The following is a 72,089-nucleotide window of genomic DNA, read 5'->3' as shown; positions in this document are numbered from 1 at the left end:
CTGAAAAAGATTTTCCCCTCTATGAAGACTAAATATATAAACATAGAAATGCAGATTTCATGTCAGCAGGTTCTTCTCCAGAGATTAGGAAAAGCAGAGACAGCTTTAGCTGTTAGCTTGATTATATCTTAATATTGAACAGTCCCTACATTGCTGGTTAAATAAAGCTAGATAAGATACAGATGGACTGATTTTTATTTATATAATCTATATAATTAAGATAATACAGAATCTGAAGGAGCTGTAGGAATACAAATCTATGTAAGAGATCAGATCTGTGCAAATAACTGACTTGGGGCATGATGAAAGGAGTTTCTGGATAAATTAAATGAACTGTTTGACCTGAGAGGTCTTGTTTTGGATGGTTTTAACATTTAAACTTCCATGTATGAATCAACTTTTTTAAACAAAATACAAACCCCAAAACTTTATTGATCTGCCAATATTTTCATCCAAAACTCTTTCAAGTTGATCTGAATTTTAATTTTCCTTTTCTTCCTCCTGAAATACCATTTATTTCCTCTGGCACTTATTTACTGGAAAACAACTTGCTGCAGGAATTAGAGGTGGAATAATGTAAGGTCAGTGCCTCTCGCTAACCAAAAAGGCTGTGGACTTGCACTGCAATATGCACATGAACCAGGAGTCAGTGCAGAAAGAGTAGGACAGGATAGATATGATTTAGTCACAAACAGAAGTCTAGCTAACATGGACACACAGTATTTGGAGGAAGACAAGTGTTGTCTTACCTGACCCTCAGTGACAGTTGCAGAACAGCCTTGTAATGTTTTCCAGAGTCTAAAACCTGGACAAGCACAGTCAATGTATGCTGAGCAAATGAGAATGGTTGCAAAAGTGACCCATCATGCTACACACCTCACCTGGGGCTCAAGAATCTTCTCTTTGGTCAGTGCCCAAGAGCAAGTATGAGACTTATTTAGTCAGCTACATGAAAACTTGGACTTTAGGCCTCAGTCTAGCAACACTTCTACAAATGCTGAACTCTATTCCTGTGGCTAATTGTTTTTCTTGTTTTGGGATTGCTCAAGGTTGTAAAGTCAAGGATGTGTTTGCAGAACTGAAGCTCAACAATGCAGAAGCTGCACTGGCAGGAGAGGAAGAAATGAAGCCTGATCTTTTTACCTATGAAACTGCTCAGAAATCATGTATGCTTGGTGGAATATGTGGTACTTAAAATGCAAGTGCTGTATTGAACTCTGTTTCTCTGAAGGAAAGAAACTTCTCAGTCTGACAGACTTGCCATATGAATAGCTGCTACTTACACAATCAACCTCTCCTCCTTTTGTATTTTGTCCTTTTGCTGAAGGGGTGACTTGCAATAGAGGTAGAAAACTCAGATCTCTTGATCTGAGAGTGTTCTGACTTTGACATATCCACATATACCAGGGATATGAGACAGTCATCATGGGGAAAATTAGTAAAATTTATTAGTCCATCTTTTAGGAAGCCCTAAGCCACACACCTAGCTGGTGTGTGAAAGCCTGTCTACTATTTCTTATTAAAAGATGATTACCTGTTTTTGGAAACTTTCAAAGGTTTGCTGCCATAATAGGCTACATCAGGTTATTGGTTTTCAATACCCTTAAAAGCAGAACTCATGGTGAAATTATTTGGCTTGAGTTGGTCTGGTAATAAGCAGAAGTGGCAATAACCGCTAACCAGTACAGCCCATCCCCAGCATCGCACCTCTGCTGTTCTGATGTCTGACTTTGCACTGTCCTACTTGATCTTTCACCAAGGTTGTGGAGCACAGTGGCTTGCCCTTAAGGGAAACTCAAAGTGGGAAACTGACCTAACCTTGCCACTGAAACTTTTTGTAGTAGTGCTGCAGTCCTTTAGAAACCAGGAGAATCATGCTAACAAAATCCAGTCTGACTAGTAAATGTTTGGGATGACAGCAGATTTTTGTTCTACACAAAGTCCCTTCCTGGTGCTCCAGAAACAGGCTGGTTACACAGGGACCCAGAAGCAAGAAACATCCTTCCTCTACCTCCACCATAAGCTAGATGGCTTATGTGGTAGACGTCTGCATCCATCATCACTGAAGGAACGGCAAGAGACTTACTGAATGCAGTATGTATCTTAGTATGATTAACACTCTGTTCCTAACAAGCATGCAGAAAGGAATAAAATACTGAACAGCTCATCCTATCTGCCACAGCTCCCCCCAAACCAAACCTTTCCACAGGTGGAGGGAGCTGCTTATGAGCATGTAGAGCAGCTGAAAGAAATTCTGTGGTTTCTGTTGATGAAACTTGTCTCTGAAGAGAAGCAATGGCTGGAACACTAAATACTAAAGTGCAAAATATTTCTCATTCTATGCAGGTACTCAACAAAAACCATGATAGTATTTTTCAGTGAAAGACGAGAGAGTGGATTAAGAAAAAGAATAGAAGATAAGGAATGAAAGAAGTAAATAACAATATTCCAGTGTTGACATTTTGCAGACAAAGATAAGCATTTAAGGATTTTCAGTGGTATGTATTTTCTATGGGCTGTTTTAAAAATGCTAAATGCAGAGTCTTTTGTGTTTATACCAAAGTTTGGAAGAAGCACAAGGTATTGTTTTACAGTAAAGCACAAGGTATTGTTTTACAATGAATTATGATCAGAAAATAAGTGAATTTGAGAGACTTATGAACATTGCTGTTTGAGATATTAAGAAACACTGACACATTTTCCCCAGACTTTATCAGCTTTGTTGCAGAAGTGATGAACTTTCAATGGAGCAAAGGGACATTTTTCATTTCAAGGAAAAAACCATCTTTAATTATAGCAGTGTTTCTCAAAAAGCTCATAGATTTTTCCCAGGGTAAAATCCACATGCTTCCATGGGAATTCTTTGGTGCTTCTGTGGTCTTGTGTGTGACTGTTTATAACTATGTTCACTCTTCTGCTTTTTTGAGACACCAGTAATCACTGATCTAGACTTATTCATTTGCATTCATTCTGTTTTCAGGGTATCTTTTTCCTATTTCCACAACCACCTTATTTGAATTCTGCTATGCGACAATGTTTTTTACTTTGGCAGGAGGATCATGGAGGCCCAAAATGAAAAAATCAGAGTATCAGAAGATATGGACTCCCCTACCTTTCATTCCTGTTCTAACAATCTTGTTTCCTGTGGTATTTAATTGCTTCTCTGTGGTGTTCTGCAGCATTCAAACTTCCTATAGAACTAATTTCAAAGTACATGAGGACTGATCCCTGAACCGAACTCCTGTTGCACCACCGAATCATGCACTGCATTAATTTATGCAAGCTGAATTAGCTTTGTTTGGGGTTGGGGAAGGAAATAGCAAAAATGCAGTGTATCTCATCTGTGCTGGGAGCCTGAATCTAGATTGCTCCATTTATGAGGGCTAATTCCCTATAGTGATTTTTCTGAATGTGCCTCTTACTAGCCCTTTCACATAACAAAAAAGAAGAGGAAGGATCATATGGTGATGATCATTAGCTCTTCTCAAAGTAAAATGCCTGTATGAAAGGCATTTGCAGAAGTGTTGCCATCTGTAGCTAAACAAATGCATGGTTCCAGGTAATGCGAAGTTCAGGCATGGCAAAATGCTATAGTAGACTGCAAAACAGAATTTTCTGCTAGAAACTAATAGTTGCTGTTTTAACACGTCCTAACACATGAAGTTATAGTCCAAAACAACATGCACTTGAAACCATAAATGAAACATCACACTAGAAGCAGTGGCCAACAGAATTACTGGGAGAAAACAAAGGACTAGGACCTAGGGTAAACTGAGATATATAGTGTGATGCCTTCAAGGGGACCCAGGCTCAAGCAAAGATAGACCATGGAAAAAGAAAATTGATTCCTAAAAGCCATGAGTTTATCTTACAGGAAAAATGCATTTTCTTGCTTTTGTAAGCTGTTTGCCATTCCATTTTAATAAATCTGCTGTTACGTAGTAAAAGTAACACCCATTGTCCAAAAAAAAAAAAAAAAAAAAGGAAGGCCTTGCAAGACATTTAACTCCTGGAGCATTTAACAAAGCAAGGAAATTATTTTCTCCCATTAAGGTACATTGCAGAGAGTTACAACAGGCACTCAAAAACCATGAAGTTTAAAGCCTAAGAAGGAGACATGAGTTTGAGCTGGTACAGGTAATACCTCCCTAAATAAAATTTGCTTTTCAGTCTAAATATTGAAACTTTGTTTGACTGCTCAATTTGCCTCTGATTTGCAGGAAGATGAGCAAACTTAATTTGTATTATGCTGGCTACCTGGGCTTCTGTTTACAGATTATACCTGCACATAGCAGAAATAATTGTAAGGCTCTTAGGGGGGTTGGATTCGCTTTGTTGCCACTTAGCAGTTCACAAGTAAAGCACTATAGACACTAAGACTTGCTCTTTGATACCCCAAGCCAAATCCTGCTTCCATGGCTCCTGGCGCAGTGACCTACACCACCCCACTGCAGTATAAGGGCTAACAGCAACCCAGAGAGCATGTCAGGTTCTAGCATTTTCAGACAGAAGGTACTGGATAACCCAAGCCCCTAGACAGATCACAGAAACATTTTTTTTCCAGCATGGAAACACCAACTACTTCAAGCCCTTGCCCTAACCAAGGTTCTTCCTTAAGAGTCTTGTTTAATCTTGTTATTTTCCAAGTTGCTTGATGAAGGCCTGTTATGGTAGTCTACCTTTTTCCTACAGCTTCTGTTAGCTTCTTACCAGCTTTCAAAAATGATCGTCAAATTGTCACCTGATTGCCAGCCTTTAAGCCTCAACTGGGCTGAGGTGGGCAGCCATAGCTGTGGGCTAGGTCATAATTTCTCTGACAAAAGGTCTCTCCAGGTGGGCTAATGCATGATTATTTTATTTCCGCCCTGTGATCAGTGTTGTTTTTCATTGTACTCTTACTCACTGGGCACACACTCATTGTACCTGTCCCTGCTGAGAAAGACGATTCCTTATTTTTAGTCTAAATGGCTGTTTTCATTAGAAATGAAGTGAAAGTGTACTTACATATACAAAATTTCTCAGTAATATTTTGGTGGTTATGAAAGTAAAAAGACTTTTCAGTATATGCTGATAGCTATACATCATACACTAGAAATGATAAAAGGACAGAGCTAACACAGTCCATGGACTAGATTGGTCTGTAGTGAGGAACCTATAACCCAGCACAGAGAAAACACAGTTCGAAAGGCTAGGCACTGGTTGCACTACACAGGTTAAATTCTGCTTGTTGCCTCAGAATTGCTCTTTGACACAACCCTCCATATATAGATGCTCTTCAGCTTGTCTGTATTGAGAATTTAGATTCAAAACTCAATGGTATCAGATAGATTCCGATTAACTTATTTTTTTCTCGGCAACCAGTAAATTATTGAAATTGAGCAACCTGATCTCAGGTTTGCCTGATTTCAGTTTGCTCTGAGCAGCACAGTCTGACTTTACAACTGACCCTGCTTTCAGAAAGAGGTTGGACTAGATGAGTTCCAGAGATCCCTTCCAACCTGAAATACCTTGTGATCCTATGATATTGGGTTTCGAGGGATCAAAATAATTTATGAATTCCAATTAAACTCAGTAAATAGTTCTGCCTGGGAAATGAACAAAAGCATTTTCCACTTTATATTAATATCACATTTTCAAAATTATTTATCTGAAAAACTTAAATTGCTTCACTCTTATATTTTCTAAATGAAAATATTTTCATTACAAACCATGGTTTTTCATTTAAGATTGAACCTAAAGTAGTGGAAGAATCTGGAAGTTAAGAAGCCCTGAAGGGCATTAGACAAAACCAAATATATATATAATGAATTCCCAAGAATATATTCATTTTCAGACTAATTTTGCCACATTTGTCTTTTTTCTCAGTTTGAATTCTGTAACTATATATATAATAAATTTTAACTGCCAGCAAGGCAGACTTGTTATTGAGAGTCATAAACAGTGAACTATAAACAAAGGCCTTTGCCACAATTACCATTCCTGTAAGCTTTGCTGCCAACTTGCTGAGGGCTCCTTCCAGATCCCCATACTTGTCCTTTAGCCTGGCTGTGCCATGGGAAGCTGTTAACAATGTCCCCTGGGGAACAGGTTCTTCACTGCAGTGGGTCACTGGACTCTCGCTACTGGAGCCAGGTTTGCAAATTGCTGCAGAAAGAGCTTCAACAGTTTGATAATGAAAGCTTTGTCTCTGCTAGAGAGAGAAATTTACAGCCAGGGATGAGATTTTTAAAAAAGGCCAACGTTTCATCCAAGATAGTTAGATTCCTCAGTGTGTTTTAAGATATCTTGATATTGGTTTTCTGTGTGCAGACCTCTGAAGCAGGTGCTGAGAAAGTTAAAGTACCATGCGAACCTGACTTGGAGGTAGAGTATCAGTTCACATGTGGCTTTTCTGCTTTCATGCTGAGATGTTGTACCTATCCAGCAATATGCAACATTGCATGGACTAACAGATTAAGGCCAATGCAAGTTTAGGATCTCTGTCCTGCCTTCAGAGATTTCCAGGTCCCATTAGTTTTCCTTGTGAATACAACTTCAATGTGTCTACTGATTAGATCTGACTGGTTTTAGTCAGAAGAGTAAAAAGTGAGGATCCTGAATTTTAGGAAAGCAAACTTCCAGCTCTTCAAGGAGTTAGTCAATAGGACCCCCTGGGAAACTGCCCTCAGGGGCAAGGGAGCAGAACAGAGCTGCCAGATCTTTAAGAACACTTTCCATGGAGTGCAAGAACTCTCGACTCCCAGGTGTAAGAAATCAGGAAGGAAAGGCAAGAAACCAGCACGACCAGCATGTCTGAGTAGAGACCTGCTGGGCAAACTAAAGGTCAAGAAGGAAATGTACAGGCAGTGGAAGCAGGGACAGGTATCCTGGGATGAGTACAGGGACGCTGCTCGGTTGTGTAGGGATGGAGTCAGGAAGGCCAAGACACGGCTGGAGATGAACTTGGCAAGGAATGCAAGCCCTAGGTGATCCTGCCTTGGCAGGGGGCTTAGACCAGATGATCTTCAGAGGTCCCTTCCAACACCTACCATTCTATGATTCTGTGATTCTGTGAATAATAAGAAGGGCTTCTATAGGCATGTCAGCCAGCAAAGGAAGGTCAAAGAAAGCGTACTCCCCTTGATGAGCAAGACTGGCAAACTGGTAACAATGGATGAGGAGAAGGATGAGGTACTCAACAACTTCTTTGCCTCAGTCTTCACTGGCAGTGTCTCTTCCCACACCTCTTGAGTGGAGGAACTGCAAGACAGGGACTGGAGGAGCAAAGTCCCTCCCACTGTAAGAGAAGATCAGGTTCGTGACCATCTGAGGAACCTGAACATGCACAAGTCTATGGGACTTGACAAGATGCACCCAGCGTCCTGAGGGAATTGGCTGATGTAGTTGCCAAGCCACTCTCCATGAGATTTGAAAAGTCCTGGCAGTCAGGTGAAGTCCCTGGAGACTGGAAAAAGGGAAATATTGCACTCATTTTTAAAAAGGGTTGAAAGGAGGACCCTGGGAACTACTGACCTGCCAGCCTCACCTCTGTGCCTGGGAAGATCATGCAATAGATCCTTCTAGAAGCTATGCTAAGGCACATGGAGGACAGGGTGGTGATTCGAGACAGCCAGCATGTCATCACCAAGAGCAAGTACTGCCTGACCAACCCAGTGGCCTTCTATGATGGAGTGACCACATCAGTGGACAAGGGAAGAGCTATGGATGTCACCTATCTGGACTTCTGTAAGGCCTTTGACACAGTCCCCGACAATATCCTTCTCTCTAAATTGGAGAGATATGGATTTGATGGGTGGACTGTTGGGTGGATGAGGAATTGGTTGGATGGCTGCATCCAGAGGGTGGTGGTCAACAGCTCAACGTCCAAATGGAGACTGGTGACTGGTGTCCCTCAGGGGTCCGTATTGGGACCAGTACTGTTTAATATCTTCACCAACGACACAGGCAGTGGGATCGAGTGCACCCTCAGCAAGTTTGCAGATGACACCAAGCTGAGCGGTACCGTTGACACACCTGAGGGACAGGATGCCATCCAGAGGGACCTGGACAAGCTCAAGAAGTGGGTCCATTTGAACCTCATGAGGTTCAACAACACCAAAGGTCCTGCACCTGGGTCACGGCAACCCCTGGTATCAGTACAGGCTGGGGGATAAAGGGGTCAAGAGCAGCCCTGCTGAGAAGGACTTGAGGGTACTGGTGTGTGAAAAGCTGGACATCAGCCAGCAATGTGTGCTCGCAGGCCAGAAGGCCAACTTTATCCTGTGCTTTATCAAAAGAAGCGTGGCCAGCAGCGAAGTGAGAAGCCTGCTCACCGCAGTGGGGTTGCACTAGATGACCTTTAAAAGTCCCTTCCAACCCAAAGATTCTATGATTCTATGATTATATTTTCAATTCTTATTTGATTTAATAATGCTTTTCCATTGCCAATGTGCATCCTGGTGCACTCTCAGAGTGATAGATTTTTCTTTTTTTCCCTATTTGCGTGTTTTTTCTCAGTGAAATTGAGGAATTTCTTCAGGATTTTGCTCTGTTGCTTTGGGTAAGAAATTTACTTGTTGTCACAGTAGCAGCCTGAAATGAGCAGCTTTTCTTTCTTAGGCTGCTGAGGGAGAATGTAAAGGAAGCCCTTATGACATGACAGAAGCAGCAAGATATAATTTTCTATTTAAAATCTTAGAAAGTGCTACTGATCATGCTTTGAATGAAGCATAGATTTATCTTCTTAATTTCAATAAGCAATTCTTAACTACCTATCAATCAACCCTGGAACATTTTTTCTCAGTCAGACTGAGGTTAGCAGCAAACAAAAAAATGACTGACAATTTTGTATAAAGCCTTATACAACTTAATTTCCCTCTAACCACAAAACTTGCTTTCTGTTTTGTTGTTCCAAAGCATCTAAATTACTTTTCTGAGACTTCTAATGAATTCACCCTGGGTATTGAAAGTTCAACCTCAAATGGTAAGATTTGAAGAAAACTAGAAGGATTCAAGCAACAGAATAGACCAAGCCTTTGCTGCAGAATTCTTGAAGCAAAACATAGTTCCCAATTTGATAGAGCTCTTCAGCTTTGACCATGAGTACACTCATGACTGGCACATATATAAAAAAGGATAAATATTGTCATTAATGTATCTACTCACAGGTTTAAGGCCCATAGCATACTTGCATGTTTTCTAAATGGGAGGAAAACCTGTAAGTGGCACAGATATTCTTAGATTCTTTTTGGTGCTTTGAAGATGTAAAGTGTCATAAGAATTGTTACTGTGTCTTACTGCTTATGAATTATCACAACCACAGAGGTAGTCTGCAGGTTACTTGGAAAAGATGGGAAAATACCTCAAATAATGTCCTAAACAGGTACCATCAAAGCTAGCTTTTGGCTTTCTATCTTATGAAGCTGAATGCTAATCACACAAGCAGGTGTAAATCTTTAGTAACTTCTCTGAAATCTGCTAAAACTATTTATCCTGGTATGATTTAGAAAATACTGTTTCTTTAAGTATGCATTTTTCTTTCTTTCACCTGAGGAGTTTTTCACCTACCCATAGAAAGGTGCTACTTTATACTGGAAAGAAAAATCTATTTTTTATTTGAAGATTTCTTTGGCAGAAGAGAAACTCAGTTGTAGAGCTGCTCTTAGGATCCTGTGGGAAATAAAGGAACAGAGTATGCTGAAAGGGGTGGGGTGGGGAAGGACATGTCTTCAAGTATGTGTCACTATATTATTCTGATCTATAGAAGCCTTTCACAGTGTAATGCAATACAATTTATTTTAGGTGGGACAGCACCCCCATGAGGCGCAATTTTGAACAGATGTCAAAATGGCGGGGGGGGGGAGCATAAAGAGCGTACAAGGGAACTGCTGCTTGCTTCTGGCACGTGTTTATATAAAACTCAATTTGCTGTGAATAATAGTAGCTTTGGAAGCAGAATAGAGAGAAGTGTGCAATAAAAGACAACGCAGTGCAGTAATTTTGGGTGCCCTCTCTACATCTATGTGCATAGTCATTAGAGGAAGATTACGAATAATGTAAATAACTGTTGTAATGAATATAAGGATTAATGCTATTAAACTAAGAGACTTTCTAAATGATAGGGGTGTCTGAATACCAAAGCCTGCTAGTATTAGAAAGGGAATTAGGAAGAAGTTCTTTTCAATGGTCACCTAGCCCTTCAGTAACAAGCAATGCAGAGCATTTAAAATTAATAGCTTTAGTTCTTTCTTTGGAGAAGACTAAAACCCAGCAGTCAATTCAGAGTGATATGCAATTAGTATGCATAAAACAATGGACATAAAGGCTGGATAAGTGTCCTTAGCTTGAAGTCCACAATGCCCTCACTGCCTTGGAAAACAGAGCTGCATGGTTGTTATACATGGTATGGTAGTCATAGAATCACAGAAGAATTTGGGTCAGAAGAGACCTTTAAAGGTCATCTAGTCCAACCCCCCTGCAATATACAGTGACACTTCAGCTAGATCAGGTTGCTCAGAGCCCTGTCCAACCTGACCTTGAATGTTTTCCAGGGATGGAGCATCTACCACCTCTCTGGGAAACCTAGTCTAGTGTTTCACCACTCTCATTGGGAAAAATTTCTTCTTTGTATCTAGTCTAAATCTATCCTTTTCTAGGTTAAAACCATTATACTTTGCCCAATTGCTACAGGCCCTCCTAAAAAGCCTGTCCCCATCTTTCTTGTAAGCCCCCCCTCCAGGCTGAACAACTCCAACTCTCTCAGCCTGTCCTCACAGGAGAAGTGTTCCATCATTCTGACCATTTTTGTGGCCTTCCTCTGGACCCACTCCAGTAAGTCCATGTCTTTCCTGTGCTTAGGGCTCCAGAGCTGGATGCAGTGCTGCAGGTGGGGTCTCATCGGACTGGAGTAGAGGGGCAGAATCACCTCCCTTAACCTGCTGGCCATGCTGCTTTTGATAAAGCACAGGATACAGTTGGCCTTCTGGGCTGCAAGCACACATTGCTGGCTGATGTCCAGCTTTTCACACACCAGTACCCTCAAGTCCTTCTCAGCAGGGCTGCTCTTGACCCCTTTATCCCCCAGCCTGTACTGATACCAGGGGTTGCCGTGACCCAGGTGCAGGACCTTTGGTGTTGTTGAACCTCATGAGGTTCAAATGGACCCACTTCTTGAGCTTGTCCAGGTCCCTCTGGATGGCATCCTGTCCCTCAGGTGTGTCAACGGTACCGCTCAGCTTGGTGTCATCTGCAAACTTGCTGAGGGTGCACTCGATCCCACTGCCTGTGTCGTTGGTGAAGATATTAAACAGTACTGGTCCCAATACGGACCCCTGAGGGACACCACTCATCACCAGTCTCCATCTGGACGTTGAGCCGTTGACAACTACCCTCTGGATGCAACCACCCGATCAATTCCTCATTGTATTTGGTTTGTGCAGCAAGGCTTTGGTAGCAGAAAGGCTGCAGGGGTGGCTTCTGTGAGAAGCTGCTAGAAGCTTCTCCTATGTCCGATAGAGCCAATGCCAGTGGGCCTCAAGACGGACCTGCTGCTGGGCAAGGCCGAGCCAAGCGGCAACAGTGGTAGCACCTCTGCAATAACATATTTAAGAAAGGGGGAAAAATTGTCACAGCAATTGCAGATGGAGAGAGGAGTGAGAATATATGAGAGAAACAACTCTGCAGAGGTCAGTTGGGTCAGGGTCAGTAAAGAAGGAGGGTGAAGAAGTGCTCCAGGAACCAGAGCAGAGATTCCACTGCAGCCCATGGTGAAGACCACACCAGGGCAGGTGGATGTTTGCTGGCAGGATCTGTAGACCTGTGAAGAGAGGAACCCACACTGGAGCAGGTTTGCTGGTAGGACTTGTGACCCCGAGGGGGACCCACGCTGGAGCAGTCTGTACCTGAAGGACTGCACCCCATGGAAGGGAGCCAGGCTGGAGCAGTTCATGAAGAACTGCAGCCTATGGGAAGGACTCATGTTGGAAAAGGTCATAGAATCATAGGAACATTAAGGTTGGAAAACACCTTTAAGATCATCATCATCCAACCATCAACCCAACACCATCATGCCCACTAAACCATGTCCTGAAGTGCCACATCTACACGTTTTTGAACACCTCCAGAGATGGTGACTCCACCACCTCCCTGGGCAGCCTGTTCCAATGCTTGACCACTCTCTCAGTAAACAATTTTTTCCTAATATCCAGTCTAAATCTCCCCTGGCGCAACTTGAGGCCATTTCCTCTCATCCTGTCACTAATTACTTGGGAGAAGAGACCAACACCCATGTCACTACAACCTCCTTTCAGGTAGTTGTAAAGAGTGATAAGGTCTCCCTTCAGCCTCCTCTTCTCCAGACTAAACAACTCCAGTTCCCTCAGCTGCTCTTCATAAGACTTGTTCTCCAGACCCCTCACCTGTTTCATTGCCTTTCTCCAAACATCCTCCAGGGACCCCACACTGGAGCAGGGGAAAAGTGCGAGGAGTCCTTCCTGTGAGGAGGAAGGAGTGGCAGAAACATGTGATGAAGTGACCACAACACCCGTTCCCTGTCCCCTTGTGCTGCTGCGGGGGAGGAGGTAGAGAATTCAGGAGTAAAGTTGAGCCTGGGAAGAAGGGAGGGGTGGGGTGAAGATGCTTTAAGATTTGGTTTTATTTCTCATTATCCTACTCTGATTTGATTTGTAATAAATTACATTAATTTTTTCCCCAAGTCAAGTCTGTTTTGCCTGTGATGGTAATTGCTGAATGATCTCTCCTTGTCCTTATCTTGACCCACAAGCTTCTCGTTATAGTTTCTCTCGCTGTCCATCTGAGAAGGGGAGTGATAGACTGGCTTTGGTGGGCACATGGTGTCCACCCAGGGCCAACCCACCACACTCATCCATACCCATCAAATCCCTGTATCTCCAGAGAGAAGGATGTTGTGGGGGACCATGTCAAAGGCCTTACAGAAGTCCAGATAGATTACACTGGTAGCTCTTCCCTTGTCCGCTGATGTAGTCACTCAGTCATAGAAGGCCATTAGGTTGGTCAGGCAGGGCTTGCCCTTGGTGAAGCCATGCTGGCTGTCTTGAATCACCTCCCCGCCCTCCATGTGCCTAAGCGCATGCTCAACATTTCATGCAGTAGAAGATATTTTGGATTTGCAGATAAGCAAACCATTTAGTGCCTGAAATGTTGCTGCATTATAGGTCAATAGGAACTCTTCAGTCAGCTTTTTCCCTCCTCTGTGTACAGAGAAAATTTCAAAACATGTCACTCAGCCCAAGAAACAAGCTGATGCTCTGACTAGTTATTTTTAAATTTGGGTCTTCACAAACAGAGTATCTAACAGACTTCTTAATTTGTTATGCCACTCACTGGCTTCAAATCTATAGCACCATTTAGCAACAAAAGCAGTTTTGCTGTCACTCTTGCTACCTGCTAAGTTGTACTACTCTACTACCTGCAACCTGTAGTACTTGATGACAGCCTGTATGTTTTAACTAGAAGCAACTTCAATTACAGTTTAAGCAAACTCAGTTTATTTTGGTATAGTGGATTAGCATGCTTACAGTGCACACGTTTTGCTACCTACCACATATGAGCTGACGAGTTCTTAGTTTTTATATTGCTCTAATTTGATTCCACACAAGCATTCCACACAAGTCCTACATCTCTCATACAGGGGGGAAAGGTCTTACAGCTACATGGTGAAACGGTAACAGTAACAGTACATAAGTTCTAGCCCTCACTTTCCAGTATATCTCTTGGGTTACCTCTGAGAAATTCTCTATTATGCTCAAAGGGGGCTCCTTCAATCTTGGACCGGTTGAATTCACATGCCTGTACTGTAATGTTTGAGACACTGCCAATAATTATCTGAAGTTGGAGCCTGAGGTGTTGAGCGTACCTTAAAACTTTGACTCCATGTGCCTCAAACTTGGCTTCAGTACTGGTTACAAACTTCAAGATCATAGACATTAGCCTACCAATGTCTTTGTCTACCTATGTCCTTCTGTTTGGAAAACATTGAATAATGTTTTAGTGAATGCTGACAACTATGTGGAAAGCATTAAAGTGGTCTGTAGGTTTTTTTGGTTCTCATTTGTCTTTTCTGATTAAATATCCTGCTTCTACTCAATGATTTCCGCAAGTACCATACTCAGCCTCAAGGTCTCTTCATGCATGCCTTGCTCTGTGAAAGACTTTATGTTCTACAACTGTGAAAAGTGATAAATAGTTTTTCTATTATCTGCCTCCTTTAGCAGCTCCTTTTTTCCCACTTTCTATTTAATTTAACAGTCTTACTCAGACTCAAAACTCCTTCTTTTCAAGTTATGGCATAAATTTTATAAATGTCGAAATCGTGTAGCTTACATTGCTTACACCTTGCATCCTTTCTCTAAAACCATTTTGCCTCTTCATATTGTCAGTGGTTTGGAGCAAGAGGAAATCTACTCTTCTAACCGTACCATGTCAACCAAGTGAGCTCTTACTCTAGGCTCTGTCTAATGCAGCAATGCAGCAAATGTAGTAAAAGGAAACAGCAAAGTCACTGAGAAGTTGTTTGCTAGTCAATTGAAAGACCAAAAGAGAAAATAAAGGCAATGCATATGCAGGTAAAGCTCAAAGAAGTCTGAAATTGATTTCTTTACTAGAAAAGTAAAAATGGAATGGTGGACCAAAGAAAGCAGCAGAAATAAGAACCTGACAAAGAGATCAAGGGAAGTCAGTATTTTAAACTTGACATATTTGATGCAAATTTCATATTCTTGCAGACATTCTAGACTCAGACCAGTACTGATTACTTCTATTTCTTTGATTCTTCCAATTATTTTATTTCTCTGGCTCTTACATTATTCCTACCAAGCAAGGCCTGTTGTTTTATCATGAGGTCATCTTTCTCTTTTATAAGCAGTTGCCTCAACCATGCACTTAGAAAACCAAGTTGGTATCTGGTGCAATAAAACAGATTTTGGCGTTACCAGCACAGCACAGGACCACCCCCCAATACCATATAATTCTTTTCCAACCCAGCCTCCTATGTACTTCACAGGAATGATAGCAGACTCAAGCCTTCAGGTAGGATCAAATAGATCAACTAACACTGGCCTTAAAACAAAAGAATCTCAGATATGGATGCAGTCTGCAAAGTGAAATCTCAAACTTCATGGCACTCAAAAGTACCTGCAATGCCAATTTAGGATAAAAAAAAAAAGGAATCTGGATTATTTTTTTAATGGTAAAAGCTAAACACAAATAGTCTAAAAAAGTTGGGCTTTTTCAGTGTATGTTAAAATCCAACAATACAGGCTGACTGCAACAATGCTACTAAAATAACCATTCTTATTAGCACATTTTTACCATAGGAAACAAGATTTTATTGTTTCTAATCTCTAACATATCGAATAATATTTGCAATAAGACAATTCCAAACACATTTCCTCTTGTACTTACTTTATTACACTTCCTAAAGATAATGCTTATAAAATTATCTCACTTCTTATCTCTCTTACTATAGCCTATGGTTCAGGAGCCAAACTCTAATAAAAAGAAAAATTCTGTTTTACATTTCTTAATCCTAACAGGGATAAAACCTTCCTGTGTTTAGCCTCTATTATCAAAGCTCACAGTGGCAAGTGACCAAAAATCCATAAATGAATCCAACTTCTAAAAATATCCCCAAACCTCCAAGCATCAATCACCCCTAGCCTATCAAAGGGGACAAAATACCTTCAGCATTGCTTCTAAAGAAGTTATAATTATTCTGTTTCATGTGAGTGAAAGATCAGAAGGCTCATGCCATATTTTAGAGAAAAAAGGAAAAATAAATTGAATAATCACTTGTTAACAACAGGCTTTCACACCAAGATAGGAAAATCATTGTTTCTGCACTATGGTGCATCTGAAACTATGGTGTGATAAAGAAAAAAGGGAACTAATGTAAGCTGTTCTGTTTTATGGTACTGACCAAAAAGAAAATTTAATCCTGTTTTCTAGCTGAAAAAGCTTTTCCTTTTGGCTTTGCACAAGAATTGCTGGTCAAGCAAGCAGCTCTAGGAGATAGCAAACGACTGTAACAAAATACAAATTTCAAGGAAAACGATTTGATTGAAACCATCTTCTGTATAGTAACTGGAGACTTAAAAATGAGTACCTATTATTCTTTCATTAAGACTGTCATTTGATAAGCACTCATTTTTCAAAATACCAAGGAATTGGTAGGAAACAAGACTTCCTGTTTTTACAGACACACTGCTGTATTTACTCATCTTGGATAACATTTTAATGGTGATTAATTTGACATAGATTGAGTAAAGTTTTCAGGGAGCTCAGATTTTTATTAACATATATGTCACTAACAATAGCTATTGAAGAACACCATACTGATTTTATTTATCTGTATAGATTCAGATCCTAAAAAAAAAAATTCCTCAAAACATCCTAATAGGCTAAGTTCTGTTCTTTTATGTGGTAAAGTTTGAGTATTTTTCTACCTGTTTTCTCAGAGTCTTACTAGTTTCTATCAAAATCATTGGGAAATTTGCCTTTATGTCTGTGGAAACTAAATAAGATCTTTAATCCTTGAGAGCCCTCATCATGTGCTTCAGGCTTTGAGAGAGCTGGGAAATGTCTCTTACTGGTAGATGGACCAAGAAGGATGTTAGTCCCTTCACTGTTTACTTAATTTAGACTGAAAACAGACTTGAAAAGAGATACCTCATCTGTAGTTCCTTATTTGTCTTCCTAGTGCCCTAAATAATTTCTGTGTGAACATAGATGCTCCCTTTTCTCCTCAGAGAACCCTTGCTCTGTTCCAATGTACAATTTTGTTATCCACAGGGGCACACAGAGCCTCTCAGTCACCTTTTTCTCATTAAATAGTATCTCTGAATGTCTTATTTTAATCACTCTTTTTCATGTTGGGAAGCTGTCAAAGCCAAAATCAAATCAAGTGAACACATGAGCAATAGCTGATTACTGTATATCCAAGCATTGCTGGGATTTGCTAGACTTGTTTCTCCCTGGCAGGGAGAAGGTGGAAACAGGCTTTATGCTGTTGCTCTTTTCAGTGTGTATCTTGGCTTTTTCAGTTCATACAGCTTCACCATCAATGGACTGTTGGCTCATAAAGCCACTTGCTCACCAGTAAGTAATTATCTTCATTTTCATCTGCATCAGTGACATCTCCTCCTTGGCCTTTCATCCTCCTCTCAGTTGCACCATCCTCCTCTCAGTTACAGGAGTTGTTAATTTTTCTCCCTGCCTTCTCTACAAAACTCTTATTATCATTTTGATAATAGACTCATCTTTCCTAGTGCTTTAGCCCAGACACTGAGATTTACTTATCCTTTGCCCAATCAATAACAAATAGTTGAGAAGTTACCTGATGAGCAATATCATTTCATATCCTCTCAAGTAACCACAGTCCTGCTGTTCTTCCTCAGGCTGTTGTGAAAAGCATAATGGGTTTCCAATGGGTCTAAAGCTTTGACTAGCTTTATTTTCTTCTCTTGCATGAGTGACACAACTAAAGCCATTGAGAGCCTTTATAGTTTACTATAGAAACATTTCCATTCATATGAATTGGTACAGCAATTTGTGTTTATACCATTTGGAAGCTGCTTTACATGAAACTGCCATAATTCATTAAGACGAATTCCTTCAGGGTTTAACACGCCTATCATCATAATGTCATAAAAGAAAAATTGGTCTCTTGTGATTCTGACTGGTAATGCTAGTCTCTTCCTGGGAAATCTTAGACAGTCATTTCAGAGGCATTTTCCTTCTATTCAGAAATGCTTCTTCTCAGCTGTTAGTTAAGTGTGTCTTCTGTTATTTCATCCCTCCATGTCCATCAGCTACCTTTATGGCAATGCCCGACATCCCTATAAAGCCTGTGTGGCAGAACCTGTGTCCATATTACAACCTTTCTGTGGTATAGTTTCTAACTCACAGATCTGCTGCAATGCACTCTGTAGCAGGTGAGCTTTAACAAGGCACTGAAAGAGTCAATAAAGAAGAAAAATATTGTCTCCTAAGCTTTATTTTTAACCACAGAAGTAGCATTTTAATATTTAATGAAAACTGGCCACATGGACATCACTTCTTGTTCATCAAATATTTCAACATGCCTGAAATGCAGGATTCCTGCACCATTTCTGAATCACAGAACAATTTAGGTTGGAAGGCATGCCTCAAGGTCATGCAGTGCAACTCTGCTCATAGCTGCGCAACTTAGATCCTGAAGACTGAAGTGGTAGATGACAGGAGGAATCTTGACCTTACTGAAACCAGTAGCAAAGCTCCTGGGTACTTCTGTTCAGCAGAGCACTTCACCAAAATGAATCTTATCACAGGACCACAGTATTATGGTGTGTTCTAGTGTGTGATACAGAGTAAGAAAAGAACTTGTGATTCCTAGCATGTCACCAACCCAAGCTGTCATCCTGCATGCAGACTACGTAATGACAAGTAGCCTACGCTCTCAGGCAATAGACAGAAAAACAGCCACCTGCAACTGGTGCAGAGGCACAACATCTCTGCAAGAATAACCATGTCTTTCACTCACTGAAATCTGTAACTCTCCTTCCACAGCTGAAACATTTATTCTACCACCTCCCAGATTCAGCAATGTCTGTTGTTCCAAGGATTCAGACAGCACTCACAAAATAAATTTACACTTCTTTTTTCCATCTTTTCTGAAAAATGTTACACGTACAAAAGGAAAAATGATGCATTGAGTGAATGACACCTCTTTAAAATGCAAATCAAGAATTACATCTGACATCAAAATACTGGAGTTCTGCCAAATCTTTTATAAAGGTGTGAATTTCTAATCTTAGTACAGGACTAGATGTTTTGACAATAACGTTAACAAAAGCAGAAAATGTATAAAGCGGGGAAACAAATGAGTTTTTCTAAAACATATGGTAATCACAAGCTAAAAGACCACAAAATCATCTATTTAGTTGCATGATTTTTTTTTGTTTTTTAGGGCGGAGCGGGGAACAGACACCATGTTGTGCCCATGGCGTTGAATCCCTGTCACACAAGTTGTGATGCAAGAGCCTTTCAAACTGTATTTTCAAAAACAAAACATACACTCACAGGTTTTTTGCCTACAGTAGAATATGTAAATATAGGAACAAATTAGCAGTGAAGTTAATTTATATTGTCTTATTGGTGAATATACCATGTAAATTTGGGTCTGAATTCCCTTCAGGTACAATGCCATCATTTATAAAGGAAATAATTTTAATTACATTAAATTAGGTCCAGCAGTGCTTCTGCTTGCTGTCTGGAATTTTCCGTAGTGGCAGAGAAAAGACCAGTCAATGGATTCAAATACTTCATTGATATTTACATATACACGAACATGGCTTCCTACTAACATGATAATGCATCTGCATGAGGTTTATTACTCATTCAGGTGCTTTGCTATTGAGGAAGTACTGATTAATACTGGATAATCTATCTAGACGTATCTTTGTGAATAAAAGCAGAGTCATTATTGTAATAATGATTTATCTAAACACAAGCTTATTTAAGATCAAAGATATGTCATCAATATTTTTATACCCAGATTAAGAGGTTTGAGGAAAATGTTCTCTATGACACTTTAGTTAAATTAATTCATACTGGTTTTAAGAATACCTAAGTGTTGCTTGTGTTGAACAAGGACGTAGAGCCTTTTATTGTTACGTGAGCTGAAGTGATTGTATAACTTTATACAGAATTATAGGAATATTCATGATAATCAGTTGCCATTTAGCTTGATTATCACTGCAAGTAGAATATCGTCGTCTTTTATAGTATCAAAATGTGTCTTACTTTCTGTGGAAATATATTTGATTGAACCATCATAAACTATTTGTACTTCTTTTTTCTAAAAAGTAATGGGAAAATGTCCTGGTTTTGTCTGTCTATAAAGCCAGGGCTTTGGCTTTATACCATATACTTTTATAATTGAGATTCACCTCTTCTATAGTCAAAATTAGACTGTTCTAATTGGTTACTGAAACTAATTTTTACACATATATTTATTAATCTGTGTGCCCTGATTTAAAATTTTCTGAACACTAAGTAGACGCTCTTTCTAAAGTTATGACCTTAATTCGTCTGTTGTTTTGTAAAGATAGATTTTTCTAACTCACCATTTAGTTTAAAAGTTAAAACATAGTTTAAAAGTTTTGAATAAGATTCTATTTCTTGTTTGATACTCTTGTTTGATACTTTTTTTGAGATTAAATTAGAGGGGATGTTCCTTTAGCAGCCTTCCATTTAATATCATGATAGTTTTGCTGAAAATCTCATCTGATTTGGTTCAGCAATACATATTGAAGTAGAGCTTTTTAAAGAGTAAAGAGTACAGCACCAAAGTCCTTCCTGTAGAGAGAGAACATTTAGTGTTTAATTTGGTTCAAATATAGTTCCTGGGTTTATGTGAAACTTTATTAGTCCTAATGTAGCCTGTAGTCAGTATTTAAGGAGGTAATTGTTTTTTTTCAAAATTACAGTGAAATATATAAGCTATCTTAAAGCATAATTAAATATATGGCACACATCAATATTCCGAAGACAAATTTGTACCAGCCCATTTTCCACCCAAGACAAATTGTCTTTGGGGGTCCTCTTGTGGTAAGACTTAATTATTGCACCTAAAATCTTGGTGTTCGGTCCATCTTTAAACTGTTCTGTCTTCAAACATTATTTTCTGCAGTTTGTGAAGCTACAGAAAATGCAAGTTAATATTAAGTGATTTTTGAAACCCACAGAAAAAAAAAAGAAAGGTAAAAGTATAGCTATGCCAAACATGTGCAGGATAGAAATCTATGAATGGTATGTCAAAAACTGTTTTTCAAAATAGTAAATGACAAAATGTTAGCTATTGAGACAAAAATGTCAGGTATGTTAGCTGAAAAAAACCCCAAAAACCAGAAAGCAGGACTAAAAGGATATTATTACAGGCTGATTGCTTCCTTTGTTTTTTTTCACCCACACCTGTTGCCACAGTATAAGATTACAGCATTGTTTTCTGTAACAATTTAGTGGAAAAAACCAAATCTTTAAAGTTATATATGCTTGTAATAAGAAGTTAAATATCACAGTCTGTCAAGATTATGCCATTTTATATAGTACTTCCACAGCACTGCCCATCAGGGTCAATACAAATCATGTTAAGGCCATATAAAAGTACTAGCATTTATAGCCTTTGAAATAGAGACCTATTGCTGCTCAACATCACTGGGAATTCTGTTATAAATTGGGAAGAGTCATGTGATCTTTTTAGATTAATCTCAGCAAAAACTGCAGTATGTTCAAAAGAGGTAGTAATCGACCTTCATAAATAGGTTCATAAAACTAGATTCAGTATTGAAGCATCCTGCTCATACACACAAAAAAAATTAATGCACTGCTAAATATCACTATCTGATGATCACTCAATGGATTTACCATGGGTGCTAGAAAAACGTGCTTGCATTTTGTGTTATAGAATTAGATGTGAAATATTCTAGAATTGTTTATCTATTGTACAAATAACTTTATGTTCTAGATTGACTAGAAATGTAGAATCTATAAGCTCACAAGTTCCATCTTTGACATTGATGCTGATGAATACTGCCCTCTAACAAATATACAGGAGCTGGTTGAAAACTCAGTAAATGCTCATAATGTGGAATTCATCTAAGTAAGTCTAGATGTCTACAGTGTAGCTATCTTGATCTGAATTGTTATCTAAGGTTCTGCTTATGGCCACTGAAAAGTAGGGCTGTACTTGCCTTACTCTCAGGATGGTCAAGTGAATCACAGCCATTTTGACACCAGTAACTTTTGGATATGTTTCTTAATCCTATGAACCAAAGCCATCTCTGGTGAGTTAAGTTCTAATGCAGAAATCTTTCCTAAATGGCAACATTAATGCCTATACTCATGAAGATCACAGAATATTAAGGTTTATAGCTTCCAGAGATAATAACAATTATTTAAGTGCTATAAATTTATACTAAAACTCACTTAACTGAAATGAGCACTACTGTATGGATTACCATACAGTATTCAGACATAGCCATCCAGCATGCATATACGAATGCTGTCTGACCACGAATGCTGTCCAACTGCATGAAAAGAGTAGAACATTTCTCTTGCATTGCATTCTAACCAGTTGTAACCCAAGTTTTCTGTATTTTTTTTCTGATTTAATTCATTCGTTTTCAAGACCCGCTTAATTCAGGGAATCTTTTCACTTTCATCTCGAATGTGATTTGGTTAATGATTAATTAAAAAAAAAATTAGCTGAAAAAACTAACATGCAGTTTGACACATGAATGTGAGTGCCACCTATTAACATGGACTGTTTACAATACCAATATACTTCTGCAAATGAAATAACATGCAGGCTTAATATACTAATAAATGCATTTCTGGGGTTACAAGAGAAATGGATAGAAACTCATGAGTGGGAGATAAAACTGAATAATTAAGCAGCAAAACACTACATGGTATATTTTCAAATTCATTACTAATATTCAAAACGAAAAAAGGAAATGTGTAACTAGGAGTTGTAGATCAACAACAGGATATACAGATATTGTTCTGGAAGAATGCAGAAATTACTATTAATTTTAAATGAGACCCATTATTCCAACAAATAACATAACAGAGAGCAAATACGAAAGAGATTACTCACTAAGACAACTATTTCACAGCTGAGTTGAATGACAATGACAGTTGTTTTTTGGATGCCCAAACTGAGCTAGAGCTTGATAGTTAGCAGGTGTATTTTAAATACATGTATTTTCAGACGATTGTATTTTTGTAAGTTACAAAGTTTAATAACCTTCTGAGGTTTAGACTCCAGTGTTTACTTCTTTGACTCTCCTCTGAAACTGGGAAGCTTCTGTACTGCAGACACAAAGTAGACTTAAATCCCTCAGGCTTCCTTCCACATTCAGGTCAGGAAGATACAATATACTGTAGAAACTGAAAATCACTAGTGGAAACATATATCTACACTAAAGTAGAATCTGTGACAAAATGGACCTTTGATGCTTATCTATTCCAAACTTACTATACAGGAAACTATATATTTGGAGAAAGTGAAAGCGGAGTATCATGACTTATAAAAGAAACAAAGAACCAGTCAAGTTTAATCGAAGGTCAGCTTAAGTAATTATGATAGAAAATCAATAGCAATTAGTCGGCTCTTCCCACCAATATATTTTTACAAGACCAAAGAAAATTACCCACCAGTCTAATACATATAATGAAGGATTTTTGGTTTCAATCATTTTACAATATTTGGTTTTGTCTTTTTGTAATGGTTATACTTTCATTGTCTCTCCATGTTAACACTACCTTTTAGAGTGTTTTATTGGGACTCTCAGATAAAGTTCACCTTAACTATTCAAAGAACTGAATGCACAGGCATAGCATAATCTGATTTCTTGTACACACAGAGTAACATTTGCAAATCTTCCCTGGTTTAGTTCAGCTTCTCTTCACAAGTTCTGGGAATACCCGCTGTTCTATGCCCTGATTTGGATATATGTAGTTTCTGGGTATCACTTTAGTCAAGGACAAGCTAATAAAACTGCAATACTTTGGTTATATTCAACCCTCAGCTATTATTGATTAATCATAATGCAACCTTGTCTAAGAAGTTTTTCATTTTTATACCTCTATTGATTGTAACTGCTTCTTCCAATTGCTGACCTGGTTATTATAACATCACCATTTTGATTATATTACTGAAAGGTACTTTACTGAGATTACATTGTAAACCAACAAGAAAAGAGCATCTGACCACCTTTAAACTAGTGTGATAGTCTCCTGTCCCCTTATTATACACAGCCATAATATATATGTATCTCAGATGAATGCAAAGTCTTTTTTTCTCAATATCAAATATAGTGTCAAAAATAAGATACATATATTGTGACTACCAGGCTTAAATGGAAATACAGAAGTCTAAATATCACATGTATGGCACGCTGAAAACCACAATGTAAGGGAAACAAAGTAATCCAGGAGAGGCTCCTGTCTGAAGTGATGCACAAGGAAAACCAGCAGATAAAAATTTTAAAGGTTGAATTAAAATCTCTGTGAACCTCGGCAAGACTAAGCTGAAGCCCAAAACGGGTGTGTAAATAAGAATTCCATTAAGACACTTTGATAACTTAATCAAATTACCATATTTTAAAAAGAATGGTTCGTGAGTAACTTGTAGTGCCTGAGAAAGCCTTAAGGTAAATAGCACAAGGTGGGAAAAATACTCCCACTCTGTTGTTCCTGTCACTCTTACCCCAGTGTCTATATGAAGGGTCTTTCACAAATCATGAACAATTCATGATGCTGGGAAAGGCCCCGCTTGTTGCTACTGTTCTGAAAGGCTGGTGTTGATGGCTACATTTTAAATGGTTAACTCCTTCCATATACTGAATCAAAGATAGCATTTCCTGGTGAAGATCAATAGACACAGAACTGGAAAACCTAAGATACAAATCCTAGGGAAATTGCATTAGCTAAACTGGTACCTATGATCAAGGATACAGAACTCATATGCCCTGAGGAGTGCCATTTACCTTAGCTTTCTGTCCTTCAACTTTCCTAAGAAGATGGGAGGAGACCTTTTTCTTATATTCTCTACAAATAATTAAGAAAACATTTGAGGAAATCCATTAGTGAATAAAAGTCAAAATTGTTTTATTTTTGATTATTTTGATGAAAAGAAGTATTGCAAATACAGAGTGCCTGAAATACCTTCCAGTTAGCAGATCAGCCTGCAAACACCAAGTAGTGTAGATCTGAGTAAGAAATAGAAGCACTGAGCATCTGTAGGACCAAACCCAAGACTTGCAACAGGTGAGTTGAGATTGTTGGGGAATATGAAAGAATTTGAGGGGGTAGAGGGGTGCGGAATTTTGTTTGAATTATAATCCCATAGCCACTGCATAGTGTAACTGAACACTAGGATTATATGTAAGTCATCAAGTCTAACATTTGAATGAAATAACATTTTACCTTTAATATTGTCAGACTTTAATGGAATTACTCAAATGTATTTTTATAGTGTCACTGTGTTTGAAATATAGACACATTTAAAAGGTTCTAGTTCACTAGTCTACATAAGAACTAGTTACTTAATTTGTGAACACATTTCAGAAGGGGTGGATGGTTCAGTCTGAAGATAGTTCAGAGTAAAATAGCAAAAACAATTAGTAATTTGGAAAATAAGAGGAAAGGTAAAGAGTCAATCAGCAGAAAAACTAGAGAGTGCACTCTGGAAATATGTAAATTCTCTCATTAAGTAGACAAGGATTAGAACATTCACTAGTCAGGACAAAATTTAAAAAGCTGAATTAAAGCAATGGCAAGGAAAATTTAAGTTAAGCATTAGGGAAGATTATACAGTACAGCAGCTTTTAGCTTAGGAAAAGTGGTGAAATCATCACTGGAAGTCAGAGTGAAATTAGACACCTGTATATTCTGTCTGCTCAGAGATAATCTGCCTGTATGACAGCAACCTATTTTATTAAGAAGAGAATAATTACAACAATGAATGCAAAGAACCACCAACTTTGTTTTAGAGCTGGGCATCACCTCTCCTGGCAGATTGTTGAAATTTTGAATTGATTTATATGGTTTCTATTTTTTAAAAAAGTATTCCTAACATGAACAAGTCACAAATTTCCAAATTTCATCATGGAAACTTTGTAAGATCTAATCTCAGGTATGTTTCTATTCAGAAACAAATCTTGTGTCATTGCTCCTCGTCTTTAAATTCTTCCTCCATCAGTCCTCTTGGACCCTCTGCCACCCCTAAGCAAGTCAGTCCTGTGACTGCCTGTTTGATGAGCACAGCAGGCTGTCAAACTGGATCATTAGATTCAATGTACTGTCCATCATACTCAAGAGTTTACTGAAAAGAGTATCCAAATATGATGAAAAGAGAATCAAACACATTCCCTTCAGGGTACATTATATAGCAATCATACTATTAAATTTACTTCAATACTGTGTATGCATACAATAGACATCACAATAAGCAGGTGAACAGATATTATACCGGGGTTGCTACAGGCAACACTCTCTCTTGCACATTAAAAAAATAAACAGAAAGGAAAAGTTTTGGTGGCTAACAAGAAATACTGCACACCCTTTCATAGCTTAATGCAGCATACCGTGAAACACCAATTTGCAAGGTTTAAAATACAAAAGAGGAAAGATGGTATTTTAAAGGTTCTAAAAATTCATCAGTAGGTGCAGAATTATACCACATGACTTATATAAGGAGAGCATCACACACTTAATTGTGTGAATCACAGCATGGTAATACATTGTAATTGTAATTATTTTTTAGGATAAAAGTTGAACTATTTTTTTTCTTCTCTCATTCTTTGTAGTTAGTAGGAAAAAAAAACACATAGGAAGATCATGTTAATGTTTGTGCAGGTCTAATGAAAGCCTGAACATGCGGCTTTTGTGCCAGTATACTTCCAGTTGTAAATGTTCCCTCATGGCTCTTTAAAATTCACCACCAGGTTCTCCAGTGAATCATATGCAGTGTTACACTTTGCTGTCAGAGAAGTTTAGGAGTTTAAATGTTTAGTGTTTAAATAGTGAAATGTCAGTGTTTAAATGTAGCTAAAATAATGGTATGTGTTAAATGGCGAACTTACTAGTTTTTTGAAAAATGCTTAGCTTTTTTTTTTAATGGAGAAGTTAAGGGACTAGCACATCAGCCTTCCAGGCCAACTGCTCTGTTAATCTCTATTACACTCCTTATGAGGTGTGTAGGTCTTCAGCATTAACCGGAACTGCCAGACCATTTATTAGTGCAGAACTCATTAAAAACTGCCACAACAATTCACATTTTAGTCTTCACTCTTGACCATAATCAGGGAGGCAGAAACCACGGCATGGTTGACCCTACTTCCCGCCCCCTTCGCAGCCACCTCTCGCAGCCTCCCTGCGGCACTTGAGCCCAGCCCCTCCACAGGCCCAAACCTCCTCCTCCCTCTACCCATCCCAGAAGCCCCCACGCTCTCTGGGCCGCATCATTCCCACCACCTTTCCCTGGGCCCCTGCGATGGGTAATATACTAAAAAACCACTCTCCCAAGAGCCGTTATTCGGCCCTGTTTGTTCGCGCAGGTGTCCCCAGCACTGCCGCCCCGTACGCTCCCTCAAGCCTAGGCCTCCTCCCCACCTCCAGCAGCCCGCTGTAGAGACACGGATCCCTCTCCCGCACCCCCCGTCACAAGGGCCTAGTGGAGCAGGCCGCGCGCCCCGCCCACCTCTGGTCAGAACGCGCGGTGCAGCACGCAATCTGAATGGCCAGCGGAGCAGTCACTCAGACACGCGCCGGGAGGGGAGGTGGGATCTCAGTCACAACTGCCGGGCTCGGTTGTCCCTTGTCGCTGCGGCTGCGCGCGTGTGGGGGAAGGGCACGGCGGCGCGCGGCTGGGCCGTTAGGAGGTGGGCGAGCGGCGCGTGCCGGGCCGCCCCGCCCCGCCTCTCCTCTCCCTCGGCCCGTCACGTGACGCAGACTTAGCGTTTACGTTCGGAACGGGCGCCCCCATCCCCGCGCGCGCCGCCCGGCGGTGACCGTTTCGCTTTCATTTCCGGGCGGCCGAGGGCGAGGCGCGGCGGCGCGGAGCGTCCCCGCAGTGCCCCCCCCGCGCCGCGGCCCTTCCCTCCTCCTCTCGCGCGGCCCCACCTCCCGGGCTTGGAGTGAACCGAGATTCCCCTCCCCCGCCCCGGCACACACACACACACACACACACACACACACCTCCTCCTCCTCCTCCTCCACCACCTCCTGTGCCGAGACAGAGAAAGGGAAGGGAGGAGGCGCCGGGCCTGGGTCTCCCGCACCGAGCCGCCGCGGCACAACATGGAGGAGCTGGTGGTGGAGGTGCGGGGCTCCAACGGGGCCTTCTACAAGGTACCGGGTGCTCGCGGCTGGATCGGGCTGGGCCTCAGGGGAGGGAGTGGGGCCTGGGACGGGAGGAGGAGGAGGCGGCGGCGGCGGTGGCGGCTCCTCCTCCCCGCTCTGAGGGAAAGCGGGGGCCCCGGGGCAAGGAAAGAGGAGGAGGAAGAGTGGGGCAGGGGTGGAGGCCTCGGCGGGTCCCTCTTGATGTCTGGGGAGCGGGAGCTGGGCCTCTGGGGTAAGAGGAGCCGGGGGCCGCCGCCCCAGGGCTGAGGGAACTCGAGGCCTGATGAGGGAGAGAGGGAAGATGAGAGAGGGCCCCGGCGCCCGTGGAGGCCTTGGGCCTTCCCCCTATTGTGGGAAGGGGAGGCCCTCGCACTGCCGGTATTTGAGGGGAGGCCGGGAGAGCCCTCGGCCACCTTCTCCTTGGCGCTGAAGCGAGGATCAGGGCTGGGGATGTGGCATTAATTGCTAAATCCTCAGCTTTTGTCGCTACTTAAGGAAAGTCTTTCTTGCTCTCTAGGTTTCCAGGAGAGCTGCACTGCCAGTGCACGGCGCTTATGGGGGGGGGGGGGGCTTGTTAAATACACGTTCAGGGTAAAATGCTGTCGTGGTTTCCTGCTCTTAATGCTATGCAGGGGATACTGCCTACTGATATTATAGAGAGCATTGCTTGACGAAGTATATATGTGCTGAGTTGCTAAATGCATTTGATTTTCAAATGTACTTCTTACTGAAACTACTTAATGGCATTCCGTGTTTGTTTCCAAGCCCTGGTGCTGAATAAAGCCATCACTGAACCTTGAACACACATGCTGAGTACTTAATATTTTTATTAATACCGTGTAGTATTGTTGTGACTTTGCATGAGTTGGGGTGTATTAATCAGTATATTAATAGGGTATAATTTGTGTGTTTACCCTAGTCACAGAAAAATTAAATTTTAACACAGTGGGTTTGGGCCTACTATCGTTGACATGTTATCAACATACTAGAAGCAGTCATGGATCAGTTTCTGAAAGTTTGCCGCCATTTAAATGTTCCTAGTACTTTAAAAATTGGGCCTAGTTCTTGTGCAACATCCAATATTTATGTTAGCATTGAAGGAACAGGTAGAATTTCACACTCTGGTGTTAGTGTGGTAGGGCAGGTTGGTATCCAAATGATATGGTTCCAACAGCTCTGAGTGTTTCTAAGAAAAAAAAGAAGACCTCTTAAAAGCTCATTTTTAAAATACATGGGATAAATCTTATTTTCAGAATAAGAGATTTTTTTTTTAAAGTATGTGTGAAACAAGTCTGTAAATATGGTAAATAAGCATCTTTTGGGTTTGCAGTGTTGTAGTCGAAGTCCTAGATCTGTATATTGCTTCCTGGAATTAAATTATTTAGCATTTTCAAAAATCAGTTTTACATTTTTAAAGACAGTATTTGCGCAAAGAAACGGAAGGCATAAATATGTTGTATAAGAGAACTTTTAATGAGGCTTTTATCAAATTATGTGCGTATTTACACTCATATGCGAAATAAGTTATGATAAAAATGACATTGAGCGTTCTTTAGTGACAACTATTATCAAAGAAACCTGGGAGAATTGAAAGTGTCTGTAACTTTTTTTGATTACGCCCAATATTTACATCATGGGGTCCTGTACCCCTTTTATCCATAACAAACTGACATTTCTGGTTGTGGTTTAGGTGAAAATTTAATTTGAGCACATGGTCATGGGAGCTTATTCATTAAACATTATTTAGTGTATCCAAGTTATAACAGACATTGCCTCCAAGTTGTATATTATGTTTGCCTTTTAACTTTTAGAAATTTAAACATAGGAATTTTTTTGTCTCTTCTTAATCTCTAACCAAGAGGACTTGGTTAAATTATCTAAGGGGACAAACAAGGCACACAGGTTTATTTGGTCTTCACCCATATTACCTGTCAAGATGGAGCATCACACTTAAGATAAATGCTTTTTTAAGATAAATAACTTTTTTAAAACTAAAAAAAGTTGTGAGCTGATTTTTTTAATCACCCTCATTCGATAATGTTCAATATAAATCAGCAATTTTCCTCTAGCTGAAATTACTTGAATTTTAGGTACAATTTTTACTTTCATCATAATGTCTGAGTATCACTCTGTTATTAAGTAATTTATCTAAATGCTTTCTTGTGAGTTTTATGCCCATCTTGCAGGTGGGGAATTTGATTATAAAATGAATTGGTTGACCCAACATAAGAAGTGTGTGACGATGTCAGGTGCAGATTTAATTGCAAGATGATTTTTTTCATTTAAAAAGTTTCTTTAAGTAGCCTCTTGAGGAATGTTTTACCACAGTAACACTGCAAACAAATCAAAAGCAAAACAATTCTTTTATTCAACCTCATGGTTTACTGGTAACTTGTGAGGATTTCTTTGGCTTTGAATCATTCTGATGATCTTCATCAGAATATGTAAATGTTTTGGAAGAATACACCTCTATCTTGATACTAAAACATGGAGAAGAGGAATATGAGGCTGCTAGAGTGATGAAGGGACTAAGTGGCACAAGTAGGCACCTAATTGCCACTTCAGGTTCTCATATTCACCTTGTAGCTCTCTTAGGGACTCAAATGTATAAGGTCCTCAAAGCACTTAGTTTCATTTTGAGAGTACCCAGCAGCATCTTGATCTTGATAGTATAAAATCGGTGCCTAATTGTCACCTAAGCCCTACTGAGAGTAATAAACCAGTCTTTTCTCTGCTTGTATTACCTGTGGGACTTGGATCTCAGAATGCATTCTGGATCAACTAGAGCGATCATGTTGCAAACAAAACCTAAGAGATGGTTTGAGGATGTGTTCATACTCAACTGGAATATTTGAATTTTCATACTGGTCGGGTGGACTACATTACACAGTACTGGAGGGTGTTAGTGTGATTGCTGTAGCAGAGACTAGTTCTTTCTGAATGGAATTAAAATATTGCTTGGTGAGTGCTTCATACTTTCATGATTTTTTTTTTTTTTTCTCCTTGGCTAAGATGAATTGTTCCATGGAAAATGCAGTGCAATCAATGAGCATGATTCAGGGATAATTGACAATCTAGTACCTAGAGATGCTTAGTCATGACTTGGTATGCTGCTGGGCCCAGAATCCTTGGAAAGAAAAGATTTGATTCCCTTATTTAATTGAAGAAGACTGGTCCAACAAACTGCTGGTCCAAATGTGAATCCTAAGGGGAGGGAACTGCCTTTTTGCGGGTCACAGCTAAGTAACTAAATCTTGAAGATGTATGCTATTAGAGCATATCTTTTCACATCTTTTCTTGTATAGGTGTAGCAAATTGGGTTTTGAAGTTCTTATTCTCAGAGGACTAATAGGCAGTCCTCTGTCTAATCTTTCCAGGACTAGCTTTAGATATTAGTTCTCTCTAAAAGAGGACATGCTGGATGCCTTTCCAGCATGGGATTGATTTTTTCTTCTCCAGTTCGAGAGTGATTCTTTCTTGTATCCTCTGCTAAAGATGGAAAGCATCCTGTTTATGAGGCAGATGGTTTTGGAACGATGTCTGCTGTTAACATCTATATGTTGTCTGTGAACAATTTTTGCCACTTCTTGCTCTATAACCTTGTTAAAAAATCTTCCACTTTTTATCCCAGTAGTTTCAGCGCTTTGCCATTGTTTCCTTGGTTTTATAGATACTGCACATTTTTTCTTTGAAGCTACAATTGACAAAATCATATTTTTTAGTTCTTTATTACTTCAGGCCTCACTATTAACAACTGCTTCATTGGCCTCCTGTTGCATTCCGTATCACTTTTTTTCTTTCACTGTTCCACACAAACGTATCCCCAGCAAATACCGCCAGTGTCTTTGTACATTCACAATCCTGTCTACTCAGTCCTCCTGAGAATGGTAGCCTGTACCATTTTCCCTTGTTCGGTTACCATTTATATGACTGTTCTTTCCCTATTCTGTTTCTTTGTATGGCCTGCCCTTCTCAGACTTGATTAGCCGTGTGAGATCCCTTTTGACTTTTTCCTTCCCACGTTAGAGAACTGTTATGTGAACAGTAGATGCACATTTGTATCAACATAGCAGTTTTTTAATCTTAAAGTGTATTGTTCCCTACTTTCACTCTTTGCAGTTAATTATCCTCCCTTATTAAAATGGTTGACAATGCTTATATCCAATGATGTGAGCAAACTTTAAAAATGGCCAGAAAACTTCATGGCAACTGGAGCGCATATTTGTTCTTTTGAAGTGTCTGTCATTCTGTTTAGCGCACAAGTAACAAATATATTGGTGTTTCCAATAGTTCTTATTTTCTATCAAATTATTTGTGAAATTTGTATTATGTCTTCAGCATATAACCCTTCTTAGAACATGAATGCTCATGTGTTTTAGAAATGCCATGACATGTCAGTGTTTGTAAACCTCTTTTCTCTCCATGCTTCAGACTTAATTAGGTAACGTTAATTGTTTATGTGACTGAAAGTCAAATTTGGTGTAGAAAACTTAGCACATTAGATTTTTATTCCACATTAGAGAAGAAGAATTAACGTTAGCCATTGTAAAATATGTTTCTGTTCACAGAAGTAAAAGCAAATCTTTTTCACTGGTTCTGATTTCTTTTTGTGTGCTCTTATTTTGATATCTTCACTATTAGTATAGTGATATCCCAGCTGCTATAGTCTTTCACTGTCCTATTCCCTCATTTTACTTTCATCTAGCTGCACTATGTTTTTAATGATTTTCTTCAATGTGTTCATGTTCATCATAGCTAGTGTTCTGTCCCTTCTTGGGTGTGCATTTCAAACGCACATATATGCACCTTTATTTTGAATTTCCATGCCCAACTTACACTCCTTACTGCAAAAAAAAGACTGATGAATGCTTATTGTACTTTTCGTAATACTTTGTGGGAAATCAGTACCTCTTCTCTGCTTTTACTGGCATGTAAAGGCTGCCTTGTCCTGTGCCTGTGAATTTGGCTTATGGTGTTAAAGGTCTCATTTCTTTTTAGCATTGTATATAATTTTACACATATCACAGAATAAAGAAAACAAAACAGTTCTGATAAGCTTTAATTTTGGTTTTCCAAAGGCATTAATGGTTAAGTTTTGTGATTTTTTTTTTTTTTTTTTTTACAAAAACTTAGAAATGTTTTGAAATATTTCTATTTGTACTTAGGAGTGTACAAATATATAGTGCTGTGGTGTCCAAATACATTTTGCTTACTAAGATCTGTTTAAACATTTATACTGGAGGAAAATTGACATAATGCTGTGATACAGTTTTTCGCTGTCTATCTCAGACATTTTTCTGTGTCACAAGAAACTGAAGAAGAAAAACCATATTTCTATGATGGGATTAGACAATGAAATATTTAGGCTATTAATAATTTTTTTCTGGCTAATTGTCTTTAAGCATAAATCTCGCATGGAGGTAGGCAGAAGTGTTGTACGTATTGGCATATGTTCACTTTGTAACTAATTAAACATTCATTACAATGAATTTTTTGTAATTTTGCAAGGCTGGAAATTAAAAGGCAAACAGCAGTGTTACAACATCACCTTTTTTGGCCAGGCTGGAGCGAAAAGCAGGTATGCTATCTGTTTTTGTGGAAAGGAATTATTTCCTGCAGTTTTCACTAGCAGTGTCTGTATTGATATAATTTTACACCTGGTTCAGGTTTCTGGGTTGTGACCAAAGCAACGTTGTTTAAGGAGAGCTTTTGTAGTAACTGGAAGGCAGTAAGACTCTAAAGTAATTGACTTGAAAGCCTTTGCACATCGTTGGAATTATCTTCAGCCTAATGAAGTTCATTTCTCCCTTTATGGTGACAGACACAGTGACAAGAGTGCTCCACCCCCTGTACTAGATCTTCAGTCTTTAAATTAAGACATGATGCAAATGGAAAGCAAGAATCCCCCATAGTTCAATATTCTTTCAACTAGCTATGTGTCCCAAGTTTTACTTTTTCCAGATAACTTAAGTACTAGATTGTTTAAAGGTGTTATGCTATAACTTACATGTATTTGTGTCACTATCTGGTTTACTTATTAATGGTAGATTTTAGCATTATTGCTGCTGGTTGTGTATGTTGCTGTAGTCTCTAGTATTCTAGTCAAGATGACTTGGTTGTTAAGAGCTATCAGATCTGAATATGAGATGTAGTCTTGCTCTTTGCTGCTGTGCTTGTATATTTTTCTGTGATTTCCTCTAATTTTTAGAGTGCTATTTAGAGCTTCTTTTGGTGTTTTCATCACCAGAGAGGGGATGACTTCTTCAAAAGTGTCATTCATAGTAGGAGAAGTGATATTTTGCTATTTTATTAATATGAGGAAAATTAAGTATCAACAAATTCTTGGGGCATTGTCTTGTCTTACCTGTTTTCCTCAAGGCTGTTAAGTGTTCTTGGTGTCATTTCTGTTGGATTTCCCTTATAAAATAATCTCTACTTTTGCATACTCAAGTGTTACTAATAATACTAAGTCTTATCTTTTTCCAGTCTGTGGCATGAAGGATATAGCAAATACTTGGTAGTGATTACAGTATTTTGCAGGTATTAAAGGCATCCATTTCTGCTACATGTATAAGAATAGGTGCTTCAGAGCTGCACATCACAAACATTAGAAGAAATACGGGTGTAGCCTTTGAAGGTGATGTGTCTGATGTTGTGAAATGGGTCAGGACTACCATAGTATTTCTCAAGTGCATATCCAGTTCTGGAATCTTCTTACAGAAGGCACATCAATATGAAACATTAGAGAAATGTTCAGTATCCATAATGATCAATGGGGAGTTCTGTTGCCTCTCTATGTAAATATCATTTGTGTACTACTATCAACATGATCCTGAGATGTGGTCTTAAATCTGTTTTATATCATGTCATTAAAAAATGTCAACTATGCTTGCAATCCCCTTGGAGGGAATATATTGGAATTTTGAAACAGTCTCTAACAGTATTTACATAACCACCTATTTCAAATCTCCTTTTGATGCTAGCAATAATAAACTTTCCGGTAACCTTATTCTTACAGTACTGAGAGGTGACCAAGGTCTAAAACCATTTCTTGCTATTGTCATTGTGGCTTTACTTTGACTTGTACTCAAGGTGGTATTAGTTATTTTCAGATTATTAACTGGCATTACACTTCTTCCTTCTACTGAATGTCTCTGAGTAATGACACTTGTGCACATGTACTGCTTAATTTTAGTATAACCAGTTCTTGGAGCTCTGTATCAGTTATTAGGAATTGCTCTTGTTTGACGCTGAGATACTGCTGCAACTCAGGAAATAATTTGGAATACTTTATAATGGAAAAATATCAGAAGAATTTTTAAAAACCGTTTAAATTCAAGTGTAAGAGGAAAAACTCTTACCTTCTTGAAAGAAATAAGAGGTGTTCTTGTCTTGGAAGCTTGAAATGCAAGGAGAATAAAATGTTCCACAGTTCATTAACTTTTCCTCAGAAGTGGTAGTTGCTGCTAAATTGTTTTCAAATTACTGAGAATTTTTTGATCTACTAAGATCTCCATTGGTAGAAGAAACTTTTATACTCAGTCTTACAAGGATCTACTATATATGGACAAATATTAGTGAAATACTTAGCACTTCACCAATGTCTATCTGTTTCAGAAGTTCAAAGAGATGTTTTTAAAAGGAAAGAAACAAAAAACCCACCAATTTTCTCATCTCTGGTTGCCCTGTGACCTGCATTATTTGAAGCTATGAAAAATATTTTCGTTGGTAAATCCCAGAGGTCTTTGAATATTGATCTTGCTGTTCTGTAGATGGGGGGGGATGTTCAGGCTTAAAGCTGAAAATTGATCAAAGGTCAGTCAGATGAGTAGCATAACGCAGGAAAAGCTCACTTGGTGCTGAATCTTAGTTCTGTACTCTGCTTTGTGGTTGCATGGGAAACAGCACAACTGCTCTCTGTCCCCTAGAAAAAAACTGAAGGATGGCTGTAGGGCATTTATCTTCAGTTGGTATGCTATGGAAGGTAAGTGTGATGAAGTAAATAAGGGGAAGACTGTGCTGAAATGGATATGGATATGTTGCTAGTGCAGTATTCAAACTTACCTCAAGGTAAAAGAGAGATAAGACAGGATTTTTTTTTAAAGCTTTTTTTAAGAGTACTGACATGGATTAATTTCAGTGCTTGCTGAAATATAAAATGTGGTTATAAAATCAGACATTTTAAACTTTATTTATAAAACTATGTAGAATGATCTTGTTATTTGTTAGTAACCTCTCCTATTCTAAAAAGTATGAAGAATCATAGAATTGTAGAATAGTTTGGGTTGGAAGGGACCTCTACAGGTCATCTAGTCCAAGCCCCCTGCAATGAGCTCAGAGCCCCGTCCAACCTGACCTTGAATGTTTCCAGGGATGGGGCGTCTACCACCTCTCTGGGCAACCTGTGCCAGTGTTGCACTACCTTCATTGTGAAAAATTTCTTCCTTATATCTAGTTGAAATCTGCTCTCTTCTAGTTGAAAACCATTACGCATTGTCCTGTCGCTACAGGCCCTGCTAAAATGTCTGTCCCCTTCTGTCTTATAGGCCCCTTTCAGTACTGAAAGGCTGCAATAAGGTCTCCCTGGAGCCTTCTCTTCTCCAGGCTGAACAACCTTAACTCTCTCAGCCTGTCTTCAGGGGAGAGGTGTTCCATCCCTCTGACCATTTTTGTGGCCTCCTCTGGACCCAGTCCTGTAAGTCCATGCCTTTCCTGTGCTGAGGGCTCCAGAGCTGGATGCAGTGCGCCAGGTGGGGTTTCACCAGAGCGGAGTAGAGAGGCACAATCACCTCCCTTAACCTGCTGGCCATGCTGCTTTTGATGCAGCCCAGGATATGGCTGGCCATCTGGGCTGCGAGTGCACATTGCCAGCTCATGTACAGCTTTTCATCCACCAGTACCCTCAAGTCTTTCTCAGCAGGGAGGCTCTTGATCCCTGTATTGATACGGGGGGTTGCCCTGACCCAGGTGCAGGACCTTGCACTTAGCTTTGTTGAATGTCATGACGTTCACATGGGCTCACTTGGCATCCCTTGCCAAGTTCAGCTCCAGCAGTGCCTTGGCCTTCCGGGCTCCACCCCTACACAACCGGGCAGCATCCCTGTACTCATCCCAGGATACCTGTCCCTGCTTCCTCTGCCTGTGCATTTCCTTCTTGCCCTTTAGTTTGCCCATCAGGTCTCAACTCAGCCATGCTGGCCTCTTGCCTTCCCTGATTTTTTACACCTGGAGTTCAAGAGCTCTTGTGCTCCATGGAAAGCATCCTTCAAGATCGGGCAGCTCTGGTCTGCTCCCTTGCCCCTGAGGGCAGTTTCCCATGGGGTCCTATTGACGAACTCCTTGAAGAGCTGGAAGTTTGCTTTCCTAAAATTCAGGGTCCTGACTTCACTCTTTGCCTGATCCATATCCCTTAGGACTGTGAACTCCACCAGTGCATGATCACTGCAGCCCAGGCTGCCTCCAATCTTGAAGTCACTAGTTAGCTCACTTGTGTTGGTGACCATCAGGTCAAGTATGGCATTGCCTCAGGCAGGGCTGTTGATTACCAGGCACAGGAAGTTATCCTCCCTGTATTCCAGGAGTCTCCTGGATTGCCTACAGCTCACTGTGCTACTTTTCCAGCAGATGTTGGGATGGTTGAATTCCCTCAGCAGGATGAGAGCCTACAAGTGTGATGCTTATTTCAGCTGGAGTACGAAGCCTTCATCAATAGACTCCCCTTGATTGGACAGCCAGCGTTTTATATAAGTCTATTCCCAAATTACAAAGGCTGACTTGAAACTCAAAATTTAAGTATACTTTCATCAGTATCTGTGAAAGGAAAGCTTGTAGGAGTTTAAAATTATTTTTTAATATGTCCATAAGCAGACCATAATTGTACCTTTTTTCTACACAGGCATTTGTAAAGGATGTGCATGAAGATTCTATAACAGTTGCATTTGAAAACAAGTAAGTGTATTGCTGATGTTATATGTATAAATGATACAGAGTATCAACCTTGCATTTGATTAACCTAAATATAACTTAATAATGTGGAGTAGCATCTTTTAGATACTTTAAGCTTGCTGCTATCATGTTTTAGAACTATGTTTGATATTTGCTATGTTGTGACATTTCTGTATAAATGCTTTCAACTGTTTAAATATTTTTAAGTACAAAACTATAGTAACATGGGTTTTGTTGGGAAGGTAAGCATGTTACTGAATTTACATGGTAACAACCTGTGTTTGAGTAAGTCAGCAGTGCTACCATGACTGTCTCTTTATCATGTAAATGTCTTATTTTCGGTTTAGCAGATTACGTTATTGCAAAATTTTATAGATAAGTGATAGATCCTTTGCCATCATTTAAGGGCATAAAAAGTTAACCTTCCATTATAATTCAGGTTTCAGGTATAGTTCGGGTTTCTTTTCCTTCAGGAAAAGAAGGAAATATGCTATATATTATATATACTATATACACTATACTATATAAAACACTGCTGTATACTTTTTCCTGTGAATCGTTATTATAGCATCATCTGTTGAATTTGGAAATTGTTTTCTAGTTTCTTGAAAAATAATCTTTTCTTGTCAAGATCATTTTATCCATTCTCTGTTAAAGAAACTGAAAGTTAATACTGTGTTCAGCCTGCATCCTAGTCAAGTTTTCGTAATCTATAGCAGAACCAAAGAAAAAAAAAGAAACAGGCTTGTTTTGAAGGAAACGTGCAAATGTGTTATCCAACTCTTTTAACTTGTGGTTCTAATGTTGAGGTTAAAACCTACAACTGCAAATAGAGTAAAAACTGCTGCTGGAAGATTTCAAAACACTGCAGGTAGCATCAGGGATTTATTTAAGATACTTAATAGTCACTTAAGTGTGTTTCTTCTTATTACATATACATTGGATCACATTACCATTAAAACATATATGCACAAAAGCGCCACAAAACTTAAAAATTAGTGGATTGAAAATGTTTCTGAATTCTGTTACAAAGAAGGTGAAAATCTTTAGGCCATAGGCCATTCACTGTGTTTTTATTTCTAGCTGGCAACCAGAGAGACAAATACCATTCCATGATGTGAGGTTTCCACCACCTGCAGGCTATAATAAAGATATAAATGAAAGCGATGAAGTAGAGGTATGTATGCTCCATTAACAACATTTGTTTTGAGAAATGAGAGAACTCTGGGTGAAAAATGTACATCAAGCCAGTGGAAGGCTTGCTTCCATGTTATATACTGCCACATTTTTTGATTCCAAGTACTACATAAAACATAGTGCCAAGCATGTCATCAAAAAGATTTTGACAGTTATAGACCATATGTCTGTTTTGGGATTCCATGTACCATGACCTCCATGCTGATTTACAAACATGATCAGCATTTCTTTGATTACAGATCAGTCTTTTATCAGAACTGAATTAATTTAGAAATAGATGATGGATTGTAGTTCTTCAGATGTAATTGAATAATGTCTTTATTACCAAAGCTTCAAGGTAAATGAGATAATTTGCATTATATATGTGTGTGCATAAAATAAAAATATATGTGTATATGTAAATACTTGTGTATATGTAGAGAGAGACTGGCTTTAATATAACACATTGGTAAAACTTCCTTATTTTATAGAACTATAAAATTGATTTTTATAATTACTTTAAAAAAGAGAACTTTCAAGACTGGCATTTGGCTTGCATGCTATTTAAGTTTATTTTGATTTGAAAGGTAAGAAAATGGCAAAACCTCTTTGGTGTGGATGTGGCCACTATCATATATGTGCTAAAGAAGTGTAGGTACATGTCCTCACCCTTCCACCCGCTGGTAGGACCTCATCAGACCTACACACAATTAGAAATATTGTTGATTAAATATTAACAGGTGTAAAAGGCTGAATTATCTCTCCTCTGACTGTATGCAACACTGAAGCAACTAATGCCAGTAGATTGGCTATGATATTATTTATCTGTACAGTCTTGTATATGTAATTTTATATCCTACCTGTATTTGCTGTAGGTGCTTCAGCTGTTACATGCTTGCTATGTAGTGCTTAGATGAGAAACTTTATGTACCAATATATTTTGCTGGATTTTGTTCCTATAGCAGAATCCTGATCGTATTAGTATCAGTTTCAGTGATGTCTTTTAAGACTGGTACAGATATAATGTATGTATTTTGTTTAGGTTTATTCCAGGGCAAATGAAAAAGAACCCTGCTGTTGGTGGTTGGCTAAAGTGAGAATGATAAAGGGTGAGGTAGGAATATGCATATATACATATATATATATCATTTTTTATATATTTATTTATACTTTATTTTTCTTTGGTTGTTTGTTTGTTTTTTATATTGATGTGCACAGTGTGTTTTAACTCTTAATTTTCAAAGAGTCTCTTCATTAGGACTGTTGCAATTACCATTAACCTCAAACTGAACAGTTTGAATTTGACTTGTACAGTTAACAAAAGTGCCTGTCGCTTAACAGTGTAATGCTCACTCATGTCATTAAATGTGTGGCTTGGATGATTTTATTATTTTTATACCAGTTCTACGTAATAGAATATGCAGCCTGTGATGCTACATACAACGAAATTGTCACAATTGAGCGTTTGAGATCTGTGAACCCCAATAAACCCGCAACAAAAGATACTTTTCATAAAATCAAACTGGCAGTTCCAGAAGATTTAAGGCAAATGTAAGTATAGGAGTTTCTTTATATCTTGTTTCAAAATGTGGTAACTTCTTGAGCCTGAGACAAGAAGGAATAAAAATGCTTTTTACTGCTCTAAATTAACCTTTAAAATTTTCATAGAAGAATGTAAAAAATACAAATGTGGACATGCTCATATTTCACAAATAGAAAAAATTATTTTTGAAATGCAGTTTAGTCCAGGAGGGGGAAATACTTTCTTCAAGGTTTTAAGGTTTGTATGCAGTATAGATTAAGAATGTTATTGTTACAGCTGTTCAGTGACGTGCACACATTAATTTGAATCCTTTCTTTTGTCAACTTTGTTGATAATTTTCAAGTGGTCACTCTTTCATTGATAGAGTATCTGACAATCTATGCAAGTTGGTATTTAAGGACAAAAGAAAACGCTGCTTTATATTGTATGGTGTAAGGTGTTTCAGTGATGGCTGTGGGAATAGTTGTGCAATACTCAAACCTCCCATAGTTTTCTTCCCATAGCTAGTTTTCTTCTAGAGTCGTTCTCATGTAAATATGTCTCTAAACTCAGACTAGTACTGACTCCCCTTTTCAGATCATTTTCTGCTTTTTTGAGATACTGTTATTGCCTCAATGTGGAATAAGCTATAAATGCAGGTTAAACTAAGAATTTCTGATGTTAATGTTACAGTCCACAAGTTCATTAAGTATCGAGTGGACAGAAGAAGCCTGGTGAAGCAAAATACAGCATTAGCATAAGGTTTTTAGCTTGCTGCAGCAGTTACAGTGAAGTTGCACATCATACTGGTTCATGGTGTGTTTGAAACTTTGGACTTGTCAGTTGTAAACGATGACAGCTTTTTAATGTAGTTTTACTTAACTGGTTTGTCGTTTCATAGATATACATACATAAGATTTCTGAAATATTTCTAATGCTATTCATAAAACAAATTAAAGAAAAATGAGTAAAATAAGTTATGGTAACAATAAAATAATACCTGCATTAAAAGGGAGAACTTGGATATATTCAGATTATCTGTATTAAGGAATTAGTCTTTTTGGCTGTGAACAATAAATGCAGCCATTATTATTTTTAACTTTGTAGCATTTTTATTCCTAGGTGTGCCAAAGAATCTGCACATAAGGACTTCAAAAAGGCAGTTGGAGCTTTTTCTGTAACATATGATTCTGAAAACCACCAGCTTATTATTTTGGTAAGTACAAACATCTAACCATACCACTGGCAATGGTTTGTTTCAAACGTTCATGTGTAAACCACTGTTTTCTTTATTAATAATTTAGTCAATCAATGATGTAACAACAAAGCGGGCAAATATGCTGATTGATATGCACTTTCGAAGTCTTCGTACCAAGTTATCCCTGATACTGAGAAATGAAGAAGCTAGCAAACAGCTGGAGGTATGTTGTTTGTTTGTTTTCCCTAAAGTTATTGGGAGGGGGAACAAAACAAAACAAAAAAAACCAAAACACAAACCTCAAACAAAAAAAACCCCACTTGTGCATTTGTTAGCTGGTAGGACTTACATTGAGGTAAAAGAAATTATTATGTACTGATACTGTTCTTGGTGTTAAAAAGAGGCAGATGGAAATGTAACACAACAAAGAAGCTTACAGTTAAAGGGCCTGTTCTTGCAAAGGCTTATTTTTTATCCAATCCCATTTTATTTAGCAGATTTTTGTGTGGGATTAAATACAAATATATGTATATACATACATACACACATACACATGCGCATATATTTCTTTCATAGTTTGAGGCATAAAATTAGCCATTGTTGCACAGATAGTGACACATTGGATAGCTCTGAATTACTGTTTTTTAAAATAGATGGGAGTGAATATGGCATGATACTGAGATGGACTAGAACTGGATCTTGCATAACAACACAGTGAAAATGAGAGTTGGAAGGGATGAGACTACTGTTGGTAGGTTGTACAAAGGGATGGGTTTGTCTGTAGATAAAACGTTAGGGAATCATCTTACAGCAGAAACAGTTGGTGGTATTCCTGTGATGGAGAGTGGGTGTTGACTGGCAAGAAGCTTGACTCATACTTGTCTATGAGAAGAAGGAGGAAAAAAAAAAATTGAGGAGGCTAGGAAATAAGGGGATCTTTATAAAGTTGCATTCACATTTCTTCATGGTTTTTCTCCTATCTACATATCAGAAAATATAGCAATATTTCTGGAAACTTCTTTTTAGATTCGCTATCAAGAACTAGAAGTACCACTCAAACTACTGTAATTCAATTTTACATGGCTGTATACCAGCTCTGTTACTTTAGAGCCAGGTTTCGTTTCCCTCCACAATGCCAAGGATTACATCTGTTTGGTTTTAGCTTGAAGCGGGATGCAGTGTAGTAGTACAGGCTTCTTGTATCCAATAGGTGTACTCAGTGTTACGAAGCAACTCTCTCTTCTGTTGTTCTCTTCTTAGTCTCTTGATATCTATATTTCAGAGTTGTATTGATTTTCTTGATTTTTCTCAAGACCAAGAAAGGACCAGTTTATTCTTGCTGGTGTTCCTTTGTGAGCTCCACTGTAGCTCTTCAGTAATCCATTTTTCTCTGTCTTCTTCCAGAACTGACAATTGTGTGGGCAGTTTACCTCTTAAGTGCAAAGTATTATTTTGGAGGTGGGAAGAACAACAGCCTCTTCAGAGCTAGTTTTCTTTACATGCTCCCACATATGCATGCACTAACAGCTGTTGTCATTGATTCCTTTCCCAAACTAATCTTGGATTCTTGCTGTCACTGTAAGGCTAAACCTTTCTGCTGCTGTAAAGGACTTGAGAACTTGATTTGGTTCTCACTAGAAAACTGTTATTGGACGTTATTTTCTACCTGAAAAGTACATAAATGAAGGTTGTTGTGAGGTAAATATATACGGTTATAACTTGAGTAGCAAGAGTTGGGTGGTGTTTTTCATGTTGGCATGTGTTTCCTGTACTTATAATAATATAAAATCAGTTTCGGCCAAACCTGAGAAGAAAAACTTCAGATAGTAAAAATCATACTCACGATTTCTGTTGTGACACTTATATACAAACAGACTGCACGTGTCCATCTGTACAAGAAATATTTAGTGAATGCTTTGGGCTTTACTACGGTATTATTAGTTCATTGTTTCAATCATATAAACTCTTTTCTGTGTCTTATACTCTCTGAACTTTAAATGTCTGCTACTTTTTTTTCTTAGAGCACCTGCTTCACGTTCCCTGCTTTCTGAGCCATAATCACTAGACCAGCTTCTCTTTTTTTGTTTTGTTTTTTTTCTTTCCATTTGTTGTATCTTGTACCTTCTTTCTTTTCTGCATATTAGCTTCTTGTCTTGCGTGGCTCTACTTCTCAAACATGGCTTTTACAGCATCAAGTAAAATAACCAATTATTTTTTGTTTGTGTTCTTTCCTGGTGAGTGTGGCTTAGTTGTTGCTTTGACATACTAAGAAGCCTGAATTTACAAGTGTATTTTTGCATTCTGGTTTGTACTTTATTCTATCTGAATGCAATTCAGTCGTGGCCTATTAATAAGGAGGTATTAATACGTTATTTGCATAGGTGTTTCTAACTAATATATTGAAGGGAAGTAGAATACAGAATTTCCTGTGTTTAAATAAAATACATCTTTGTATTACATAATTTACAGAAAAGTTAATGATGTTTTAGTACAAGTTATGTAGCCATAGCTACAGTTTGACTATTACAGTCAAGGTACCCAGTGATGATGTAGCTTCATTTTTTCTACATATTGTAGATAGTTGTGTTAACAACTGATCATTGACTTGATCATCCTGTCCTCTGCTCTCATGTGGTGGTCTAACAGATATCAACTAGTAAATCGGAATTTGGATTATCTGTTAGAATGTAGATCTGTGAGTATTTAAAATAATGTTTACTTTCCGAGTTGTCTGTAATGTAGTTAATAAAATGCTTGATAGAATTTCCTAAGTATATGAAGTATGACACTTGGATACTTAGACCACTATCTACTGTAGCCAGTTCTCTGTGACAGTGATTTAACACAGGATATTTATCAACAGTTTTAAGCAGGAGCAGGTCAGATAACAGTAGCAGTTTAGCTGTGACAGAGTAGGGCTTACTGTGGGCACTTTCTTGATGTTTTCTCAACCTCTGTTGGATGTCATGTTGCTGAGGTTAAACTAATTTAAAGTGTGCTTGTATATGTCTTCACGGTAGTTAACAGCTTTGATTGCAACGCAGAAAGGTGTAGAATCATGTATCTTTCTCTAGAAAGATAATATATAGCTTTTTCTTTTTTCTTCCTTGCAAAACACTCTTTTACTTAATAGATTATCACACTTGGAAATTTTCTGTCTTCTCTTGATGCATAGTTCACTATTGTTATGTTCCTGTGTTCTGTTATGCTTGGACGCTTGTGGATAGTGTCCACATTTTTATGTAGGAATATTATTCTCTATAGTAAATAATTACTTTTTTACACATTATGTATTTGCTTTTGCCTGTAGATTTAAGTACTATAGCTTCCATTAAATGTATGACAACTTCATTATCACAAACAATATATATATTTTGTTCCGTATATTTGTCTTACTGATTTCTCTCCATATGTTTCTTTTAGTTCTCGGGGTGACCAAACTTAGTGGTCTTCCTGCCTCATGTAGAACAAGCATCCTATAAGATAACTGTCTGGTTTTTGAAAGCATGAAGAGGCTGTATAGGAGAAACTTAGCAGTCATTGTTTTAGTCTTTTTAAACATGTGGTTTTGTTTTTTTAAAAAAAATATGTCCATTTACCTTTTTTTCCCCGCTTGCTTGACAGGTTCTGAACTGCATGCAATTCGGCATTTTCCAAGTGGTTTTCCTTGCACTCTTGAGGCCTGTTCATGCTAATAACCTGAGCCACCTGGGTTTGACAGAGGCTGTTCATACCAATGCAGGATTGTATGGGTGTTGATGAAATCTAGGTTTCCTGCATGTTTGAGTATTTTCAGCACCATCCAACTCTACAGTGTGCTACAAGATATTTCTCAAAAGCTTCCCTCTGTTCCCAGCTCTCTTCTTGCTTGCTGTGTGGTGGAAGGTTTATACAATTAAGAAAATAATGAAACTGTATGTTACGTTTGGGCATGTATATGCATACTTGTACATCAAACCAGAGCTCACTAACATAGTTCTCTTGGAAGCTCAGGACTGCTTTAGGAAATTATTGTCATTGGAGTTATAGTTGGTTTGGTGGGGTGTTTTTCCCTGTTTTTGAATATTTTTTTGCAAGCTTTATCCAGGCTCCTACTGATACTTTTTCAGTTACTTTGAAAATCCTCTTCCAGATACAAAACTTTGTTAGGTTTTTGTTGTTTTTTCTTTTTCTTTATGGGTGTCTTATTTCATATAGGAGATCCTCATTGAGATTCTGTAAGCCATTTTGTATTGTTTGGTTACACCATAGCAGTTGCATGCAAAGGTGGTGAGTTGCAAAATGGTAACTAGGTGTTTAATTTGAGAGTAACTGAGCTTCAAACATGTGACGGAAAGTTGTTTTAATAGTCTTTAGTTGTTGTTATTGCCCTGCTGAAGCAAGGAATTTTGTCTTGATAGCATGTGACAATCTCAAGTTCTCAGACTGCCCCTTCTGTCTTGGTAGAAATGTGATTCCTGGATGAAATTCCTAACATACTTGTTTTCTGAATTCAAGTGATATATTGCAGTTATACCTTTACTTTCTGTTGCCTTGCATAGGCACAGCTTCTTCATTTTAAGTGCAGTAGATATCCATAGTTACTCTGTTTTCTATATAGTTTTTGTGTCCAGTGATTAAATTATTGCTGTTTTCCCCTACCTGTTGAAATGGGTGCAGGTTTTTTTCTCAGAGGTCATAGGGTCTGCTTTAATTAACACAGCTTCTATTTTACTAACCTTCATGAATGCTGACTTACCTAGTAACACTTGATAGCAGTAGATATTCTTTGGTAATTCAAAATACAGAGGTGTCAACACAGCTAGAGGCTAGCCTTATGTTAATATTTAAAAGGCTATATTAGGACTTCCAAAGAAGACTCTTCAGTGTTTTTGAAATGAAAATAAGTGCATTAAAAGGATTGATTAAGATAAAAACTAGGCTAAGCACCTGTTTAGGGAACCAGCTCGAAATTTATGTTGATTTCTCTCTCCAGTGTACTAAAAATCGAAGTAAGCTAATGTTATATTTTTCTTCAGAGTTCTAGACAACTTGCATCACGATTTCATGAACAGTTTGTTGTACGTGAAGACCTAATGGGTTTGGCCATTGGCACTCATGGTGCTAATATTCAGCAAGCCAGAAAAGTACCTGGAGTGACTGCTATTGACCTTGATGAAGATACTTGCACATTCCATATTTATGGAGAAGTAAGTTCCCTTCTTTAGCCTTTCAAAAAAAAAAAAAAAAAAAAAAAAATTGGGAAAACAGGTCTCCTTTCTCTCATACATCTATCAATTTCAGGATCAAGATGCAGTGAAAAAGGCAAGAAGTTACCTTGAATTTGCTGAAGATGTCATACAAGTCCCAAGAAATTTAGTAGGTATGTCAATTCTGGAGGCTGTGTGATAGTAAGGAAAAATGCCTTCGGAGAACTGTTTTTATGTTTATCCTACCACTCCTATAAAAGTTTCAAGAAGTTCTCTTTGTTAAAGGGTTCTAGGTGGTACAAAGCTTGGGGATTTGGGGCTCTGTTTTGATTTCTAGCTCCATGTAGAATTTTTACAGACACATTTACCTTCAGTATGTTGTAAAACATTATCTCCTGGTTTGCAGTTCAGCGATATCTTAAACCAGAAGCAATGTGCTAATGTTTAAATACAACGTAGAATAGCTTCTGGATTGAGCCAAAGAATTAAATTGCTTCCTCCAAAGATGTCCAGAGATTAGTTCAGCTATACAACACATGAATCTGTAGTCTTATATTTTCCTAGTATATTCTGAATAACTTTTTTTTACTTGTATTTGTCTTTTTTTCCTGTCCCTTTACATCTGAAATATAGTTTCTTTAAAAGCAGCACTGTGGGATGAACTGAGCGCCTAGTTAAGGTACCCAGTGATCAAGAAAATACCCCAAAGACAATCTATTAGATTTCCATTATCAAACACCCTAAAAAAAGTCCTCAAGAATGCATGCAGCCCTTGTGTGGGGGGGGAAATCTTCTAATAAGCTTTTGATGCTACAAAGCAACAAAAAAAAATACATGGCTTAATTCAGTAGATAAGAAAAGAATGGGGAAATACTATACAGTATAACATACCTCTAAAAGCAAATACTTCAGTAGGTTGTCAAGCAGTGTATGAAAGCTGGTGTTGAAGCAGTGTGAAATTCTGCAATGGGACAAGTACTTACAAATGTGGCATCTCAGCTCTGGAATTGGTTTAAAAACAGTAGTTTTCCCTTCTCCATTCCCTTCTGATTCTACTGGTGATAAGTAAAAATAAGCTGCCATCATTATTTTAACTTGAGGTTTTAATTTCTGTGTTTCTGTTTTCTGTTTAGAACTGTACAATAATTTCTGTTTTGGCAGGTTTTCATTTCTACTCTGCTTCTTGGCCTGGATACTTTAGAATATAAAATTGGCTGAACAATCCAAAATAAGCTATGTTTGATAACTTGCTTTTTTAAGTTTCTAATAATTTGCCAGAAAACGAAATAATTTGCTTTAAAAAGGCAGAAGGCTTTTTTCCTTTTACTACATTATTAATATGCTGAAATTTTTTATCTAAAGAAAATGGAAACATCTGGGTCTTTCTGTTTGTTTATCCTTTAAAAAATTTCAAACAGAACAGAAACAAAACAATAAAAAAAAACCATGCAAGATGTTGCTTTTTTAAAAGCTGTATGGAAATTTATAACCTGAAACATAGGTTAAAAATATATGCATACAGTCCTTACATAAAAATCTTTAATTATGTTGCTGAATTCTAACTGAAAACAAATATTTAAAAAGATGTATTTCTTTCACAGTGACAAGTAATACAAAGTTTGTTCTTTTTTTCTTTTTTGTTTCCTTGACTTTTTTAAATCAGTAGCAAGGCTTTTTTACATTTATTAGTAAGCTGCTGTTATGTTTGCCAGTGATGTGTAATGGAATAAAGTACTCAGAAGAAGCTTTTGACTCTCAGAGCAGCCTTTGTCATCAAGGAAGAACCTATTGGCCATCTTTTGTCATGTTTTCTACAAATATGTAGGATTTAAAAATTCATGGTAGAAAAATTGAAACAGAAAAATGAAACTTTATTTAGCTTTGAAGAATAGCAGTAATGTCCCAAAGTGGGTTTTAATTCACTCTTTATGGATTAATTGTATCAGCAAAACAATAGCTGTCATGCAGTCAGCATTTTTTGTCTTTATTTCAGTGATGTGCCTGTGAATAAAGGTTACATTGTGAGTTTTCCATTTGTTTTGTTAAGAAATAAAAATCTTGTTTTCTGCATGTAACAATTATTTTTTACATCACTCTTTCAAGCTTTTCTTCAATTCTACGATTGAAGGTTATGGCCTTCCCTCATTACCTCCCAAGCAGCTCAGTTTTCCGGTCAATTTTCAGAGCGCAAGTTACTTTGCTTAGGTTGGAGAGAACTAAAGTTTTTGTTTTCATTGTCTTAAATTAGAATCTCTGATTCCTAAGATAAATGTATGCATTACTGACATTAAAGTATAATTTATTTCCATTTTTATATTTTTACTTTTTAATGAATTTGAGATATTTGAAAACAGTTTATTAAAAAGCTAGTTTCAGAGAAGAGAATTTTACATCTGGCTCAAACAGCGTCTTTGGTAGTATCAAAAAACTTCATCAGGAAAGGTTTTTGTGAGCAAACTAAGAGTTTTGCTTTGTTCTCTACCCAAAACGTAGTTACAGCAAATGTTAGGGCATTGTGAAAGGGTGTTTTGTTTTTTGTTTTTTTTTTTTTTAATGCAACCAGCAATGTTTATTTGTAAATCACTGAAGTTGTTTTAAACCTACCAAAGCAAAGCTGAATGAGCATGCAAGTGCTGAATGCTTCTGTAATGAAGATGTGTAATTTCAAGTAATTTTATACAAAGGTAAGGCATTTGTGATTTGAAGTTCCTTTGTTACCTTATAGGAGCTTTGAAAAAGAAGGAAGCTATACTCAGTAACAAACTTCATTATCAAAGTACCTCTCTTACTGTATGCTGCAGTGGTTGTTTTGGAACATTACCAAATTTAACACCCCAAGCTTACTTAGACATTTTAGTTCATGGCTCTTTGTTGTGAAGTATTAAGTAGTTTTTGACAAGTTCTTGCACTGGTACTACTAAATACTCTTGTTTAATTAGAGTATAGTAATACTCTCAGGTTTATGGGGAAAACCCTAAGGGTGGAATGTTTTGTATGTTCTTTCTGTAGGAAAAGTAATAGGAAAAAATGGAAAACTGATTCAGGAGATAGTGGACAAATCTGGTGTTGTAAGAGTGAGAATTGAGGCTGAAAATGATAAAAATATTCCACAAGAAGAGGTATGTTTTTCAGTTAATGTGATTTCTGTATGTGTTACTTCATGGTTATATTCTATCCAGTGATAAATTCTTCCTTGTATCTGCATAGTGGTAAGATATAAAGTTTTTATTAATGTGTGTTTTTCTGATGGAATCTGTTTTTCCCTATTAATGCTGAGTGGCATTTTTATACAAATTTGCCTTGTTGTCTGTGTTTGAAAAATGCTTTGTGAAATTTTTTGGTGATGCACCTTCTCAGAGATTTCATTTTATTCCTGTTAGAAGCAGTGACACTGTTTCCCAACATTTGCTAAGCTGTATATATAAAATATATATATATCACATATACTTATTTAGATTATATATTCCTGTTTTCATTCGTTAATATGCTTTGAGTTTGATCTCTTACGGTTTTACCTGATTTAAATTTTTATTAGTAATTTCTTATATTTTAATAAAAAGCTTGTGCTTTATGATAACCCTCTCTCTTTTTAAAAATGTTACCTAAATTCACAATAGCTTGTAAATTGTAACCTAAAGAAGCATGAACAGTGTGATACTCCAGGTTCATATTCATACACAGGAAGGCTATCAGCCTTGTAAAGAGCCTTAATGAAGTCTTGAACTTTGTAATTTGAGGCACTTCTATGAGGGGCTGTGTTGAGGAGAAATGTTGAAGGTTTGCAAGGAAAGCTTCAGGCATGAAGCTTTTAACATGTCAATGCAAACAGATTTCCTGCAGTTTTCAGATGTGAAATATGCTTAAAGAAAACTAAACTGTCTGTAATGTACCTGGAAAACTAAGCATGTACCAGGTAGAGAACCTTTGCTAATTTGAATAAGATCTGAAATACATTTCTGGAACCCTTACGTTCTTGCTTGAATAGTTATTTCATCTTTTGTATTATCACTGTAAAACTACTATTGAAGACACAGTCCAATTTCCATCTCTTTGTAAATGGTGGTTAAGCGGTGAAGTTTGGGGTTTTTATGACTTTACCAGTTTTACATCTGTCTGAAAAAGTAAAATAGTCAATGCTTAGATTTAAAGGATTCACTGCTATGTCATATTTCATTTCTAATGATAAATCCTTGCAGCATAAAATTCTTGAACTACCTTAATAATCAAGAGGGTGTTGTTATTGCTGTAGGCTAACACTTTCAACATTTCTGATGTGTCAGCCTACAGAATAATAGAAGGGCAAGTAGTCATGGCTGCAATTAGTATGTCAGGGGTTTTTTTCTTCCTTGAAAAGCTTATTTGTTGATGTTCTTTAATCCAAAATGCAGCTTTTAAAGATTAACTTGAAAGCTTTTTTTACCTGCCAAGCTCTGCATTCATACTTCTGTTTTACCTGTTAATGACATTACTAACACTGGCATTGCTTACACTGCTTCATGTGTTAGTTGTGTCATACCAGGAGCAACACAAACCTGAGATCAAATCTTGGCAGGTAAGAGTTCTTGTAAGTTTACTTGTATTTCATATTTGAAATAAATGTGCATTAATCTTCCCATGTGTGAACTTGGGTATTACAGCCCTTCTTTTTGTAAAGAACAGTAGTTTAAAAATGAACTTTTAATACAGCATTCACTTTTTTCCTTATGACTGAGATGTTAGAATACTGCCCATAAATTTCAGGTGCAATTTCATAATTTCCATAATTTTATAACAGGATCTTTACAATGAGATAGGTACTATTTGTTATAGTGTTATATATTTATCTCTGAGTTTCTTATGCACATAAGGTCTGCTCAGTATTCACCACTGAAAGTAAGTTGAAGATTGGTACTCCTGCTTTGAAGACAGAGATAAGGTTCAATAAATAAGCACTCTGGTGCTTTTCTATGGCTAAAATTGCTTGACATTGTTACCAGCTCATATTCTTAATAGTTGACATTGCTATACATAGAATCCACTGCTAAAAGCGACAAGCCATTTCCTTAAATGCCTTTTTAAGTCAATTGTCTTGTGATCTTTTAATAATTGACACTACATGCTACTTAATGCCAGTTTAGTAGAAATTCTGTTGCTCTTTATCAGGTTGTATTAAATACTTATGAAACAGAAAATACCCCAGATAATAAAACATGTAAGTCAATGACGCCTGTGGCTAAAGCATTGCAAATGCTCATGAAAGTTAGTGTTAGTATTGAGATTTCTTAGAATGTAATGTTTGTATAATTTTTTTCTTCCTTGTTCTTTAATGCAAATGTGTAAGATCTAAAAAAAGTTGTATGTAAAAGAAAAAAAACCCCACAAACCAAAAAGCAGAGACAAATTATAGACTTGCCACTCTTAAGGAACCTCAGCTGACTGTGCATGTATTATTTTTTAAGACATTTGTGTCTCAAATCACTTCACTTTTTTTGGGGGGAGCCACATCCACCCCTCCTTTGGAATGCAGTCCTGTAAAGGGTATGGTACAGTGAAAATAGAAGGTGTCTTTAGAGGTCATGATGAGATACCAAAACAAAATTTAAATTAATTCAGTAGGTGTAGCTAAGCTCTGGGTATGCAATGATGTAGGTCTCAGCAGCTGAGTGTTTATGAGACTTTCAGGTTGACTTCTGCAGTCAACAGTGAAGCTTATACTGGCATGGTGAGGCTGCAGCTGGTACAAGAGTCAAGTAGTTTAAAGCTAGCTCACTTGTTCTGTGTGGGCTGCAATCACACCTCTGAAATGCTGCATAGACCTGTTTAGTTTTGGCATGGAAATTATCCTTGTATCTGTTGAAGTTTAGCTGTTTTCAGCACTCAGGGCGGCCCTTTCAAGTAGATTTCTTAGCCTGCCTTGGCTGCCTAAGTTAGTCTTTTGGTATTTTATCTCCAAGTGTTACAACTTCAGAATTTCCAGCTTTACATTTTTCAGGTATTTGTTGAATTACTTAAACAAAATGCTTAAAAGGTAAAAGAAATGTAAGTTAGCAATTGTTACCTGAAGTACTGTTTCTTGAATATCTTTTTGTTTTCCTCTTACAAACTGAGAGATCCTTAAGAAGGATCAAGTTCTGTTTTATGACATGGTGTTAATTTGATCTGTTAAAAGATCAAAGGTTTCTTTACTGACTTGTAGCCTAAAAGAACGTGGCATGAGAAAGTAGACATGATTAGCAAAGGTGATATTAATTTTGAAGGGAGGAAACCTGAAGTGTTTTGTATTGATTCTTTTTTTTTCTCTTGTTCAGAAAAATGAATGTTGGCATTGTGATGCATACGACATAAATTTTCTCATTTTAAAAAGCTCTTTGCATAAAGGGAATTAGTCTACATGATCTAGTCAACATCCAAATTTAAATACACTATTATCTCATTTATGTCGTTGTTTATGCTTATGTAAAAACTGTTCTCAACTTTTACAGTAATATGTTTTGTTCTCTTTGCCTAATCAACAACCACAACTACTACTGTTGCTGTGTTTTAGGGAATGGTACCATTTGTGTTTGTGGGAACCAAGGACAGCATCACTAATGCAACTGTTCTTCTGGATTATCATCTTAATTATTTAAAGGTGAGGAAAATGATGCTGCTTTACTGCTGAAATTTTTCTGTCGAGATGGTAACAGTAAGATGATGATCAAAATCTGTTTGGGCCGCAAAGGCTGTCGAAAAACTGGTGTTATAACAGGTTTTCAATCTAAAAAGGCTTCTTATAAAAGCCATGTTTTACTAAAATAATCATTTATCTGAAGGATGGGGTAAAAAACGGGTTTTTTGCAGAATGCAAAATACAAAGGAATAAGAAAAAATTTAAAACTCTATCTCAAAAAATGCTGACAACTTTATATACAAGGAATTTTGTACTCTTTGGTGGGTAAAGAATGGGCTGAATGGCTGAGCCCAGAGAGGTGTGGTGAATGGAGTTAAATCCAGTTGGCGGCAGGTCATAAGCGGTGTTCCCCAGGGCTCGGTTTTGGGGCTGGTCTTGCTCAATGTCTTTATCGATGATCTGGATGAGGGGATCGAGTGCTCCCTTTGCAGACGACACCATGTTGGGTGGGAGTGTTGATCTGCTGGAGGGTAGAAGGGCTCTGCAGAGGGATCTGGACAGGCTGGATCGATGGGCAGAGGTCAAGAAAGGCAACAACATCCCGGCCTGTATCAGAAATAGTATGGCCAGCAGGAGTAGGGAAGTGATTGTACTCCTGCACTCGGCACTGGTGAGGCCATAACTCGAATACTGTGTTCAGTTTTGGGCCCCTCACTACAAGAAGAATGTTGAGGTGCTGGAGCATGTCCAGAGAAGGGCAACAAAGCTGGTGAGGGGTCAGGAGCATAAGTCTTGTGAGGAGCGGCTGAGGGAACTGGGGTTGTTTAGTCTGGAGAAGAGGAGGCTGAGGGGAGACCTTATTGCTCAACCTGAGAGGAGGTTGTGGTGACATGGGTGTTGGTCTCTTCTCCCAAGTAACTAGTGATAGGATGAGAGGAAATGGCCTCAAGTTGCACCGGGGAGGTTTAGACTAGATATTAGGAAAAAATTTTTTACTGAGAGAGTGGTTGGCACAGGCTGCCCAGGGTGGTGCTGGAGTCGCCATCACTGGAAGTGTTCAAAAAATGTGTGGATGTGGCTCTTCAGGACATGGTTTAGTGGGCATGGTGGTGTTGGGTTGACGATTGGACTTGATGATCTTAAAGGTCTTTTCCATCCTGAATGAAGGATGAATAGTCAGTCCCTCGTGCATCTGCACAACAAGCAGCATTCTATGCAGAGATCTTGTATACAGTGGGCATTTCATTCTAAAACCCTAAACTTACTTTTCTGTAGTTAATTGACATTTCGTACACGAGGATGTTTTGTAGGCAATTTAGCTTTATATGTTGTGTTTGTGTCTTGGTTCCATAACTTCTCCAGTAGTCTGCAATGCTTGCTTGCTTTTGTATAGGGAGCAAAAAATATCCCACATTATTGCTTATAGTTATTATGGCCAGATGCTCAATCTTTGATGGCAGGACCAGATGCTAATAGTATGGACTGCTTTGAGTTCATTTAATTAAATATATTCTTGTATTTTGAAACCTCCAGACCATTCATAATTTGATACATGTCCAGTCTGTGCAGTAGCTATTGTTGGATCTTCTAGAATGCTAAAATTTCTGTACATAGCTAAAAGAAACTTCTCTGTACAGGTATCAAAGGAGTTAGAAGAAAGAACTTTTGTTCCCTTACTTACCTAACTCAATAACTGTACCTTTTAATCCTGCTTGGATTTATCAGTGTGTTGGAGCAGATATACAGCAGCTCTGCAGCTATCGGGTAGTAGAGGCAGAGAAGGACCACATGAAAACTAGTACTAATCAAGCTCCTTTCTTGCATGCTCACTATTATTTCAGAAGGTATTTCCGGCTTAACTTCTTTGGCCACCCTAAATGGGTACTTGCATGTGAGTCACTACTTAAATGGGTACTGCCATGTGAGTGAAAAGTACCTAATAGTGCAGTATTTTTTTTTTTTTAGATTCTTAAGTTCTTTGTAAATTAGGGTCACTTTCTCTTAGTACTGTCCTTCTAACCTTTCTGAACAGAAGGGCACGTACAACAGTATTCATCGGTTTGTATAACAACTAGAGGATAGGTTCTTGTCTTGAAGGTTTTCATCTCTGCCTTCTCATTGCATTTAATATAATATACACAAAATGTTATTGTCCTGGTAGTTTGTTGCCTTATGGTTCAGTTTCAGAATAATATCCTCCAGTTCATTGACAGGAAATGGAACTGGCTTGTTCTTTTAAGATTGGCTGTGTTTCTATGCCTCCAGGCAAATTTTATTAAGGAAACTTTTTGTAAAAGATACACAATAGGGCATCAACATTAAATGTATTGTATCAACTCTAAGGAGTGAATTTCTCTATAAAAAAAGAAAGCGGGCTTGGCTGGAGTGACTGTTATGTAGTGAAGTTTAAGGATCACGAGAGGAAGGAGGAAGACCAGAATCATAGCCCCAGGCTTCAGGAGTGTGGACTTTGGCCTATTCAGGGATCTACTTGGAAGAATCCCCTGGGTTGCATTCCTGGAAAGAAAACAGATCCAGGATAGCTGGCTGATATTTAAAGAGTCGCCTTCTCCGAGCTCAAAAATAGTCCATCTTGATTTGCAGGCAGTCACACAAAAGTTAACAGAAGGCCTGCGTGGATGAACAAGAAGCTTCTGGCAAAATTCAAATATAAAAAGGAAGCATACGAGGGGTGGAGGTCAGGACAGGTGACCCAGGAGGACTATAAAGACACAATCTGAGTGTGCAGGGATGAGTTTGGGAAAGCCAAAGTCCATCTGGAGCTGAATATAGCAAGTGATGTGAAGGGCAACAAGAAGGACTTCTACAGGTCTATTGGCAGCAAAAGGAATACTACAGAAAATGCAGGCCTGCTGATGAATGGAGTAGGGAACTTGGTCACAAAAGAGAAGGATGAAGTATTGCATGCCATCTTCACGTTGTTTTTTTTATTGATGAAATTTGTCCTAATGAATACTAGGCCCCTGAAACCAATGGGAGAGTTTGGAGCAATGAAGACTTAACCTTCCCAAAGGAACGTTGAGTTAGGGAACATCTAGGGGTGAAAAAAAGGAATACACGCAAGCCAGCAGGACCTGATGGGGTACATCCCTGAGTGCCAAGGGATCTTGTCAAAGTCCTAGCTGGACCTCCAGAGGTCCCTTCCAGTATCACACTGAAACTTTCATAAATAGCTTTTTCCCTGATTTTAGCAGGGGGAGAAAAAGAGAAGTTGCTCCCACTTTTTGATGTTAGATAGACGACACCTCAAACGGACAAAAGTACTCTCTGAATAGGTGTCACTATAGATAATTTTTGTTTGTGTTTATCTCTTTTAGTAGTTGTGTGATAAGAATTCTGTGTGCTGGCTGTCTTGCTGTGCCTGAGGTACAGCACTTGGCTCTCTGTGCTTTTATGCTTCATCACTTCCCTGGTATCATTCATTATAGTTAAGTAGAATTTAACAGCAGTGTAACCTCTAGCTGTTCTTATGAAACAATACTCTTACATCATAATTGTTTAATAACTTTGATATTTGTTACATGCAACAGTGTAAAAAGCTTGTGTTGGAATCTAAAAAGTTTAAATTATTACATCGTTGGAGTGCTATAAATGGATGATATTACTGTGTTTAATAATAAAGGAATGTTACTGTTTCTGTTAAACATTCTTTAAACTTCTGTAAGGGGAAAGATCTCAAACTTAATACAGAAGTATAGTTAATTGTACCTCCTGAAAACAGTTGATCTGAGTGCTTTTTCTTGGTGCCTATTTTAACTTGCCAACTGGGCCACAGGGAGAGTTGTTTTGGTAACAAACAGATTTGAATGTCTGAAAGGGGAGGGGTGGTATTTATAAATAAATTGTCAAAGCTGAGTTACTATTTATGTATTAAATAGATTATTATTTGCAATACTTAGTTGCTTTTTCTTTCTGAGAACTGCATGTCTGTACATTCAGATGATTAATAGTGGTTACACATGACTTGCTATGCTTGTGTTTGTATAGGAAGTGGACCAGCTGCGTTTGGAAAGATTGCAAATTGATGAGCAGCTCCGACAGATTGGAGCTACTTCTAGGCCACCACCAAATCGTACAGATAAGGAAAAAGGGTACATGACTGATGATGGTCCAGGACTTGGACGTGGTAGTCGACCTTACAGAAACAGAGGGCATAGCAGACGTGGTCCAGGCTATGCTTCAGGTAGGTAACCAGAAGCACGCTTAAAACTGTAAGGGTGGCTTCTTCATCTTTTGATTTCTTGAAAAAGACTGGGCTTGAAAACAGAGCTGTGAAAACAGAAATTCAGTTAATATTGAGTATTAATATTTGAAGCTTGTATAGAGATCTATGCTGTAGAAAATATTTTGAAGTAAAATGCAGTGCTTATATATGTAATCTAAACTTATTTCCATGCAGTTCCTGTCTCTTACAGCATGCTTATGTCTTCTGCATGATGAACTCTTTAGGGCAAGGATTGTTATTTTACATATATTTTGAATGATCCCTAATAATAAAGTCTGTTTTCCTTTGAATCTTTCAGAGGCTATCTTAATATAAATATTTATAACTGAAAATACTATGTAGCTCAATTTGCAGGAAAGCTATTTTGCTCCTATTAAATCGAACTTTTATGTTTTCACTAGAAGAGCATAGTCACCAAAATGTAATGTTCTTCTTTAAAACTTTGTATAATTCATTAATGAATAGTCTTCAGGATTGTGCTTCTTCAGAGCACTCTGTTACTTCGTTATCCATAACATAGGTCAGCTGGTGTTTGTGGTGACTGAAAGGCCTGTAGAATAAGCTTGATAAGACAGTCTTACCTTATGTTCTACATAATACAAAATTAACATTTTTGTGCTGATACTCTTTTTAGAAGATGTGAGCTCACCTGGCTAATAACAGGGTTATAGGGGGGGAACACTTGGGGAGAAGAACCAGCTGTTACCAGTGAAGGTGATCCTTTACCTGGAAAAATTACTAGTGGCCAGTTATTTTGGATTTTATATATTTCTAGCATTGTAACTTTGTTCTCTCTTTTGTAGTGTGTGTTACAGGCTGTTTCATGATGGATTTTTTTTCTTTTCATAGAGGAGTTGCGGTGGTGAGGGGAGACAGGACAGGTTATATTCAGAACTTCCAGTTTAGAAATACAAAAGAAAGTCTAGTCTATTAGACTTCTTACGTTTTACTAGACTTACTACATTTGCATGGGAGATTCAATAATATATTGATAGGCACACTTATTTAATCTTAAACACACTTCTAACTTTTATTTCTATCTGTCTTGACTTTTTAATGTATATTATACACGTTTCTGTAGTATGTATGTTAGAGATTGGAAGGCAAAAAATCACAGAATTGTTTATTTAAAAAAAAAGAAAAAATACATACTTTTTTTCATTCTACTATAGTCTATTTTCATGCTAAGCTACACTGGCATATTTGGGTTTTTTTTTTTATTCTCTTGATAGGAACTAATTCTGAAGCATCAAATGCTTCAGAAACAGAATCTGATCACAGAGATGAACTTAGCGATTGGTCAGCAGCTCCAGCAGAAGAGGAGCGAGACAACTACCTTCGTAGAGGAGATGGGCGAAGGCGTGGAGGTGGTGCAAGAGGGCAAGGAGGGAGGGGTCGTGGAGGATTCAAAGGTAAATGTAGACTTAATTTTGAAAAAGAGGTCAGTGTGGGAATTCTTAAGCAAACTCACTTCTGTCAGCTTCATGTTTTGTCATCTGCTCCAGCCTTCTAGCAATCCTGGTGGCCCTCCTGAATTCTCTCCACTTTGTCAATCTCTTAAATTGAGTATTTTATTTCAGATGTATTGAATGTTGAGCGGATTTTAATAATCCCTTCTTTTGACCTGCTGACCATGCTCCTACTAACACAACCTGTTATTCAGTCAACTGTCATTGTCGCAAGAGCACGCTCATGTCTTATGCAAGTTGTTGTCCACCAGGACAGGTCCGTTTGTGTGGAGCTGCTGCATACACAGTCAGTCCACAGCATGTGCTATTGCATAGGGTTATCCTTTTGAAGCTGTGGGACTTGGGATTCATCTTTTAAACCTAATGAGTTTTCTGTCAGCCCATTTCTTCAGCTTGTTGAGGTCCTTGTGATTAGCAGCACTAACCTCCAGTGAATCAAACCACCTCCCACGGTTTGATGTCATCTGCAGAATTGCTCAGGAGGCATTCCATCCCAGTGTCTCCTTCATACTTTATAAAAAGCCTCTCTTCCCTATGTGAATAAATTGGGATAGCATTCTAAATCATTTGCTTTCCTAATACACATCTTGACTCAAGTTTGTGGGCTCTGCCCTCACACATGGACATCAAGGAATCAAGTTCTAATTTGTCAATGCATATAGAAAAATCTTTTATAACTATCCATATTCTCATCTTTTTGTATTTGATTTTCATGCAAGAGCATTATATAAGGTTGTAACTTGTGTTCAGTGGAAAGGACCAGGCAAAAGTAAGATGAGAGAGCTTAAAGAAGTTAAATATGTATCTTTCTAGGATGTGATAGTTCATTATATTTATTTGTTTAAATATTTTTGTCTACAACTCTGCTTATTTCTTGAACTGTTCTTTTTTTTTTTTTTCAAAGTATGGGTATTGCTTAATTTAATAAGATAATTTTGAAAAAAGGTAATGTGGAATTTAGAAAGCTCATAAGCCATTATAAGAAATGTGAACATGTCAAGCCTTACTAAAGTTGACTGTGTACTTTCCTCCTGTAGTTAATAATTTTGAGATTGATTTAAACTTGATTTTGAGATTTATGTAAACCACCAACTATGGTGGTTTTAAATACTGAGATTTTTGTCTACTTCGATTAACACCTGAGAAATATTTTTTTGTGATTCTTGGCCCATAGTTGAAGAACTGTTATCTGTTATTAAGAATATTTGTTTAATATTCTTCAGCATGAAAATTTTGAAGTAATCCCCTATTATGCTTGCGTAAGTTTTAAGTAAAAGATCATATGTCCTTGTCGAACAACTTAGTTGATTAACTCTTCTTACAGGAAATGATGAACAGTCACGAACAGATAACCGTCAGCGTAACTCAAGAGATGCAAAAGGGAGAACAGCAGATGGATCTCTTGAGGTAATTTTCATCTTACTGGAATTCCACACTGTTTAAAATTGCTTAGAGTCTTCAAACCCACAAGCAACACAGTAACCTTGTGATTCCTTATTCCCTAATCAGATCTACAAGAGTTCTCCGTCATTTGTAACATATACACAGGAATCTCAGTATATCAAGTTGTATAAAGATGCAACTTCATAATGTTAGCTTAGCTCTCCCTTTGTTTAGAACTCTGATCATGAGTCCCAAGGATTTACTAACCAGCTTGATTTCAGTCTTTGTTCTTACTAGATTTTTGTTTTTAGCTTTTCTTTCTTGCTGCGTTCTGTATTGTTGTCTGTCGCTTATATACCTGAGGGAGGAGAATTCTTAATGCTTTCTATAAAGAGAGAGTGTGTTGTAGCCAGAATCTTCAGAGTAAGAAAGATTAAACTTCAGAAATTACCTTCATTACTAAATGAAACATTTGCAATTGAAGGCTATGCAATCTAGAAAGTAAGTTAAAATGCACATCAAGAAACTGTTCAAGTCATATGTTGAAATATTTTATAACCTTAAATATTTTATAGCCTTTTATAAAGATATTTCTGCAATTTTTTCAAATATGTTTTGTTTCCTAAAGTTATTCAGGCTGATATCTTATGTATATATGTTAAGCTTCTCCACATGGAAACTGTCTTGCTTCGATTGATAACATGCAGACCTTCTACCATCTTACTGCATAGGATGAGTTATGTTGGGAGGAAGAAATAATGAGCAGCTGCAAGCTGCCACCTTCTGTGTGGTGTTACCAGGAGTCATGGTTCCTATGGGAGATTGAGATGACTCTTGGTTTGGTTTTAGAAAGCCTGTTCAAGAAAGGAGAAGGGGTGGGAAATGGAACAAGTGACCTAAATGCTTAGTTTTCCAAGTGTGAGTACTGAATTTGAAGGTGTAGTACTTGAATGTGAATCTGAAATGCAAACAGTTAACACGCCAAAAAAGATTTTTTTTTTTTATGGCTGCACAACCTTTATAGTTAAAGTTTTAAGTAGACAGTGGAGGATTGTGGTGCTGAAAAAGAAACTAAGGCATTTATCAACAATTTTTTTCTTTTGCTCTGAGATTTGGATGAGATGATAATCTGTATGAAAATAAGTGCTTGCATATGGTTGAAACCTGACTGATCAAGTTTTTTAAAAGTTGTAATATTTAAAGGAATAAGGGCTTACCCCCTTTACAAGCATAAAAATTTTGCTTTCAAAATGCTTTTTTGAATTACTTTATTAAAATAATAAATAAAACTTTAAAAGACTTGTGCAGCCTTTTTGGTGGATTAAGTGAAACTTTTTTTCAGATTCAAAAGGTGGCTGAGTATATCTTTTAAGTGTTAGTATCATTTCATGGCAGCTTTTCTATGTCCATTTTTTCAGAAAAATGTTTGTATACAGCAAGTAGAAAGTTGAATTATTGACAGTGAAATGATGTTTCAGAGTTCCATCTGCTATTAGTTCTTCAACTTCCTCTTCCACAAAAACACTGGAAAAAAATTTTTTTTTAGCTTCCAGACTAGGTAGACAGGAGGTTTTTTGGTTTGGCAGTTTTTTAGGTCACAAGTATGTGGCATTTTTGAATAGAAAAGAATTCACACACTCTCCATTTCAGCTGGATACATTTAACAAAACCATAAAGTTGTGGTACTATTTGTGTCTTCTGACTATTTAATAAATAGTGCTCCTCCCAGGCCACTAAGGTAGCGAATGCATAAGGGGTGGATGAAAGGCAGAGAATGCTTTATATAACTCTGACTTGTTCCAGATCAGAATTGACTGCAATAATGAAAGGAGTGTCCACACTAAAACATTACAGAATACCTCCAGTGAAGGTAGTCGGCTGCGCACGGGTAAAGAACGTAATCAGAAGAAAGAGAAAATGGACAGCGCAGATGGTCAACAGCCGCTGGTGAATGGAGTACCCTAAACTGCATAATTCTGAAGTCATATTTCCTATACGGTTTCAGTAATTCCTGTTCCATGTTAGAGAAACTTGTTAGGCCAAAGACAAATAGTAGGCAAGATGGCGCAGGGCATGAAATGAACATATGTTCTCTGTTAGCCTTTTTTAACATCAACAGTATGCAGTTGTTTTCAGAATAAGAAGTTATTCAAATATTTGCATAAAAATATCTGAATTTCCGAAAATCGCTTTCAAGTACATATTGCAGTTCAAACAATGAAAGATTCTTTTTTTGTTTGTTTTAAAAATACTGAGCTGTGCATTGGTAAACTTTCTGTTCAGTTGTACCATTTTAACACATCGGGTCAAATTCACTGCTCAATTTCAATTTTCAGAATAAATAGTGTTTGCAGTAATCAAATTGGCTTCTGTTTTCAATCTAACTTACAAGTTCTTCACGAAATGCTATGTCGTTTTATGTCCTGTGTCAGTTCACATTCTGGTCCACCTTTTTCAATATTTTAGTGGACCCTGAAATATGTGTGATGTAATAATTGTCATTTTCATTAGCAAAAAAGTTGTATGATCTGTGCCTTTTTTATATCTTGGCAGGTAGGAATATTATATTTGGATGCAGAAATCAGGGAAGATGAGTTGGTAACACTAAATGTAAAATATATGTAGCAATCCTTGTCAGATGTTAGTACTTTATAGACAAGTGCATGCTTTCCATAATTTTTTTCCTTACATAAACATTGAGTTAGACAGTTGTAAGAATAGGAAATTTATTTTGCACTGAAGATTTGGCAAATAGTGTTATTGAAAAAGGGGTGTAATTTTTTCTTTGTAGGCAGTACAGAAGCTTTTTTTTAAAAAAAAAAAAAATTAAAAAAACTTTCCATTGTGGAAAACTAAAAAACTCATTGTTACTGAGGGAACAAGTGTAACATGTTCATGAGCTAGTAATGTGTGCCTGCTCTTTGGCCAGATGACCAGTTCAAAGCGCTGATGTTTTTCATCCTCCCAAAATTTTTTAATTCCTTTTTTTAATTCGAGGACTGTCTAAGGAGAGGTAGGAAGAAAATCACCATGTGTAATGCCCAGGAAAGTACAGATACAGTAGTCGGGGATACTGGAGGTAGAAGAAAAAATCATCATATTTTGAGGTACAAGGTCTGAATTGCTAGCCAATTTGAAGGTGTCGCAGAACTTGATCCAAAGTACAGTCGTACACCAGGGAGGGGTGGGAAGCAATGGGAGGAACTGTGCTTTCTTTTATTTCTGATCACACATTAAACTTACTTGGCAAAACTGTATAAGGACCTTCATTTTAATCCATTTTTATTCAGATTACTCCAGGAGAGCCACTGTTCATGTACAGAATTTTACAAACTTGACCTTGCCTCTGATGTATTTTGTGAGTTTTGTTTCTTTGCTTTTTTCATTCTTTTTTTTTTCCTTGCATACAGGTGAGCATACTAAAAATGGCAACGAACTGCACAAGATTTAACAAATATAAAAATGTCTTAAAAAGTATTGCCAAACATTAATGTTGATTTCTAGTTATTTATTTTGGGAATGTATAGTATTTGAAAACAGAAATTGGTACCTTGCACACATCATCTGTAAGCTGTTTGGTTTAAAATACTGTAGATAATTAACCAAGGTAGACTGACCTTGTAATGTAACTGCTCTTGGGCAATATTCTCTGTACATATTAGCTACAACAGATTGGATTTTATGTTGACATTTGTTTGGTTATAGTGCAATATATTTTGTATGCAAGCAGTTTCAATAAAGTTTGATCTTCCTCTGCTAACTGATGTTGATGCAATCCTTATAAATGATTGCTTTTAAAGATGTCAGCTTACAAAAAGAAGGTGTTTCTTTGTTTAGACTTTAACTGTAGCCATTATTTATTTACACGTTTTAGAGGACTTCTAAAATATTACCAGTTTTCAAAAATGTGGCACATAATGTTCAAGAAAACTGAATCTAATTATGAAATGGTACAGTACCTGTTGAGTTGTCACACCACATGTGCTAGATTTCTCACATTCAGTGGTTGAGTTCACTAAGGTGCTAACTAGGTTAAATGTGAAATTACTAAACTACAGTCTGACTCGCTAGCTGCATTCCATTTTCAAGTGTATTTTGGGGGTTATGACCTTTTTCGGTATTTGTGTGCTTAACATGTATCCCTTTCAATTCAAATTCCAGTGTTTTTAATGTTATAAATTTCAACAAATTAAACTGTGAATCTAAATGTACATTTTTATTTTGAAAAGTCATGTTGTTAGAAAACTTAAGAGCAACAACTGTCTGATGCTTGAGTTAGGTCTGTCCTATTGGTAACTTATGAAGTATGGTCTAATGAATTAAAATTATTTTAAAAATAAAGTTCTTTAAAAAGAGTGAGAGGTATTTGTGAATGGTACCAAAGTCTAAATTCAATAGGGTTAAGCTCAAAGCGTATGAATTAACAAATGATTATGAAAATAGAAAGTTTGTGTTTCCTTTCTTTACTAAATGCATTTTTGTTAATGGTGGTGGGAAGTTAAGAATTTCAGAGTTGGTATAAAACCTTGTCAAAGAAAAACTTCTTAGACAGCTTTTTTGAAACACACAAAAATTGCTCTTCTCTATGAGCATTCATGACTTCAAGAAGCAAATAGCTTTAGTTTCCTGAATACAGGAATTATTGAAATGACTTATAGGTGAGCTTTTTCATTTTTTGTGTCTCTAATATCAAATATTGTATACCATGCTCGCTTTCAGCAAACCAGAAATGAAATTAAGTACTGCAAGTATGATACTGAGTGTAGACTCTGCATTTGTTGTAGGAGCACTTATTGTGAAAGATAACTTATTTTCCTGGACTGCAGTATGTTTCTCTGCAAAACCCTTCCATATTGAATACTAAAAGGGAATAGATTAATTAGTTTCTAGTAACTATTCCTCAGTCACTTCAGGAACCCTGGGGTATGGTTCTAGTAAGTGGCATTCTGTATTAATCTGCAAGAGGAAAGGTGGGTCTCAAACTTTTTAGTCTGTGTAGTTAAAGATTTTGTATCTTTCCAGAAACAGTAAGACTTTTAGTGGGATACCTGTGTTGAGGGCTGGGAGGAGATGCTGATATTGGTTCTGGTCTGGTCACTACTTCAAAGAATTTTTTAAAAAGTGACAAGGCTTATCTTGATGTAGTTTCTGCAGTAGTGTGTAATAAGCTTGTTCATTGTCTACCTGAACTTAACAATACTTAGGTTTTCTTCCTAAAAGCTGTTAATCAAAGAGTCTTTTGCCAGCTATATTCACATCCATAAAAATCAGGCTGACTACAAGAAGTTTTAATACCATAACCGTCTAAGACAGCTTTATATATGTTATGAAATGTGAGGTTAGTTCTTTAGAGTTAAGTGTTCTGAATAGACTCCAGTTTGATCTGCAAGGTTCTCCTTGCCAGACTGACTAGGCGTAAGTGCAGTGTAGCTTTCACATCACATCTTATGCTCTTTTCACCATTGAAAGAGTTAATTACAACAGCCCTTCACTCTTCAGCAGTATGAGTCTCACAGCAGCCTGTGAATCTTCTGCCTGTATCAGGGGATGAATCTCTTCTACTGTGAACAATTTTTTTAAAGATGTATCCCACATCTGTCACTCCTGCTTTCATGGTTATGAAGATCATCCATCTTGAGCAATTCGTGATGGAGATAAATAACTGCAAGTAAACCATGAATATGAATTAGTTGCCACAGTTACTTTTTTATAGTGTGTAAGAATTTCTTTACAGTAGGTTTCAAAGTAGTAATTTGTGTGCTTTGAGTGCTGTATGGAAGTGGATAATAAAAAAGAGCAACAATCAGATGACTGTTTTGTTTTTCTGCTGGGGGTTCAATAGGACAAGACTTTTTCTTATGTTATTGCACTGAATATAATAAACTGACTTCCAATAAAAGCAGTTAAAGAGGAAAAAAAAAAATCCCATGGATGTAGTCTGTATAAATTTCTAAGAACTCAACTGTTGCAGAGATGATATAACAAAGAATTGTTTGGGGTGGTTTCGCGTATTAGATATGCTTTTTTGGCTAGTGGACTGAGGTTGAGCCTTAGGTGTAGACTACAGTTACAGCAAGGAGAGTCAACAGTCCTAAATTTAATAAAATCAATTAAATGATCAACATAAAATGTGTGGGCAATTTTCTGATTCTCAGCAGTTTGTAAAGTCCCATATTTGTGCATGAGAAATGCATCACACCATCCGTGTTCCATGAGAGTAATCAATGTGGAATATCTTAATTGCAAGTGAAATCATATGCTTCAGAAAATGAACGTTTGTCCTGTATTACACATTTCTAAGTATCTCCTCATTGATACTAGAGCGGCTGTCTAGTCTGCGTATAGGATGAAACAATGAAATTGAAGATATTGTATATTGTTGCTTATATTAGCAAGCTAATGTTGCATAAAAATTAGGTTAAAACGAGTCACTATTTAAACTCACTACTCAACAAATGGAAAAAAAGCGACAACATTTGCATGTGAATATATAGCTTCTTTTCAGGATCACTTGTTCAGATGGCTGTTGTAGCATATGTTTTTTCTAAAATGTAACAAAACTGCTTTAGGCAGCTCAACTGTTTGGAGAACTGCTGATTTTGCTGCATCTGTGTTTACTTTAGGTTTTCGTATTTTTTTTATATACTGTTCCTAGTTTATTCAAAGAGCCTTTCCTTAATAAAAGGGATGGAAATGTCTAAGAAAGATGCTTGTCAGACTGCTTTTGCTTCAAGTGTGCAGATATTTGATGAACTTCTGGGATGATCCTGTTACCTAATAAATTCACAGTTAATGGATTATTTGGAAGCTCTAACTTAAGCACTCTGACCAAACTTTGTTTTGAGAGGAGTGTATTTCGATGTATTGAGGTATCTGTTGCTGGCTCTGCGCAATTAGGTGGTGCATGGTGAAGTGTGATAAGTAATAGCATAAACTTGGTTTTAACTTCATGAATTAGAAGGCTTTGTAACAGTCTTTGGGGGGCTGATTTTTCTTCAAACTGCATGTGCAGCTTTTTTCTGGCCCCTCTGTTGATGCATTTATCACACCTGTACTGTTCATTCTGAGCTGTATCATAGTAATAGGGAACCCATTGTGATGAGCTTTGATTCCACTTTGTGCATTACAAGTCTGCAGTTGCTGTGCTCTGGATAGCTGTGGTCTTCCTGTTCCAACAGTAGCGGAGAAGACAACAAAAGAAGTATGTAATGGGGCAAACTGGATTTGTCTCTCTCCCCCTGGTTTTCCTTCTCCCAGGAAGTGTTTTCCTCTTCCGAATTTGTCCTGGGTGGCACTTAGATTTTAATAGGTATCTTGGCGAACACGATTTCTGTTCTCTTAAGTAATTTCACATGTAACTGCCAAAGCAAGGTTTCTCTGTGGGACAGAAGATGTGTGTATATTACTCTACAGAACGGGTATATTCTAATGGCAGGAAAGCTTTCCTCATTTAGCAGCAAGAGTGTGGAGAGAACAGGCCCTCGAAAGGCCAATACCTGTGTAAAATGCAGTCTTTCTTTTTCTTGTATAGCACTTCAGAAAATGGGGTTCTCCTCCCATACCAACACTAACAAAATCTCTAGGTTAAAGCTGTTTTAACAACTAAATATATATGGTAATAATTGAAAAAGACCTTTTTTAGGGTAATAGCAGGAGCAGCAGGCAAAGTGAAACACAGCATCTGGAAAAGCAATCTTCAGGAGTTGGTTGGAGGTAAAAAACCCATCTTAAACCTGCTGTTAAATTACTATGAATGACTTGGAGTTTTAAAGGTATTTTTATCCATAATATATAAATAAATATATTTTATTTTAAAATATTAACTATTATAATAATATATTAAATATTATTAAAATAAATAATAAATATCCAAAAACCAAAATGTTTATCTAGAGCATCTCATGTGCTCTGATTTTGAAAAGCCTGAAGAATTCAGTGAGCTAAACTAGAATTTAACTAGAATTAACATTATTTAGTTCTTCAGTCCTGATCCTGTTCGTTTAAACCTGGATTAAAATTTTTAGCTAAAAGTGATCTTTTTAAGGTTTCAGGGGTCCACCTCTGGGACACTTCAGAGAGATTATTTTTTGGCTAGTCTCTGTTAACAAGATGCCTCCCTTTAAGCTCTCTTTAAATGAGTAATTTCTTCAAAATCCCTTACTGCAAGAAAGTTTTCTACTGGGTTTGGCCATCTCTTTATTGCACAAAAAGGCAGTCTTGCTCTGTGCAGCAATCTGCTGTCATGTTTGTTCTAATCCATAAATATGAAGTTAAGATCAATAATTTTTTTTAATGCATAGCTACATACCTATTATTACTGTTGGTTTTATTGCAGTAATGCTGCTAACTGGCACCCATCTAGCATGGAGCAATGTGGTACTGATACTGCTTTATAGCATCAATTCAAGTGAGTATTGCAAGGAGAAAAGCATTTTCATAGAACAAGTACTTTTACTAGCAAGAAGTCAAGTTTACAATTTTGTTGTTTTGGTAATGATTGAAAAATACTACAAACAGTTAATTACTCCAGATGGCATTGATCAGTCCTGACACTTAAGTACAGCAACATATGTTTTTTCCCCCCCAACTATAGTTCCCATTTCCCTCTTTGTGCATCTATATGAGAAACAGATGCTGCTTGTTTCATCCCTGGCAGTGTATCTTGCTTTTATTTTACCTTTGATTATAGATGCTTCTATTTTTTCCTCACTTTGACTTTTTTTTCCCCCCAGTGTGCAGTTGAAGTTGTTCCTATAATCTGTCGAGATTTGATGTATTTGCTTACCACAACAGGTGGCTCAAAATAGTTTGCAAAGATTTTTGGCTGGTAACTTGCATTTACGCCAGAAGTTAAATTTGGTCATCTGACGTGTAAAGGATCAGCCCACACATTAAGCTTGCATTTGATCCTTTATGCGTTGTGAAACCAGACTTAAGAGACTGCCTTTTCAGATCTTGCTGAAAGGCTTAAGTTGCTGCAGGTGTCATTGTAAAATGCTTCCTGCAGTATCTAGATGAGGAATTGGTTCTGTTAAGAAAACAAAAAACAAAAAAACAAAAAACCCACCAAAACACAACAACAAACAAAAAACACAGGAAAAACTGCAACAACCACAAAACAAAAACAAACTAACAAAAACATTTTCCTGGGGTGTGTATGTGTGTGAACTCTAAGGTAGATATAAATGTGACTCAGAGTACGTGATGCAGCTTATATTGATCAGCAGTGCCCGTTAAACCTGTGCATATGGCTTGTGTCTCCTGAAACTCTTCTATGACAGAGTAATGTGTAGGACAACCATGGTCATACTTTCAGATAATTCTTACCAAACTGATTTTCTGATACCTCATCAACGTCCTGTGAAATCATTACAAAATCTTATAATTTTATGTTCTTCTGTCTTAATCACTGGCTGGGAGGGGGACCATGACATAACTGTTAGTGTGAACTTTGCTGGTCGTGTTTGTGTTATACATTGGTTTCAGATTCCCTATTTTGACATACGTTCAATTCTTCCTACTCTGATGCTTTTTTTCCCAAGGGAGTTTTGTATGACACCGAATAGGCAAGTTGTGCCCCAGGACAAACAGAGAATTTATACACCTGGGGCTCCTGATGCTGCTAGCTGAAAAATCATCCAAAAGACTGAAGTTGTTCAATACCTTAGCGTTTGGTTAGGCTGTGATCTCATTTCTGTTCACAAGGAACTATAAAACCATGAAATGGCTTTCAATAAACTCCATCGCTGAAAGCTATTAAAGTTGTGATGGTGTAAGTTTCTCATATGGAAAGAAAAAAGGCATCAAATAGGAATGCTGGGTTTCTTATTTTTCTTCATTGTGGAGTGGTTGATTGCCAGTAGAGTCCCACTGTAATTTGCACTTCTGGTTTAATGAAAAAGAGATGTAGTGAGGCAACAAGGTTTACTGATGCCACATTTTTTTGTAGTAGTATAAATGAATGGTGATTGAGAAGTCCCAGAACTTCTGGGTTTATCACTAGGGTTTGGGAAAATACTTAGTTATCTCTATGTTCAGGGACGTTTTGCTCTTTTCTACACAACTGCTGTAAGTCACTGAAACAAGGTGTTGGGGTAGATGCACGTTTGGTTGCATCTGATAAAGCTGCCTTTCACCAAATTTCTGTGTTGCAGTTGGGGTCTGATCTTTATCTAGAACAAAGGCCAAAAGTTGTGCTTGCATGAATAAGAGAAATACATCTATAGATATTACATGGAGTTTTCATGTAACCTGCACCTTACAGGTGAACAGTAGGGCTTTTTCTCTTGACAATTTCCACCTGAATGGATTCTTTAATTTTAAATTCCACAGCTGTAGTTCTTTACTTCTTGTAGTTCATGAAGCAGTTTGAAGTAGTATAATTGAGTTCAACAGAAAGACATCTATGCTTAACCTTACTAGCCATTGGTAGCCACAATTCGTAATGACTATGAATGCCTTCGTAATGAAAGATAATCAACATGAAAATGTCATTGCATTTAATTAATTATGGATATTTTGATGATAATGAGATAATTATTATGAGCTTTCAGGTTTTGCACCACCAACTCGGCATGTTTTCGAAAAAAGTAGAGTAGCACCCAGCAAACTTAACATGCAGCTGCAAGATGCATGTGAATCTCTCTTCAATTTCTTCAGGCCAGTGAGTAAGTGTCACTTCATTACTGCAGCATTGTTTCTTTCTTCCCTTTCCCCTTCTGCCTCACTTCCAGTCCACCCTCCCACCCCTACATGTCAGCATTTAGTGTGTTTAAAGCTCAGTAGATCTCTTGAAAATGTTATTGTTAAATGCTCCTTTGGAACTATCATAAATTTGCTTCCATTGTGTTACTACCCTCCTACAAAACCCTTCATCATTAGTAATGTGATTCTGCTAGAAATGCTGGACAGTTCAGCATTGGATCCACCTTGCCTGGCGTTGTTGTATGTGATCTGAACTACTTTTCTAGTCTTCCCACGTTTGCACAGGAAGAAGAGAGCAATTTGGCACATCCTAAGATTTTGCCCCACAGTAGTGTCTCTCCCACTTCTACCAGCTAAGGAAGGCTCCAGGGCCATTAACTTAGACTGAACCTTTTGCCTTTTGGATGGCTGAAGTTAAATGACAAGAACTACATAATTTCATAAAATTATTGAGAAGCAAATAGCAATGCTGATTTGCTAATATCAAGAGGAAAGATAATATCTATGAATACAAAACTAATTTGACAAGTACAAAAATTGCCAGCCTGGTTCCATAATTGGATCCCAGACAAAGAGAAAGGAGAAGCAGAAACACCACTTTTTACTTAGTATGTTTCTGCATTACCTTAATATTGGTGTACCTCCACTACTATTGCAACTGCCTAAGCCGAAGTAAACACAGAGATCCTGTGGAGTGTCTGATCCCCTGTTTAACAAACTGAATTTGGCTACTGTCTATATAAACCTGAGACTGAAAATGCAGCC

At 37.7% G+C, this 72,089-nt stretch overlaps 1 protein-coding gene across 3 annotated transcripts; it reads left to right on the top strand.

Annotated features, from left to right (window-relative positions):
* Window positions 1-27,861: 27,861 nt before the first annotated feature.
* Window positions 27,862-62,585, top strand: FMR1 (fragile X messenger ribonucleoprotein 1; the record flags this gene model as incomplete). 3 transcript variants are annotated; one of them, XM_082004330.1, is made up of 16 exons in its annotated part: window positions 27,862-27,912; window positions 37,799-37,851; window positions 38,932-39,025; window positions 40,067-40,138; window positions 40,427-40,575; window positions 41,669-41,762; window positions 41,851-41,967; window positions 46,763-46,933; window positions 47,028-47,106; window positions 49,943-50,079; window positions 51,453-51,485; window positions 53,457-53,543; window positions 57,531-57,726; window positions 59,001-59,180; window positions 60,562-60,644; window positions 62,424-62,585. In XM_082004330.1, 16 exons carry the CDS (start codon window positions 27,862-27,864, stop codon window positions 62,583-62,585), a joined length of 1,758 nt encoding a protein of 585 aa, XP_081860456.1. The 3 variants fall into 3 exon arrangements, with proteins under 3 accessions (XP_081860456.1, XP_081860458.1, XP_081860457.1); XM_082004332.1 differs by lacking the exon at window positions 51,453-51,485 and having other exon boundaries at window positions 49,943-50,052; window positions 62,475-62,585; XM_082004331.1 differs by lacking the exon at window positions 51,453-51,485 and having other exon boundaries at window positions 49,943-50,052.
* Between the last annotated feature and the right edge of the window lie 9,504 nt (window positions 62,586-72,089).

Source organism: Phaethon aethereus (genome assembly GCF_964289735.1).
Source record: "Phaethon aethereus genome assembly, chromosome: 10".
NCBI lineage: Eukaryota > Metazoa > Chordata > Aves > Phaethontiformes > Phaethontidae > Phaethon > Phaethon aethereus.
The sequence above is the reverse complement of the archived record's forward strand: the minus strand, read 5'-3'. Positions and strand labels throughout refer to the sequence as shown.